Below are 72,089 nucleotides of genomic sequence, written 5' to 3'. Positions count from 1 at the left end.
TATCAAGTGCTATAGAGCAGATGTCAAGGAGAAACTAAAATTAGACAAAGTCTTTAGATCTGCCCATTAGAAGGCCTTCGAGAAGAACAGGAGAAAGACTATAAGATTTTCCTATGTGGGAACTTATTTCACAAGGTAATTTGACACATTTTCAGCCCTTCTGTAAGAGCACATGCTGGAAAATTCTGTTTCCTTCTCACCTCCCATCCACAAGGAATGTCACATGGGGAAATCCTTATAAGCCATGTGATGGCAGCCCAGTCTGTGTTCTGGATTATGAGCAGGTCAACAGTTAGTGATTAATTTCACCCACTAGACGAGGAGCCACTGATTTCTTATCCCTGACACTTGCCATCACCACTTCTTTGTTTTGCCTTTTTCTGGAACCAAGTTCTCACAAATAGCATGTTTTCAAGACTCAGAGGGAAAAAAGTCATAAAATGTTAAACAAGCCTTGGTCAAGTGCTGGGCTTCCACAAGTTTAATTTCATCTCAGAAAGACATGTTGGGAAGTTGGGTTCCATTAGCTACAGAGCTGATCTAACATTAAATACACCAGGTTGCTGCCTGGCTGCTTGTTAACATTTTGGGTTGCATTTTAAAATAATTCCCTTCTCCGAAATACTTCCCCAAATCCATCTATTTCAGCTTGGAATTCCTTTAAAGGGGACAAAGCCATGAATCTACAAGGAGAGGTCAGGCTTAAAGCATTGTATGTATATACTATGGCTCCACTCCCATCACCACTTGGTTTAAATGAACCCTAAAGAACAAATGACTTACAACAAAGAATAGAAACCACAACTTGACTTTATAAGATTCATCATAGTGTCCCTAAAAGCTGGCGCTAGGGAAAGGTTTTGAGTTTCTTAGAGCAGCTGACTTAGGTTACATGTTCAGATAAAGGTCAGGGCTGGAGGCTGAGGGTGTGGGTTGGGCTTAGGTGCCTGGGGTTTATTTGCTTGTTTAGTTCCAAAAAGTTTCTTCAATTCAACAAACAGTAAGACAGGCTTGTACTGAGGCTTGAAATGCAGTGGTGAAAGCAACACCTGTGCCCTGAAGAGTCAGTGGCTCGGGCAGACTCCTAGGCAGATCAGTACAAAACAAAGTGCTAGGAGACGGAAGAGCTGGCAATGCACTGAGGGTAATGGATGTGCTCGGAGAAGCTCCCAGCCTCCTAGGTGGGGAGGTCACAAAGGCTTTTTTCGAGTGAGTAAAAGGGAATTAGAGATGAGATTCCTCTCTTCTATCCTGACTTGAGATTTGAGCAGAGATGCCTTCTCAGAGTCACTGCAGGAACGTTTTGTCTTGGTCTCTCCCCACCCCCATTCTCTCTTCTCTGAGGAAGATTAGAGAAAAACCAGTCACTACCAGCAAAGGCTACAGAAGGTTTACAGGGCTTGTTAATACTTTCAGGCCAGTTCCCCCATTAAGGCTAAGCAGAGGGTTCCTTCCAGAAGTTGGGACCCACCGGCTCCCTGTTAGCAGCCCAGTGCATCAGAATGACACCTTCACAGGGACGCAGTGGAGGAGGGTGTCCAGGGGCTGGTGGCCTAATGCCTCCCAGGGAGGCCTGGGGACTTGCTAGAATGGACCAGAGAAAGGCAAGGGAGAGCTGGGGGTGAGAGGCACCCAGCCCATAGGGAGCTTTCCTGGAAGGAAATGGCCTACTTCTGATTGGTCTCTTGAGGAAAGCAAGAAAGTGGTGGGAAGGGGCAAGCCTGACTTCACCAAGACTGGAGGGGACACACTCAGCCCACCTGTGATTTTCCACAACCTGATTGGAGAGGCAGGGTTTTCAGCTCTGGGCTTGACCTGGGTGCCTTCACTTGCTTGCTCTGCCGTATGACCTCGATTGGAACCAACACTCTAGCATTAAAGTTGCACTTTGCAAGCATTGACTCTGAGTTGGAGTCCTGTTCCCAAGAATGTTGACTGCAAAGCTGTCAGAGGGACCCATGCAGGAGGCACTGGAGGCCAAGGCCAGCTTGGACAGTAGTGTAGAACCAGAGCTTTTGAGTTTTCTAGGGCTCATGAGACAATGGAAAGCGACAGCAATGGATGGCCATTGGACCTCTTTCTGATTTGACCATGCTTTTGTTTTTTTGGCCTCAAACCCTGATTGCAGAGACTTGCCAGTAAGAGGGTTTCATGGAAGCTGATCCTGGATCCTTGAATGTTGGAGGAGGAGGCACCAGAATAGGAAGGAGAAGATGGGCAAGGGAGGACCACTAGAAATCAAGCTGGCTGACTGCACCGCGATTGCCCCAGGTCAGCCGTTCTTGGCCCTAGATTCGAAGTCTAAGAAAGATTCCCCTCCTCCCGAAAGTTTTCATTTCCAAGAGAAATAGCTTCTCTCCCTGCATGTTTCCTTCAACTCTCAGTAAGACCTGTACAAGCCCATGAAAGCTGTAAACGTGGTACTTCACTGGAGCTGTTTATTTTCAGTCGACAAATATTGTGCCGATGTTCAGTTAGGAGACACATCTGACAATCTGACTACTCCATCTGATGCCTCCAGGGCAAATTTCAACTCTTTCAGGAAGGGATGGGCCTATATGAATAAAATAAACAGACAAGGAATATTCAAGGCAGTTTGGGGAAACTACCTTCTGCAGCAAGGAGAGTAAAACGTCTACATGAAAAACAAATTCACATAAATAAAGCATGGGGCTTAAACTGGAGGGAGGCTGGGAATTCAGAGGGAAGACTACAGTGCCCGCTTGCCCTTCACCTGTCTAGAGTCGGAATTCAGTGAGAATCAGCACCACGGAGCCTAAGACACGTGTAATTCTGTGGAAGAAAGCACTGCAGCAGAGTTCCACTCACTAAGGCTCTTCCTAGTCTTATTCCAGCTTTTAAAATCATCCTAACAACTGGAAGTTCTTCTGGGTGTCTAATTTCAGTCCTTCTGTCAAATCCCTTCTTTTCTTTATTACCCTGAAGTCAACCAGAAAAGCGGCTCAGCATCCTCCTTTACACAGCTTTCCATGTCCTAGAAGGTGAAAGTCAAGGACCAGGCCCCACTAATAGAGCAATTCCGGCTCAGAGTGGACCCGGGATCCACGTTACCCTTTTCCTGGCAGTAGCACAATTGGGGGAACAGTTTAGATCCTCAGCCACACCTCCCTTGGACAAGTTTTATGAGCTCACAGGGCTCCTGTATCCCCATTAGAGGAGGGGAAGTCAGTTCCTTCCTCATCTTACAAGGGTCTTCTGGGAATAAAATGATGTGATAAGAGTGGAAGGAAGTGAAAGCTTGGTAGAAATGGCGGCACCCTTGTTATTTAGTTCCTGTTTCCTGAGCTGACTTGATCTCAGGTGCAATGAGCTCCCAGGGGCAGCTTGGTCACAGGTCAGAAAAAAAAAAAATTGCCTTTAAGTCAAGGCCTCTCAAACTTCACATTCATCTAATTCGCTTGTTAATTAAACTGGGTTATCTTAAACACTTGTATGTATACTTGTTTTAAGAAGGACCTCACTCAGCTTCTACATAAGCTTATTAATAGAGTAGGGTTCATTTTGTACTTTAATATTAATGACAGCTATGTTCTATTTTTAAAAGGGCATTATAAACAGCTATTGTTAGAATAGAGAACTCTCTTGAGAGTGACCATCAATACTGCTGTTTGACTTATCCTCAAGACATTTTTTTTATTGTTATTAGCAAATCTAATTGAAATTAAATTTATCATAAGAGAGTTCTTGGATAAATCCCTAGTTATTCCTCAATTCTTTCATTTTCTTTTATTCATTCATTCATTTACTCAGCAAACATTTATGGGAATATTCATGGTCCATAGGATGGGCCAGGATGCTGGGAAAGTCATGTTTTCTTGCTCTGGGAGACAGAAAGGCAGACAGCCTTGTGCACGAAGGAAGTGAAGCTGAGGGGAGAGCGTGTACTTAGCTCTGTGCCAAGAAGCACGCAGGTTTGGCCTAAGACTAGGAATGTTAGTAGGAGATGATGGTGCCCCAAAGAGTGAAAGGACAACGGGCAGAGAGCATCACTTGTGCAAAGGCACAGAGCTCCAGCTGGGACGGCACAGCGCTGGGTTTAAGATCTGGGCTTGGTTTTCCTCATCCTTCTCCCTCTTTCCATCCATCCCACCCTCCTTCACTCCCTCCTTCAATCCTCCCTTCCTTTTCTCCTTTCCCCCTTTTCTCTCCTCCACTTTCCCTCTTCCTCTCTCCCTGCCACCATTTTCCTTTTCACTCCCTTCCTCACTTTCATCCTCATGGCTCGAACAATAATTTTGGCCTCCTCTCCAATCCAGATATATCTGAACAGAAATAGAAAAAAAAAATCAAATACCTAAACTTCGGGCAATGCTCCAATAAGCCCCATGATGAGAGGGAAGGGCACACAAGGGCCAGATGCTGAGAGTCGGCACCCCCAGCCCACTACCGACCAGCCCTGAGACACCCCTGTCTCCCACTTGGTCTCCCATGTGAGGAGAACCATCATTTTTGCCATCATCCCTGCCACCTGGCTACATTTCTTCTACATGCTTGAAAAATTCATTTGAAGAACCCGGGGACCTGGCTGGATGTGGGGAGGCTGCCTGAGTGAGCAAAGGAGGCTCTCAGCCGTTGGAAGTTCGTCGAGGACCCAAAGGCAGAGGTGTGTGGACAGGCGTCATTTACATGCCTTCCACTCCCAGCATCAAGAAGGTGTGTGGACAGTCCAACCATCTCAGCAGCCTTTCCACAATACGATATCAACAGGAAAATTACTATGCAAGTCTTACTAAAAGTCTCACTGAAATTATTGGGATTCTTTCCTCCGATCTATGTTGCCCATACAGCCCCAGATAGCAGAAATTATTAAAACGACACCTTCCAGCTTTGGTTTTCAAAAGTTTGTCAAAGAGAAATTGCTCCCACTCTTGGCTGCAGTGGCCCTACCATGTGGCCTTTCCTCTCCCCCAAATTCATCTGGCTGTGCTTTTGAGCTAAACAACATGCATCTTCCGACTTCATAAATCACCATTCCTCTGCCCATCCGGAGAGTAGAAATTCATGACTTGATCTCAGTCAAACAGTGTAAAAACCCAAACAAAGATACATCTGGACAGACAAAGAGGGTGCCAGGTTTTTGCTTGATGAGAAGAGAAATAGCTCAACCCTGGCCCTTGAAGCGAAGGCTCTATCTCAAAAAATGCTCATGGAACCTTCACAGAGTCGCTGAGACCAGCTTTGCTTATAATATCCAACATAAACTAGATATGGAGCTCATTTTGCTCAGTGTTTTGTGACCTGGAAAACATTTTGTTGGTGCCTTAAAAAAAAAATTAGCCCATGTTCATTTTTTTTCCCCAAATGCAATGATCATCATTTTCTGTTCCTTGAGCCCAGGTGAAAACCAGCCAGGGAGCTGGGGGAAAAAAAAAAAAAAAAAAAAAAAAAGGTGGACTCGCAATTTCCTGACACAGTTAACAGGCTGTTAAAATTCTGTCCTGCTCAACCTTCATGTCAGTGTTCAGGGAATCAGAAGGCTAGAGCTACAAGAGAAAAATAGATGCTTATCCCTCTGACTGGTATCTGTGCACAGAGTATCAACAGATTGAGGAGTTAACAGCAACAAAGCACCATTCGCTGGTCAGTTAAATAACCCATTATCCACAAAACTGGTTACTAATGTGATGTTTGTCTGAATACACATTTTCCTCCCCCCGATTTTTTTTTCCTGTGTTCTGTAGGTAGGTAATGTGTGTGGTGTATTTTTTTAATACCAGGAGATCCATCTGGAATGTCCCCCATTGAAAGCAAAAGCAAAACCAAAGGTTACCCGAGCTGAGATCCTATCGGACCAGTTCAGACCAAAAAGGAAGCCTAAAACTGTTGATAGATGTTCCTCTCTTCTTCTGCTCCCCCAATTCCTCTCTCCAGGGCTGGGAGGGTGGTGGTATCTGGGCAAAAGCAGCAGCAGGCCATATGCAAATATTTCCTTCATTGTATCCCAGCCGTCACTCGATTGTGGAGGCTTTTAAGATAATTTATTAATATTCTCTTTAACCACTATGGATGAAGCAGAGGGCTGCTGTGGGGTTTTGTGGGATGTGTGTGTGTGTGTGTGTGTGTATGTGTATATGTGTGTGATTTCTTCTTGAGTTATTTATTTGATAATGATATTAAATATTAGAAACTCTAACAGCTGGTGTGTTTATCCTGACTTGAGTGTATTAACCTCTTTAGCCCTTTTTTCCAGAAGAAGGATTCAGTAGCACAGATTTGACTGTCAGCTGTGGTGCCTGGTGGCCCCGCCGATTGGCACCCTGACAGAATCAGAAGTCCAGAGCAGCAAGTGAACATGGATGACATTGCAGGGAGAGAGAGAGGGGAGGGAGCGCATGATAACTTGAGGCACCTGCAGCTGCTTGCGCCCAAATCAAAGTAAAGGCCGAGCTCACTGAAATGGAAAAACACTGAATTTGCTGGGGGTGAGTTGGCGCTATGTTAGGTGAGGGAGAAGGGGGTTTGATGGAGGGCAGGGGAGGGGAAGATGGAGCCCTGAGCGCTGGCATTTTGCCCACTGACAATACTCAACTAAAGTACCTTGAGGGGAATCCCTGGGTCCCAAGGCCCATTGTGTCCCATCTGGTGAGTGAGGATGGCCAGCCACCAACACTGGGCTGATAGGTCAGTGGGTGAAGGACTGCTGAGCCACTGAGCAGGACAAAGGTCATGTTCACCTGAAACTCATGGGTCTAGCCCTGGAACTACCTGTTACTGGCTGTGTGACCTTCAGCAAGTCATTGAATCTCCTGGCCTCAGTTTCCACATCTATACCATGAAAATAATACATCATCATGGTCATGGTGAACCATAGTCAAATGACATAATGAATGGATGAAACACAAATATAAAGAATTGCTAGTTTCCTGTCTCCCCTTAACACATAAGAAATAACTTGGGACCCTTCTCAACTGACAGCTCCCCAATTTTAAGACACTGAAGCATGTCCAACCTTCTGTAGCTCCCTTTCCTTCTGGACTTTAAGAGTGTAGGATCCCATTCTGGAGTCCAGGGAGCTCGCCACCCCATGTTTGGGCCTGAGTGTACCTGGAATGATGACTCCGGGAGAAGGGATAAGTAATGGTACAAAGCAGTGTTCAGAGTCACCAGCAAGACTTCCCCCTTGGAAGAGACACGTTCTTGCACCCCGTAGGGGCACCCCGTAGGCCACCCCGCAGTCTCAGGGCCCTGCAGTGTGAGATTTGCGGTGATTGGTCCAAGTAGGTGGAGTGCAGCGTCAGGAGGATGGAGCGCCAGGGACGGGGCTGGCGTTGCTTTACTACTGTAACTAAGGTGCTTCCATTGGTCTAGGGAGCTAGGGTTATTCCTGTTTATCACAGTGCTTGGCATTTAGGAGGTGCATGAATCGGTTAATGAATGAATGAAGAAAGGAATCGTTGAATAAAAACAAAATCCACTTCTGCAATAGAACATGTGCAGAGAGTACATTTCAGTGAGTCACCACACGTCCGGCAGCGAGTTTCCGTATGCCGGACCCCTGTTATGTCTCATCGCAGATCTTCTTGAGCTTGCTTGTACTCAAGGTCTCAGACCCTTGTTCCACTCCAGCTGTCACCACAGAGGCCAAGGAAAGCACAGCCTGACCATGCCCCCCAGGCCTGCACTGTGTGTCTCTCCCCATCCCATGGGGCCCTCCCTGTTGCCTTGGAGACATGACACACTGTGGGAACTTGTTAGTGCCCACATACATGTCACTGTAAAGTGTAGAGAAGGTAATGCCCTGTGGGGGGCAGGAGCTGGGAGAATCCCTTAAATGTAATGGAAGACTCCTAGAATATTTTTTCCTCACTTAACTTGGGTACACAAGCATTAATACCTTCTTAGCATACATGTGCACTATGGATTAAAAAGTTAAGCAAAGACAATTGAATTAGATTTGTTGAATCATCTCCACTTCTATTTCAACCAACCTGAAATGTCAGATGGCTTCCTAAGCTACAAAGGCTGGGGACAGCAGTGAGTGGCTGTAGAAAGATTCAGAGCTCCCAAGAGGCTAGAAGGATGTGGACTCCCGCCTCCCTCTTAGAATTCACCATCCTCACAGGGCTCAGGAGTGAGGGGGGCAGGGAGGGGTTAGTAGTACAGTCTTCTTCCTAGCCTTCTCCATGCTTGTCTCTGCCCCCTCTGTGAGCATAGGATGACATGGTGATCATTCATTCATATGATATAAGCATTAAAGTTGTCAATTGTGAGTTAAATCTACAAACATTAATTGAGCGCCTACAGATGCTTTGCTATTGCATAATATTCTGGGGCGATGGGGGTCATGGTGAAGGAGGAGTAGGTTCACAGAAGCATATGTGCCCTTTAGCTTCTTAAGGCCCGTGGAAAGAGGCATGGATGTAAGTGCTGGAGGGGCCCAGAGAAAAAGCCTCCCTAAAGGGCCAGGTGGTCCTGGAAAGGTGAGTGTAAAAGGAGACTGCAGATGTGGGTACTCAGAGAGCATGTAACATTGGGAAACACGGTGAGAAACAGTTCTGTGATAGGAGGCAAGTGGGACCGTCTGAGAGACAGAGGGTAGAACAATCCAGTGGGACCCTGGGGATGGCCTTCTTGTTCTGGATCCACAGGATTTTGTCTGTAGCTGCCCTTGGGGAAGTGAAACAGATTAAGGTTTCTTGGCTCAAGCGATCTCCACAAATACATACCTTTGCTACGCAATCACCCAGACGGAGGACATTTTCACTTCCCGCTCTTCCCCATACTGCAAGGATTAATCTAGAGCCAGCACCCCTCACTGGATCCACGTATGAGATTCATATTTTGCCCCAACATAATTCTGACCTTACACCAAAATAGTCTTTGCCCCCAGGTCTACCCTGAATTCTGATTCTTCCTCCCAATTTTGGGGAAGAAGTGAGCTATTACTGGGGCTGGAGGGTAAGGTGGGATTTGGAGATTGGAAAGGGAAGAGAAGACCCTCCTACCAAACTTGGAGCACAGAGAGACAGCTGCCCCCTTGCACATCTATTCTATTTTTTCCTTTTCTTTTAAACTGCATTATAGTTGATTTAAAATGTTGTGTTAGTTTCTGGTGCACTGCAAAGTGATTCAGTTATTATTCTAAGAGGTGAAAAACTGGAAACTGAGGGTTCAGGCTTTAGGAACTGTTGAAAGCAGCCACACACTGTCTCAGAAGGAGGCAATGAAGGATCTACTCTTCTGGTTTGCTCTTTGTGATGAAGAAATTTTGGCTTGGAGGTGGGTATGGAATGCAGAAGGCGTCTGTCTTGATCTGGAAGACTTGAGAAGAAGTCCTAATTAAATCCGTTTACTTTTCCCTTCCCTCTCTACCATTTTTAGTTCTCCTCCCTCTAGGTGCTTAGCCTCCCAGCAAAGTCAAGACCAATCAGTTCAAAAAGTGTATAATATTGCGATTCAAATTAGAGCTTAATCTTCATCTATGATTCTGTCAATTTGCATTTTGGCAGGCATCTCTCCTTTCTCCGTGGACCAATATTTAATTCAAAGGAATGACTTTCTAATAGTGGAATTTCTAGTATTCAACACCTCATGGGGGATGCGGGGGTGGATGAAGTCCTTTCCCACTTTTCCTTTAGTTTTGCCACATCAACAAGCACCTGCATGTGAGGTGAGCTCTATGTATATGTCTAAGTCAGGAGTCAGCAACCTGACCACAGGATAAATTGGGCCCACTGTTTGTTTTTGTAAATCAAGTTTTTTTGGACCACAGCCACAGCTACTCTCATTTGCTTAACATATTGTTTATGGCAGCTTTTGGACCTATAATTGTAGAGTTGAAGAGTTGGGACACAGACTATATGGCCCACGAAGCCTAAAAAATATTTACTGGGCTTCTCTGGTGGCGCAGTGGTTGAGAGTCTGCCTACCGATGCAGGGGACACGGATTCGTGCCCCGGTCCGGGAAGATCCCACATGCCGTGGAGCGGCTGGGCCCCATGAGCCATGGCCGCTGAGCCTGCGCGTCCGGAGCCTGTGCTCCGCAACGGGAGAGACCACAGCAGTGAGAGGCCCGCGTACCGCAAAAAATAAATAAATATTTACTCTCTGGCCCTTTACAGAAAAGATTTGCCAAACCCACTGTAGGTTAATGCCTACCTTAGATTTACTGTAAGTTAGAGACCTGGGTATTGTCCAATCAGAACCTGCTTTTGGCCCTATCAAAGAATATTTTCTCTGGAAGTATGAGGCATGGAAAAAGCCCTATGTTCAGGTATTTCCGAAAACAATACTAATGCTACCACAAAATAAAGCCTTTTACTTACCTTATCTGATCTTAAGACTCACAATAACCCCCGGGGTAGATATTGTTAACCCAGTTTTAGAGATAGTCAAACTGTGGCCCTGGGAAGTTAAATGAGGCACCCTATGTCTTGTTGCTGGTAAGGGGTAAAGCTGGGATCCAAACCCTGGTCTGGCGTGTGAGCTTAACCACTTCTCTATACCTCAACTGATGATAATTACTACCACGTATTAAGCATTTATTAAATACCGGGTACCATATAGGGTGACGTCCTCACATTTTCTCATTTAGCCTTTAAACCAACTCCATCAGTTGGGAATTTAAAACCCTATTTCATATATAAAGTCTCCCCAAACTACTAACCACGATGACAATGATCAGTGATGACCCTTCATATACCCTTCGACTCTCCAACGGAAGGTGGTTCTCTTTCTGTTCCTGGCAGTTACTTCTGCTCGTCTCTGGGGCGCTCATCTGCTCTGTTACCTTTTTCCAGGCTGAGAGAGCTCAGCCTTCTCCATCCCTCTCCCGCATCAGGGGAGCTGGACTTGTCTTGCTGAGTGGCAGGTGGCAGAGGGACTCCGGGTATCTAATTGGGAGGTGGGAGTGACAGAATGGAACAAAGCGTAGTTTGGCTGAAAAGATGAGAGAAGTGTGGTTTCTCAGCTGCCGGCGTGCTCTGGCTCAGGAAAGACAGCAACACTGGGGTTTCCAGCATTCCAGCTTCCCAATACGTTGGAGCCACTGGGTCACAGAGCGGCACCACTCCAGGCAACTGCACCACCAACCCAGCATGCTCTTGCATGCACTCTATTGCTTCCCAGCCCATCCTGACAGCCAGGATGATTTTATCATCTCTCCAATGATTCTGGTGTTCACTCATTATACCACCAAGGCACTTTGGGCCAGATGCACTATGATAATCTATTGTCTGTGTAGAAAATGCATGATCATGTGGTAAGTTGCTAAAATTGCTATCTGTCTACTTCTTCCAAAACCTTCAAGAGACCCAGTTCTGCCAGAGGGTCAACTAGAAGAACAGAGCTACTCTGAGGGGCTGTGCTACCCAGTAGTTTGGACTGGGTACCAGCTCTCCTCCTCCATGTACTTTAGTCCCTCCAGCGTTCCACATTATCAGTTCTTTTTATGACCAGCAGTAGGTTGTTTTGTCATTAGTGTCTCTGGCAGAAAAGACAAAAGGTGGGATTTAAGAAACTGAAATCAAAATTAAAATGTTTCCTTGGTTATCGATATGACATGGGAAACTTTGCAGGAGGCAGGGGGCAATGGGCTGGAACTCTATCATTCATGAGTATAAGTGCAGATGGAATCACATCTTTGGCCCTATCTGTCATTGTCACTCCCGAACCCCAGACTTGCCTAAGCAGTTATCTATGAAATCTCTACCTACATGTCCTTCAGCCAGGTACTTTCAACCCAACAGGTTCAGAAGAGAGCTGTTTCTCCTCCTGCACTGGATACAGGTCTCACCATCCACCCAGTCCTCCAAGTTAACAGCTCAGTTGTCACCCTGGACATCCCTTCTTCCAGCCCATATATCCATCCCCATTCTCAGCGCCCTGGCTTGGACCTTCATCATCTCTCCTGGACTGTAAGAGCCTCTCAACCTCCCCTCCAGCTTGTATTAAACTGTAGACTCCTTGCCAAGCAAGAACAAAGAGAGATAAAGGTGTCAATCAGGAAAATGAGCACACAGAGAGAAGGATAGGGCCAACAGAGAGCTGAAAGCAAAGATTTGCCCTCTGACTTCCAGTAAAATGAAAGTTTGAAAAGTGACCCTTGTAGGGCTTCCCTGGTGGCGCAGTGGTTGAGAGTCCGCCTGCTGATGCAGGGGACACGGGTTCGTGCCCCGGTCCGGGAAGATCCCGCATGCCGCGGAGCGGCTGGGCCTGTGAGCCATGGCCGCTGAGTCTGCGCGTCCGGAGCCTGTGCTTTGCAATGGGAGAGGCCACAACAGTGAGAGGCCCGCGTACCACAAAAAAAAAAAAAAAAAAAAAAGTGACCTTTGTATGAGCAGAAGATTCAGATTTGGACGTATAAGACATTGCTACTTTGTAGCTGGAAAGGATGCCAAGTGTCCCCTATGCTATGCTTCCTTACAATCAGGACTGATGTTTGCTACAAAATAATTATTGGTAAATTGTCCCTAACCCCCAAATAAAGTAAACCAAAATCAGGAAAAAGGCTCTTGAGTTTAACTCACTCTGATTGTCAAATTTTAAAAAATATTTACTGACTGAAAAGGCCATTTTCATTTGACGTGTGTCTTACCTAGCATTTCATGTTTGGGAAGATAAAGCAAGCATTATCTATACAGCTCCCAGAGAAAAATTTGAAGTTAGGTAAACAAATAACTAGTGACCTTGGGGATGTCCCCTGTCATCTTCCCCCACGATCCAGTCCCCCAACATCAGATGCATCACTCACCTCCTCAGTTTATCACAATTTGCCCTCCTCATAACACCATTATGATTCCACCGGCAAGTTTGGGGACACCAGAAGGGGCTTATCCTGAAGTTGTCCCCTGAATAGCGATGACGACAGTTAAAGTGGTGCTGACAGTAGCTGCCACTCTAGACACTGTATTGAAATGTTGTGCAACGTGAGCAGGAAATGGGGGCTGAGGGAGCTGGTGGTGCTCCCAGGGTATGTGGGGCTCCTGCAGTTCCGTTTTTATTGCAGGGATTGAAGGAAGGTTCACACACAACTCTGATTTGCCTCTACTTCTAAGCTGCGGAAAAGCTGGCAAGTGGGTAAAGATCTGAGAGACAACCCACTACATGGCCAGGGGCACGTGCCTGCTGGTTGTAGGCACCTGTCTTTGGCTACTGCTCCCTCTCCCTGGAGTTCATGCTTCCCACAATCACCAAGCCCTCTTCTCCATGGTTCTGGACACAGAAATCTCCTATTCACCTTCCATATCTCAATTCAAGGGTCTCCCCCCTGCCCTAAGGGAAACAGAATTGACCATTGGTTCCTTTGCTCTCCTGTCTCATCCATGCAGATGGCTGCCCTGCATCTCAAACACTCTTTTAGATGCTCATTTATGAGTCTGAACCCACGCCTAAACCATCAGCCTCTGGAGGGTTTGTGCTTGTATCCCAAACACCTTGCACAGGGCTCAGCATCTAATAAGGACTTTCTTCTGGCTTATGAAAGATTCAGTCTTTGTCTTCCAGGAGCTCACAGACTAGCAAGGCAGTCAGCCAGGTAAACATCATTTTAATATGATGTTGTCAAGGCTATAATTCAAACAATACAATTTCAAAATATATTTAATAGATTGAATGCTTATTATGTTTCTAGCATTTGCCTTATCTCCGGCATTATTATCCCCATTTTAGAGTTACCCGTAGGTTACCTGGAACAGGCCTGAATGTGGCAGAGCCGGTGAAGCAGCCTGATCCCGATGTGAGCCCCTCACGCACCCTCGTGCTGTGATAGAGGTGGCATGAAAGCCAGGAAGCACGGATGACAGGCATGTGTTTCTTCTCCTACATGCGTATCGCACCAGGCACAACGTTAGACACTTAGTCGTTAATAAATATCTTCCACTGCATCTGACCAAGTGCTATTTCCATTCTCCCTTTGTTCTGAACTCCCAGCAGTCTGTATACCACCCACTCTCACTCTCATTCATGGGTCTTTCCATTGGGTATGTCAATAGCTCCCTGATTACATTTTTAAAATTATTTTTACCCCTAACTTGGCTTTAAAATCCTTGAAGGACAGGATTTGGTTTATATTTCTCTTTCTCCTTCTGCACCTAGCACAGTGTTGATATATGGCAATATCCTATATATTGGCTAGTTGACTGATTATTGCTGTATTTTTCCCAGGGTAAAACTAAACCAACTCCACTCTCCCAAGTTCTTTGAAGTACTGTTCACAATAGCCAGGATGTGGACACAACCTAAATGTCCAGTGACAGGTGAATGGATTTTAAAAATGCAGTTTACACATACAATGGAATATTATTCAGCCTTAAAAAAGGAAGGAAGTCCTGCAATATGTGAGAACACGGAGGAAACTGGAGGACGTTATGCTAAGTGAAATAAGCCACAGCCACAGAAGAACAAACACTGCGTGATTTCACTTATACATGAGGAATCAAAAACAGTCAAATTCATAAAGACAAAGAATAAAATGGCGGTTGCCAGGGGCTGGGGTAGGGGGAGCTGCTAATCAGGGGGCATAAAATTTCAATTACGCAAGATGAGTTAGTTCTAGAGATCTGCTGCACAACATTGTACCTATAGATAACAATATTGCATTGTACACCTAAAAATCCAAGAAGGTAGATCTCATGTTTTGTTATCATCACACGTACACACACACACAACCCCCCCCACACAAATCCCTAATGTCTTTAAATATTCCAAAAACAAAAGAAAGAAACTAAATTAAACTAAACCAAACCAAACCAGATCAAGCCAAACAAAAACGTACCTTGACCCAATTTCTTCTGCTAGTTGCTGTTTTCATTTCTTTACTCTCCTCTGCCCCAAAACCCTTCAAAGGAGTTTCTTTCCCCCAGTTTTACTGAGATACAGTTGACATAAAATATTGTATTAGTTTAAGGTATAGAACGTAATGATTTGATATATGTATATACTGTGAAATAATGATCACAGTAAGTTTAGTTAACATCCATCGCCTCACATACATTTTTTCTTGCGATGAGAACTTTTAAGATCTACTCTTTTAGAAACTTTCAAATAACGCAGTACAGTATTGTTAACTATAGTCACCATGCTATTCATTACATCCCCAGAATTTATTTCTCTTATAACTGGAAATCTGTACTTTTTTACCACCTCCACACATTTTTGCCATCCCTCACCCTCCACTTCTGGCAACTACCGATCTGTTTTCTGTTTCTGAGTCTGGTTTTCTTAGAGTCCGCATATAACTGAGTAGACAGTATTTGTCTTCTTCTGTCTGACTTATTTCGCGGTGACATAATGCCCTCAAGGTCCATCAATGTTGTCGAAAGTGGCAGAATTTCCTTCATTTTTATGACTGAATAATATTCCATGGTGTATGTGTATATAATATATATATATGTATGTATATATATATATATGCCACAACTTCTTTATCCACTCATCCACTGATGGACACTTAGGTTGTTTCCATGTCTTGCCTATTATAAATAACACTGCAGTGAACATGGGAATGTAGATATCTCTTTGAGATAGTGATTTCCTTTCCTTCAGATATATACCCAGAAGTGGGATTCCTGGATCATATGGTAGTTCTATTTTTGATTTCTTGAGGAATCTGCATACTGTTTTCCACAGTGGCTGTACCAGTTTGCATTCCCACCAACAGTGCTCAAGAGTTCTCTTTTCTTCACATTCTTGTCAACACTTATCTTTTGTCTCTTAGATGTTAGCCATTCTAGCAGTTGTGAGGAGATCTCTCACTGTGGTTTTGGTTTGTATCTTTCTGATGATAAGTGAGGCTGAGTCTCCTGTACCTATTGGCCATATGTATGTCCTCTTTGGAAAAATATCATCTATTCAGTTCTTCTGACCATTTTTAAAAATTGAATTCTTTGGTTTCTTGCTAGTGAGCTATATGGGTTCTTCATATAGTTTGGATATTAACCTCTGGTCAGATATGTGATTTGCAAATATTTTCTCTCATTCCATAGGTCGCCTTTTCATTTTGTTGTTGGTTTCCTTTTCTGTGCAGAAGATCTTTAGTTGCTTGTAGTCTCACTTGTTTATTTTTGCTTTAGTTGTCAAAGCCAAAAAAAAAAAAAAAATCATTGCCAAGACATATATCAAGGAGTTTATCTCCCGTTTTCTTCTAGGAGTTTTATGGTTTCAGGTCTAACATTCCAGTTTTCAGTGTGTTTTGAGTTGATTTTTGAGCAAGTGAGTTTTCTCTGTCGTTAGTAATTCCTCTCCTCTCATTTTCTCTTAGACCCGATCCAGTTCAGCGTTTGCCTCCATGACTTCTCCAAAACAGCTTTTAATCAGGTCACTAATGACCTCATGTTGCTAAAAAGAATAATAACATCTTGGTCCTCATCTTTCTTGACCTCCTCAGACCACCTGAACCAGTGGATTTTGATACGTTTCATTACCTGGCTCCAAGCTCCCCAATCATTCCTATTTCGCGGGTGGCTCTCTCCCAGCCTCCCTCGCTGGTCTCCTCCGCTCCCCAGCCTCTTAATGTTGGAGTGCCCCAGGGGCCTGTTCCCAAGAGTGCCCCTGGTCCGGTTCTCTTTCTGTCTTTCCTCACTCGCTTGGTGTCACACCCAGTCTCATGGCATTTAAATACCGTGTGTACGCAAACCACTTCCAAATTGATATTTAAAGCTCAGAGATTTCCCCTCCGAAACATCTTTAGATTTGTACTCAACATTTCCTTTTAGACATCTATAACAGACATATCAGATTCAACATGCCTAATACGAAACTCCTGATTTCTCCTTAAAATCCTCCCTTCCATCTGAGTTGTGAGGAACTCAGCTCTTTCAGGGCTGACGCCCCAAACCTCAGGCTACCACCAGTCTATCAGGAAATCTCCTTGGCTTCATCTCCAAATTATATTTGGAAAAGACCACTTCTCACCACCTCCACCTCTGCTGCCTCCATCATCTCTTTCCTCATCATCCTTTCACCCTGCTGTATACCCTTGCCTTTTCTTCTCAACACAGCAACCAGAGTTATCCTTAACAAATCTGTCAGATCTTACCGTTCCTCTGCTTAAGATTCTCTAATGGCTCCCAGTTTATCTCAGAAGGAAAGCCAAAGATTTTACAATGGCCAATAACACCCTACAGGGTTGAAAGCCCGGAACTCTTCTGACCTTATCCATTACTTACCCTCGGTCGCCCACGTACACCCTGATCTAGTCATGCTGACCTCCTTGGTGTTCCTCAGACAGCCCAGGTGCTCTGCTACCACAGAGCCGTCAGCTCCTTCTGCATGGAAGCTCTATCTCTGCATATCTGCACAGGTGAGGTCCTCCCTTCCCTACAGTCTTTGCTCAGGAATCACCCCCTTCAAGTTCCTACCCCTCCAACTCTGTGCTCCCAATTCCTCCTTCCCAGCCCTACTGTGCTTGTTCCATAGCATTCATCACATTAGAACATGTGATAATTTGCTATTTCTTATGTTTATTGTTTATCATGCATCTTCCCACACTGGCATAGAAACTTCGCGAGGGCAGAGATCTATCTATTTTGCTCACTGAGTCATCCTAAGCTCCTGGCATATAGTCAACATCCAATATTTGTTGAATGAATTAACAATTCATTAGCCTATCACTCTGCAAGCAAGTAGGCAGAGGAAGGTCCTAGGGTGGGTCTTCACAGACCAAGAAGCCTAGTGGGTACAGGGTCCCAGGTACAGGAGGGAAGGAGGATGAATCATTTATCCACCTGCCCTTCTCCTGATGGTGGTGTAAATAGAGATTTAACCCGGGCATCCTTCAAAGCAGTGAGCTTTCCCAGGAGAAAAGTGTTGACAAAGTACAGGAGGATGGGAGTTGCTAAGCGTGATACTTTGATTTGCAGAATTTCAGTTTATTGGAAGAGCACATTGGGTCCTTCCCTCATCATGGGACTGGCTCCCTTTGTCCTTCCTCTTCCATCCTGGCCTCACAGCTACACCCTGCGATCAATCCCCTTCCCCTGGGGGACAAGGCGGGGCTTGGTGCTCAGAGGAGATCAGCCGCACAGCCCCAATCGATGCTGAGATCAATGCTGGTGTTTGAAATCCAAATCTGTGGCATTCACTTCATCCGGGGGCATTTTCCTCAGCTGAGTGGGGACTCCGGGAGCTGCAGCCTTTTTCCCCTCTAAATTGAAAGTGATTTTTTTTAGTCACAGTAGTGGGTTTCAGAACTGCAAACCGGAGAGGCGTTTTGATTCCACAAACAGCCCCCAGAGGAAACCATTTCAAGCCCGACATTTTTTTTCTTTAACCAGGGGACCCAATAGTATCATCTCAAAACTCTCCTTCCCCCAGGCCTCCCCCATCCCTTGCACACACACACACACACACACACATTCACACACACACAGAAATCTACCTTCCATTGAACTGACTTAAATGGGAAATAAAATCAGTTTCTTCAGCCTATTTTTACTCCATCAGAATGAGGAAGGAAAAAAATGCATTATAAAGAACGGTTCTAATGACCTTACCTGCTTAGAGCTACAAACACCAGAGGATCTTATTAGCTGCAAAGTCTCTTTTGTGTTCGCATCTGTCTAGGTAGGGACACTACTGCCCGCGTGTTTGTGTTTGGACGGGGCCGCCCAGCCTCCCGACGTCCTGCGGAGAGAGGCACCTTGAAGTGCCTCACAGGGACATCACAGAGCCCAGGTCTGCTTATCTGGGTCAGCAGAGAGCCAGCTCCCCCCAGGCAGCCGAGCCCTTCTGGGGGAAATTGAGGATTTGTTAAGAACTGCGTGTTTGTTCCTGTGCCTTTGTGACTAGCAGCTCTCACCTTCCCTTCCCGAGAAAGAGAAATCTGGAAAGGAAAAGGAGTGTCTCCTAGAAAGCCTGGGGCTTAAGAAGTACCAGTCAGAAGACATGCCTCTCACTTCATTCTTGCCGGGCTTTCAAAAGCTGTCTCACCTGATGGAAACTGGGGTGTTCCAGAACATTCCTCACCTTTGGAGAACACAGGATCCTGGGATATCAGATCTGGAAGGCATATTAGAGGTCGATCAATTCATCCCCTTCCCCATTCCCATTTTATAGATAAACAGACTAAGGAACAAAGAGAAAAGGCCATACAGCATACAGGGAGCAGAGCTGGGCCTGACTAGAATGCAATTGACTTCAGAATTTCCACATAGGAAAGAACTGTGGCAGGCAACGTTTTTGGAGCAGGCAACTAGAAGACACGTTTTGAAGCTGCTTTTGTGTGCAACATACTGGTTTTTACCTAAGATGCATGTTTATTTGGAAGGCCTTGCAGACAGTGCAAGGGAAGAGTCGGGGCACCACTCTTGTCAATAGCGTCAAAGAGTTGAAAATCAGTAAGCAGTATTTACTCTATGATGCCCAAGTCTGTGTTGCTCCTGCAGAGCCAGGAGCAGTTTGTTCTGCCATGTATTCAACTAGTACCTGGGGGACAGTGTCAGGACCCGGAAGTTGTACTGGTTCGTGGAAGATTTTTTTTTCCCTAGCGTGTTAATGTTTGCAGCAATCAAGTACAAATTTTCTCACAATTAGGGAGAAGCCCTTGACATTACATAAAGGTCTTAAGAAAACAAACATTCTGGAGTGGCGCCTTTCATCCATTCAAGAAGAGGTGGGTTTAAGAAAGAGACTCAAAGACAGAGGAAACAAATGGGAAAGCGGGGCGGGGAGGGATAAATTAGGAATTGGGGATTAACATGTACACACTGCTGTATGTAAAATAGATAAACAACAAGGACCTACTGTATAGCACAGGGAACTATATTCAATATCTTGTAATAACCTATAATGGAAAAGAATCTGAAAAAGAATGTATATATAAATACACACATATATACATAAATACGTATATATATATATAGCTGAATCGCTTTGCTGTATACCTGAAACTAACACAACATTGTAAATCAACTATACTTCAATTTAAAAAAAGAAAAAGAGGTGGGTTTAGTAGCTTCTATATTAAGTATAGAAGGAAGCTGCAAAGATACGGCCCCTGTGTTTAAAAAAAAAAACCCACATTAATGAAGAAGGCTGTCACTAGATTGTACATTTTAATCTTGATGACCCTGATCTCTATTATATCTGAATGTCTTCAAGGACTGACATACCCAAGGAGAAGCAGAACCCCAGTGTTTATGGAGAAACTAACTGCAAATGATTCTAGCTGCAAATGCCAGCAAACAGTTCACTGTGCTAATATTTTTCTTAGGATTATTACGGTTTTTGTTAGTGCTTTAGTTACAAAGTTCTACAAGTTTTGAGTCACCAGCCAAACCCTATTTTTCCCGTAAGCCCTATTATTTTTATTGTGCCATTTTGTAGATCATGAAATAGTTCAAGGATGCCTATATGATGTTATAGCAGAAATGCCAGTTTGTGTTGGGTGTATACTTCCTTCTCAGCTGCTTTGATATGACCACTGTGATACTCAAAAGAAAATATTCCTAGAGACAACTTTGAATGAATTATTCCTTCCTTTCTATATTTTACCTTTATAATTTTCTCAAGTTTCAAGCTTTGCATCATCATCTCTAGTCTACTAATTACTGTTACTAATTAGTCTACTAATTACTGAATCTCCAGTTTCCTCATTTTGCTCCACCTTAGATGGGTTGCTCCCTGAGCCTCTTCACAGTTTTTGTCTTCAGACACAATTCATTTTTTCTTGAGTTCCACATTTGCCTCTTCCTTGGTTTAGCCACTTCTATTTACTGGCATATATTCTCAAGAAACCTCCTTTAAAAGAGTACGAGAGGCATACTTGTGAATCCTTGCACATCTGAAAAGACTCTATTTCTAGCACTTCACCAAAGATTTGGGTATAGAAATCTAGGTTCAAAATATTTGCCTCTGAATTTTAAAGGCATTGATCTACTGTCTTCAGCATCCAGTGTTTCCGAAAAGAGCTGTGATACCAATATGATTCTTATTTCTGATTTTTTTCTGTAAGGTTTAAGGATCCTTATTCTTACTGTTCTGAAGTGTCACATGTGTGTTTAGTTGAGACTCTTCTTAGTCATTATGCCTGGCACTTGATTTGAGGAATCTAGGAAATTCTCTAGTATTAATTCTTTGATAAGTTCTCACTTTTATTTTGACTGTTCTCTATTTTGATAACTTTCATTAATCAGATGTTTGGTCTCCTGAATTAATACTTGATATCTCTTGTATTTTATCTTATTTTTCCATTGTAAAAGCTTTTTCTGAGACATTTTTCCAGCTTCATCTCTTGAGTTCTCTATAAAGAGTTTTTTTAAATTTCAGCAATCATAGTTTTAAATTCCAAGAGTTCTTCAGTCATTTCTTTTGTGTATCATCTTTTTCTCATGTATGGAAGCAATACATTCTCCAATTTTTATGAATATATTTACACATTTTTAAATTTCTCGTTTATTCCCTGAAGTATTGATACCTGTTGCCTTTGGGTGAGATCAAGGCTCCCTCTGCCCTCCCCAACTTCTCTGGTCTCTAACACGCTCGTTACCTCCTTCTTCATGGCACATCCTCTAGCCAGGGGCTTCCTGAACTCTGCCTCATCAATTGTCACCCCTACATCCACTTTCTCTCTTCCAACAAGCCATTTTGTGGAAAACTCTTGCCTGTTTCTGTTTCTCCTCTGCACTGTCTTTATTGATGTGGGTTTATACCTGTGTTTAATGAGATCTCCTCATGGAGAATATGCATCTGTGATCAATTCAACATCTTGTGACAGAAGTTGGCACCTGGAGTTTCTAAAAGTTCTGCAGAATACCATATGACCTCTGAGCATTTATCCTGGAAAAATGAAAACTTTTGTTCACATAAAAAATATGTATACAAATTTCATAGGAACTTTATCTGTAATAGGCAAAGAACTGAAAACAACCCAAATATTCTCCAACTGGTAACTAGATAAACAACTTGTGTTAGATCTATACAATGGAAAGCTACTCAGCAATAAAAAGGAAAAAGCTATTGATATAGGCAACAACTTGGGTGGATCACCAGGTCATGATGCTAAGTGAAAAAAGACAATCTGGAAACATTACATGCTGTGTGACTCCATCTATATAACATTCTCAAGCTGACAAAATTATAGAGATGTGGAAGATATCTGTGGTTGACAGAGATTAGGGTTGGGGGAACAGTGCACCTATTAAGGGATATGAGAGAGTCTCTTTGTGGCGATGGAACAGTTCTATAACCTCATTGTGGTGCTGGTTACTCAAATATACACATGTGATAAAATTTCATAGAACTATGCACACAGAACTATACACAGGGAGAGAGTGTATGTAAAACTTACGAAATTCAAATAAAGTCTGCATCTGCGTTGTTAGCATTGTTTGGACAACATACAATGTTTATGTAAAATATTTTCAGCGGGGGAAGCCGGATGAATAATATATGGAACACTGTACTATTTGATGTGGGTTTATACCTGTTGTTTACTTTAAAATCCACTGTACTAATGAGTCCTAAATAATTTCAAAATAAAAAGTGACTTAAAAAAAAAACACAATTTCACAAGAAAGAAGCAAACAAAGCTCTGCCAGTGATGCCAATTATGAGTCAGTAATGAGTTGTACCACATTAAACTAGGTTCTGAGAAGTCCTACAGTAAACTCATCCCATTGAACCCTGTTCAAACCAGCATTTACCATGCTCATTTGTCTGAGGAACCTCTCGTTACATGATATTTAGAAACATGTTCTGGAAAACTCAGTGGGAAATGATGATAAAAGAAATGACAATATTGCTGCAAAGAGGCACTTCCTTGTTTATAAAAGTGCAGAGTCCTCCATCCCTACCAGCTAACCTATAAAGTTGGCTGCCTGATATCGTTTGCATTTGAACATATTTTTTAAACGAGGTTTCCAGAGCCGTTCTGACCAGTGTGGCTGCTCTTTGCATACAGGTCTAGGACTTCGGGGTGTTAGCACCTATTGCAAAGTTCTTCCACCAAGAAACCTTGGTCATAGCTTCATACCTCTGGAGGAGTTATGTCTACCACCCTATTTAGAACACCCCCAGTTCAGTTCGGGGTTAATGAATGGTGCCCAGAGCAAATCAGACTTGCATTCCAAGACATGAGATCTAATTCATCAGCCAACCTAGGCCGTGGTGTCAGATGACAGAAATCTGGCTGGCTGGGCAGTGGGGAGGCAGGTTTTTGCCCTGGACCTTTTTCTTGCCTGTAGATATAAAGTTGCTACTTGGTTTGATTGGTTCATAGGACAGAGGCTGGCTGAGCAAGCAGAGCTGTGCTGATTAGTAAACTGGACCACCTTCCCTAATGTAGTCTGAAACTACCACTCTGCTTGCCCACATTAACCTTGCCTTGAACTTTTCAGGAGTTACATAACCTTGCCCCCTCCCTCAGTGCCTTTGAACTCTGTTTCCAGTAGGCCAATTTGCACCGGCTTGTGTTTTATGCTGAAAAGACTGGAAAGTCCCTGTCATGGGCATAAGCTGCATATTCATCCTTGGGGATTCACACTTATGTTGTTCTGAAATTATGCTAAGGTAACGCTAAGGTAAATGTACCTGTTTCTAGGTAGCTGAAATCACCATTTTGACTCCTTAGTAACTGGTCAATTCAGATAAAACTGTCAAGCTGAGTGTGTTCTAGTCCCAACCTAGGTCTTTGCCAATGTGATGAAAAACTCCGTATGAGGTAGGATTTACTTTTTTCGTAGAAAAATCAAACAAACTAATAACAACAACAAAAACCCAAACTCTACTTCACTGGCCCAGCCCCAAGTCCAGAGCCATGCACCCAGCTGATGGCCAAGAAATGCTCAGCTCACCTGCGTGGTCTTGTAGAAGAAGTCTGGCTCGCAAGTCAAGAGGCTGGATCCTGGATTATTCTTACGTGAGATGAGAGCGTTAAGGCCTCAATATTCAGCCGTGGAAATGTTCACACAATAAATCACACAGAATCCAACATGTCTGAGCAAATCGGGAGCTGGTGTGCTCAGTAGTAGAATAGTGGGAAGGGGGTGGAAGTCCACTCATTTACCATCACCTTGCCACTTCCTTCAACTCACCGGGTCTCCAAGGGCTGCTTGGAGAATGGTCGGACCACCTCTGGATGATACCATTTTGGTTTCTCTCTCACTCCTAATACTGGAAAAAAAAGAGAAACCAAAGAAGACCTGAGATCTGCTTAGAGTGACCAGCTGTCCTGGTTTGCCTGAGACTGAGGGGTTGCCCAGAATGCAGGACTCTCAGTGCTAAACTAGGACAGTCCTGGGCAACCTGGGATGGCTGGTGACCCCACTGAAGATCTTACAGAATATAGATTCAGCTGGTTTAGGAGAGAATTCCGATAAGGTCAGAGTGATGAGAGAGGTGGGAAGAGACTCCAGGTGTGTGGCAGACAAACCCTAGGTGACCCCCAGTGACCCCACCTCCTGGTGCTCACGCATTTGTGTGATCCCCTCCCTTTTACTGTGGGTGGGACCCAGGACTTCCTTCTAGCCTATAGAATACACAGAGGTGATAGATACCACTCCATGTTAGCAGTCTGGAGCTGGAACTCTTCTCGCAGGCTTGAGGAAGTAAGCAGTCAAGTTGGAGAAGCCTACGTGTCAAGGACCTGTGGGTGGCCTCCAGCCCAGAGCCAGCAAAAAGTAAGAGCTCTTGGTCACACAAGAAGGAAAGGAAGGAAAATCTGCCAATACCCTGACAGGCTTGGAAACAGATTCTTCTCCAGTGGAACCTCCAGATGAGAACACAGCCTGGCTGAAACCTTAACTGCAGCCTTGTGAGACCCTGAGCAGAGAACCCAGTTAGCTTGTGCCTGGACTCCTGACCCATGCAAACAGGGATAAGGTAATGTGCATTGTTGCAAGCTGCTAAGTTTGTCGTTAATTTGTTCTGCAGCCATAGAAAATGAATATGAGGTGTTTTCAAATATTTCACTATGCCTGTGATAGCTTACACAGGAAAGGGTTACTTTCTTCACTTCACCGTATTGTGATATGCGGTCCTCACTTCCTAAGAAGGTGGCCCAGCCAGGCCAGGTGGGGTCACGATTCTCCACGCCCAAGGCCTCCTTAACCATGCTCCATGTTCCACAGAGAAACTACACAGAATCTGGGAGGACATCCTTGCTTCTAGACTAAGATTCTCAAAATCAGAGAATCAAGGTTTTAAAAACAGGTCACTCCTGACTTAGAATCACCCTCCTTATATAGCGGCGACCAGCTTTCATTAGGATGTTACATTGGCTTTTAACAAATTGTCAAGTCGGGAGCGAAAAATCACCCTTCAAAACGATTCTCTTCCTTCCTTTCTGTCTCCTTTTCTTCCTTCCCTCCCTCCCTGGCCTCCTCCCCGTTCATTTGCACTCATTTCTCTTGTTCAGATAAGATGGTAAAAGGATTAGAACATGCAGCATTGTACCAAATTGGTCTAATGGAAATGAGGACCCGGCCACGAGAAATGTAGGGAGGACATAAAATAGGATAATTGACAGTTTTCACATTGCAGGCCAACCTCAGAGTTCCTTTGTTTGACTGGCCTGACCCCCATCTCAGTGTGATTATCTATTTTACAACTTAGTGAGGGAAATAGAACCAGGGCAGCACATAAGTCTAATGCGCCCACCTGTGGAAGCAGGAGCACATGGGTGTCTTTGGGGCCCCTTCCCAGCGTGTTGTCACCATATCCCTAAGACTGAACATCCCCAGGCAACTGACTTGGTCCCAGATTCGCATATAGAATCAGGAGCTGCCCTGGATATTCTGAGCTTAGGATCAGGGATGCCAGCAACTCAGGGCTGTTTCCAGTTGGAGAGGATCAGGGAAACATCCTCCCGGGAAGGCATGAAGAGAGACAGAGTTCTTTCACAGAAGAACTCATCTGACTTCTCAATTCTGGGGTAGCCAGCGCCACAGGCAGCAGGAACGAGATAGCTTCAAAACCATGACGCTGCTGCTGCCAACACCAAGGTGCAGGCAACATAGCTCTAAAGCTCTAATAGTAAGCATTTACTTTGCAAACTAATAGATGTACTTACGACTTAAGGTGAACATTCCAGTATATTCATCAGTGGGCCTGGCCACCCACCTCTTTTCACAATATGCTACAGAGGACCTTTATTTGCATATATCCAGGGGAGGGGAGGAGTGGGTGTCTTTACACAGCTGCATAAGATACGTCACTCAGTAAGGGAGAAGGCACACAGGCACACACATTCACACAGTGAAAAATCTCATGAGTCAACCCGCTCTGTGTTCCACTGACTGAGTAGATGCATGGAATATTTTATTTTATTTTATTTATTTTTGGCCATGTAACATTAATAAAAGCAAAGAAGAGAATACGAGCCATTTTTTCTATATACCCCATTGCCAGCCTCTTCTATGTGGTCGTTCTGATAACTTGGCTAAACTTGACTTAAATGGTATCAGTGGAGACCAAGTCTACGTGATATCTAAGGAAGCTAGTTCATGGAGGAGAATTCAGCCATGGGCTATGGTCATCTGACCAGCTCCTTTTTTCATCTCCAGCCTCCTTGAAGATGGTACACAAAGCTAATTTCTGAAGACAACTGTAGGTCAGCAATGATCACTTTTGTCACATGCTGAAGCCTGGGCTATATATAAATAACTGATGGTCATTTTTCTCGTGTGTTCTTTTTTTTTTCCCCTTAGGAAGATGGGTTTCTTCAAAGCACTTTGCTATTTTAAGGCCTCAGACATTTCCAGCACTTGAACAGGGTTGCTCTGAGCCTTGACTTATTTACAGAGAGATATTGGACTGAGATAAGACTACTTAATAATCCACCAATTCTTACTAAACACAGTTTCTTTCCATATCCTCAGTGAAAGCTGGGAGTAAGCACTCTCAAATAGAGCTTTAGATGTTGCTGTGTTCTTATTCTAGAGACGGTTACTTGAATCTTGAGTTATACAGACTGGCTTCCGTGGATGGATTTTAACATTGGTCAGTGGCTAAATAGTTTTCAAAGGCTGTAAGGTGAAATCCACAAGAAGGGGATTGAAGGAAGGGAAATTTCAAATTCTCATCCTTACAATAATCTTACAAGATCAATAACATTATCATTCCCATATTACGGAAGAGAAAATAGAGGACCAAATTGCTTGTACGTGGCAGAATCAGCATTTGAACCCAGGTCAGCCTGATTCATCACATCCGTTACTCCCCTATCTGCACCATGCTATTGACCTACAGAGCCATGGAACCCCGATTTTTGGCATTGCTTTGCCAAAAGGTACTACAAATAATTTCACCCCAAAATTCATACACATGTCACATATGTATTAAGCACTTACTATGTGTCAGGTACTGGGCTAAGATCTGGGAATAAAACGTTATTAAGTTATTGCCTGCCTTGAAGTGCTTAGACTAGGAACAACAATCAATGATAATCAACATTTCTTAAAAAAGCAAAGAGGTTAACCCTTCCTATTTTAGGCTTAAACACACACACACACACACACACACACACACACACACGTAAACTCATATATACACGCCATCCAGGCTGAATCTTTGTGATGCCTTTTCCTCTTCAAAACCACACTTGGATTCACTGCAATCTGAATAAAGTAAAATTAATAATTGAGGGGAAATATTGTCCTCTTCTCCCTCATCAGGGATAGCTCAGAAAACGGTACCACCTTGATTTGGGAGAAGAAACATGGATAATTCTAAAGAGTGAGATTTGTTTTTTAAATGTATTTATTTGCTTATTTTTAAAAATCCTATTCATTATAGAAAAAATGAAAGAGAAAGGAAAATTATATCACAACTTCCCACCCCCATAAGACAATCAGTATTGACACCTTATTTATTGTTTCAAACTTTTTCCAGGCATGTGTATATAAACACAGGATTGTACCCTAGATACTGTTTTGTAACTCACCTTTTTCATTGTATATCAAGACATCTTGCCACATAATTACGTACATATAACTATATACATATATCATTTAAAATAAGTATATACATAATCCACTGTTGACACCTCATGATTTATTTAATCAGTTGCTACTGTTGGACATTTCAGGTTGTTTCCAATAAATGATGTTCTACTGAACATTCTTGTCCATTCATCTTTGTGCAATGATCTGATTATTTCCTTAGGATATTTTTCCAGACATGGAAATGCTGGTTTAAAAACTATACACGTGTGTTAAGGATTTTGCTCTCCAGAAAGTCTGTAGTATCTCACATCTCACCAGTGGAAGAAGGAGGGGTCCACTTTCCATACTCCCCAGCAAGCATTGGAAACTTTAGGTGGCAGTGGGGTGAGAGAAAGTTCTAAGACTACATGTGAGGCTTAATGTCAATGACTGACCCTGGAGGGAATGGGTCCTTGGCAGGCTTCGCATAAAGGAGCCATTGCCTGGAGGCAGGAGTTTGCACTTCATAATCTGCTCCTGTCTCTCTTGGTTTGAGGTTTCTATGAACTGACTGATTTTCAGAGACAAACAGGCTTCCAGGAAGCTTTCCCTCCTCCTGCTTCTTTGATGGCTACAAAGAACATGACAAGAGGATCTTGACCAGTTTAAGTCCAAGGAAGCTATTTTTGCATTAGGACACGATAAACGATGCCACATTTGGAAGCACAGGTACAGTTCTTGATCTTTTATTACAAAAGACCGTCACAGCCACAAATGGGGGTGTAACAGGGAAGTAAGCAGATGGAGGCATTGACCCCAGGAGACCAAGGGAGTCAGATGAAAGTTAGAGAAGCTTGTTCTGGGTTATCAGAGGGAAATACTGCAAGATTTCAAACCCTCAGACATAAGACTGAGGATGGTGGAAGGGATGAAGGGTAACCTGCTCACTTCTGGAGAAGTCCAGAGTCAGGCTGACCCTCCCCTGGTGCCTCGGTGCCACGGCAGGTCCATGAGAAAACACTGCAGGTTCCGGGACCTGCAGCACTGAACTGTTCCTTTGCTACTATAGAAACTCAACCGCTGTCTTTTAAACTTTCACCTGTCACTAAGCACTCCTGGGCATATTTGCTGACCTCTCCGTGCTCTGTACCGACCTCCGCCCTCTGTTTAAAATGTGTTCACCCTGCCCTGTGGTTCAGCGTGATCCACAAAGCCCCTCACTCCCGGAGGAATCAGGAAACCCCTAGTTCTCATTCTAGTTCTGTTTGTGTGAGCATCAGGCAGCCCTGGAATTTCACTGCGCCTCTGTTTCTTAGGCCCAACTGAGATGTGACCTATATGGACAAGTAGGAGGACAGAGAAGTGACTCAGCTAGAATCGCGTGGCAGAAGCCCTAGTTACCATCACCCTTCTCCCCACCCCCATCTCCCAAGTTCTCTGCCCCTTCTTTCTTCCCAAGCACGGAGCTCATTCCAACAAAGCCAACAGGAGTATGCGGACCTGCCTGCAAATGGTGACACTAGCCCTTGCCTCACTTTACCTCTGAGAGCCCTGCCAGTGGGTCCTCTCAGGCTCTGATCTATAGATGAAGAAACAGAGGCTCAGAAAGGTGAAACAGGACTGGCATGAAAATTAAATGAGTTGTCACACATTAGGCTTTTAGGACAGGGCCTGGCACACAGCAAACACTCTAAATATAAGCTCTTATTTACTGTTTGTTATGACTCCTTTATCACCGCGAGCCCAGTGAGATGTGCACTTAAGGCAGCCAGGGCTGCACCTGACACTTAGAAAGGACACAATAAATGGTGACCGCTTTATGATCAGCCTAGTCTGGGACCATGTGTTTGATACCAGCACTGCATCTTGTTCACAAACTGGGAGTCGCAAGGCTCCCCAAAGACTCTGGCCCCTCAGATAATCTCCTCCCGGAACTCTTGGCCAAAGACTTCTTTATGGGGGATTAATCTCACCCTTTCCCCTGGTTTTTTTCCTCTCTTCACCGCGTGTCGCTTATCACTCTGCTTTACTCTTCGGCTCTCCACTTCCCTCTATTATCTCCTCAGCCGCCCACAGTGGCTTCCACTTTGCATCCAGCCACTGCTTTCTGGCTGCTTCTCCCCTGTGACTCTCCTCCCTTTGTCTCTGCGCTCCTGAGTCTGATACGTGCATCGCCGGAAGGTCAGGCGCACTTCTCAGCTACACGTTTTATCTCCTGCCTTTGGAAAACAATGATTGCTCTCCTCCCCTTACTTTCTGTCACCGGGAACTTTTTCCCTTTCTCCCTACAACTTTTTTTTTTTTTTTTCTGGAAATCACCAGTGGTTTGTTTTCACCTTTTTTCGTCCTAAATACCAACTTAACAATAGTTTTTGCAGAATGCATAAAGACGTGGGGGACTGGAAAATCTCTTTTCGTTTTCTTTCTTATGTCTTTGTGGTTTGGAAAAGGCACATGTATTTCTGCCCTGACCCCTTCCTTTTCTTTTGTGAGCTCCCCCTGACAAAGAACGACTTCAGTCTTGCCAGCAATATCTTCCTGTCAATAAATCACTCTTGTGGCTTCTCAGCAAATAGTTCCTTCATAGACCTTGACTTCCATTCACACTTGAAACATTTCATATTTACCTTAAAATTCTTGGAAGTCCTCTCATTGTCTTGTTTTGCTTTACTTCTCAATATTGACACCCTCCTACAAATTGGAATCTGCATGGTCAAAGCCAGAGCCGAGATTGAATACTTTCTCTCCTGTACCTCTGATGACTTGCGTGTTCTTGCCATCCTCCCCATTCCCCCGTCTCAGAAGGCACATGTTCCTAGTTAGTATTTGCATGCAAAGCGTCCTCACCTGTGAGTATATAGCAGGAGTCAAAATCCCAGCGACGGTTAATTCTCAATCACATAGGTGCACATTTGGTGGATGGTCTAGTCATCTCAGGCTGGCCCCCTCTGATGCTTACCAAATAGTCCAGCTGCTCCTTCACATTCCCCAGCCCCCCTGCAGATACGTGGGGTCCCATGACAGGGCCTGGCCAATGAGCTGTGGGTGGGAGTGACGTGCCCCACTTCCAGGCCAGAGTATAGAAGAGACAGAACAGTTCTGCAGCTGTCCCCTCACCTGCCCAGTGACTGAGGCGGCCTCAGGTTGAGAGGATGGAGCCATAAGATTAAAGCCTCCCAGAGCCCTGCTGAGAGCAGGAAAGAACTCGAATTCAGCCCCTGGGCTTGTTGGGGGCACATCACAACCTGGCTTACTCTAATATTCTAACATTTCATGCTATAGGGCTAGGGTGTCCCTTATGGGTTAACTTCAGTATTCTGAAAACTTACACTAATTTTAATATTGTTCCACAATAGACATAGGTAGAAAAGTATCAGTTACCAAGACACACGCATAATGTGTGCCAATCTCACAAGGTAGATAGGAAGACGGATCAAGAGACAGATACAGATATAGATTATGCCAAATCACCACGGAGAGGAATATGATGGAAAAAATTTTAATATCCTTAGGTGCTTAACCAGATGCGATTTTAATTACTCAGTAGAGCGACGGGAGAAAGAGGCAGGCTGCCCCACACGTGAGACCTAGATGGACTCCAGAATCATAGATATGTTCGACAACTCAACGTCAGCACCACCATCAGGAGAGAGAAATCTCATTCTTAAGGAACATAGTCATATGCTCCAAAGGCAGATACCTCCTTATTATGACAGCGAATGCCATTTGCCTTTTGAAAAATATGTTTTAAACAGCAATTATGAAATCTCGAACAAAACTTTTGGAAAAACTATAGATGGATAATGTTTGTTAGTGGAGTACGAGATGTGGAGTCGAGTCTGTAAATAATGTTTCAGACACCAAAAGCACATATCATAAAAGGGAAAAATGGAGAAATTCAAGTTTAAAGTTAAAATTTTTATATAGTGAAGTAAAAAGATGTGTCACAAACTGGGAAAAGTTATTTGCCAGTGTGCAGTTAGCGAAGGATTCTTATGCAGAATATCTTAAGAACTCTTCAAAATAAGTAAGGAAAAGACCCAAAAAAGGTAGAAAAATGGGCAAAGATAGGAACTGGCAACCCATAAATGTGGCAGCCAAAAGGCTAAAGACCATATGAAACATATTCAACCTCTCTGTAAGCAGAGTTATCCACCAACATTGGATTTTTAGCTAAACTTGTCATCACACTTAGCAAAAGAGGGCATTATCCCCAAAGGCAAAGATTTACTTTGAGACAAAAGGGAAGGGGGCTCTGGATTTCTGCGGCTGAAGCATTACCCACAGCAGCAAGGCCAGACCTCAAAACACTGACCTTGAGAGAGCCCAGATGCCTTGGGGAAAGCAAACACTGTAAAGAAGGGCTTCTTTTTAGCCACCTGGCCCACATGCTGCTGAATGGCCCCAAAGCACCAGAAAGAATATGTGTTAAGGCTCCTCACAGCAGACACCCTCGAGAAGACCTCACTGTCATCGGGAGAGCCAGTGACACTTCCTGGAAACTGGTGTGAAATATTTCACGCTGCTGTCAAAGACCGTGTTGCTGGGCTCATGCCCAGAGTTTTCCTCATCACTGTGGACAGACTGCAGTCATTCATGTATCAAAGTAATGAGTTATCATTGTTGGGAAAATTTATGTTGAAAAGTGTTGCACGCTTTAATGTTGGCAGTCACTTACTGGAAATAAGATTTATTAGTCCTTTGGTAAGATGCTATGCCAGTAGCTTTAACTGAGGATAAAAGTGTTAGGAAGCCAATGAAAATCAGCTCCAGCTCTAACAGTGACTTACTCTTCCCTAGACAGCTCAGCTCAGTGGCTAAGAGAGGCTAAAACTCTTATGATGCATCAGATGGATTTGGGGCAAGTTCCATAGCCTCTCTGAGCCTCACCTCAGTTTCTTAATCTGTAAATGTGAAAATGAATAGTTCTTCTTGGGCTTTGGGGAGGATGAATAAGACCAGGCACACAGCACAGTGCCTGGCACATAGCCTGCAATGGGTGTCAGCCCTCCTTAGTAAAAGATTAACAGACTGTTTTCATCCCCAAGGGTGATTGTGCTCCTGGCTCCCAGGTTGTGGGATGAGAGCCTTAGATTGCTTCTCCATCAGTGGCCCTCATTTGCTGAGAGCCAGCCACAGCCGTGCTTGCAGAGCCCCTTGTGACCTTGGGCTTGTATTGGTGATACATATGACCAGGGTAGGGAGGGGAAGAACATGTCTGTGCCTGTGGAAAAAGCAGAGTTAATATTCACAAAGGAAAGATGTCTAGTCTCATCCTTCCCCACTACACGCCACTGCCCCTCTCAATGAATCCACCCTTGTGGGAGATTGACACTCAGTCCTGCCTGGAGGTGGGATATGGGTTAGATGACACTCCCTACACCCAGACCCTGCTTTCACTTCCTCCATAGCCTGTACAATTATTCAACGTGCCACATATTTTTCCTTATTGTTTCTCTGTACCAGAATGTCTGTGTGTTCACTGTGATATCCCAAGCATCTGAACCGTGGTACTCAGTAGGTACTCAATACAACTTGTTGAAGGAATTGAATAAAATTCAACTGAGTAAAAGCCAATGTTGACCAAAGTTACTGTCATGGGTTGAATTGTGCCCCCCACAAATTCCTGTCTTAAAGTCCTAACCCCAGTACCACAGAATCTGTATTTGGAGATAGGGCTCTTTAAAGAGGTAACTAAGGTAAAATGAGGTCATATGGGTAGACCCTAATCCAATATGACTGGGATCTTTATAGGAAGAGGAGATAAAAAATATGCATGCACAGAAAGAAGACCATGTAAAGACACTGAAGCAAGACTGCCATCTATGATACAAACAGATGGAGAGATATACCATGTTCTTGGACTGGAAGAATCAATATTATGAAAATGACTATACTACCCAAAGCAATCTACAGATTCAATGCAATCCCTATCAAATTACCAATTGCATTTTTTATAGAACTAGAACAAAAAATCTTAAAATTTGTATGGAGACACAGAAGACCCCAAATAGCCAAAGCAGTCTTGAGGGAAAAAAACGGAGCTGGAGGAATCAGACTCCCTGACTTCAGACTATACTACAAAGCTACAGTAATCAAGACAATATGGTACTGGCACAAAAACAGAAATATAGATCAACAGAACAGTATAGAAAGCCCAGAGATAAACCCACGCACCTATGGTTAACTAATCTATGACAAGGGAGGCAAGGATATACAATGAAGAAAAGACAGTCTCTTCAATAAGTGGTGCTGGGAAAACTGGACAGCTACATGTAAAAGAATGAAATTAGAATACTCCCTAAAACCATACACAAAAATAAACTCAAAATGGATTAGAGACCTAAATGTAAGACTGGACACTATAAAACTCTTAGAGGAAAACATAGGAAGAACACCCTTTGACATAAATCACAGCAAGAGCTTTTTTGATCCACCTCCTAGGGTAATGGAAATAAAACCAAAAATTAAAAAATGGGACCTAATGAAACTTAAAAGCTTTTGAAAAGCAAAGGAAATTACAAATAAGATGAAAAGACAACCCTCAGAATGGGAGAAAATATTTGCAAATGAATCAACGGACAAAGGATTAATCTCTAAAATATATAAACATCACATGCAGCTCAATATTAAAAAAACAAACAACCCAATCAAAAAATGGGCAGAAGACCTAAACAGACGTTTCTCCAAAGAAGACATACAGATGGCCAAGAAGCACATGAAAAGCTGCTCAACATCACTAATTATTAGAGAAATGCAAATCAAAACTACAAAGAGGTATCACCTCACACCAGTTAGAATGGGCATCATCAGAAAATCTACAAACAACAAATGCTGGAGAGGGTGTGGAGACAAGGGAACCCTCTTGCACTGTTGGTGGGAATGTAAATTGCTACAGCCACTATGGAGAACAGTATGGAGGTTCCTTAAAAAACTAAAAATAGAATTACCATATGACCCAGCAATCCCACTACTGGGCATATACACAGAGAAAACCATAATTCAAAAAGACAATTGTACCCCCATGTTCATTGCAGCACTATTTACAATAGCCAAGTCATGGAAGCAACCTAAGTGCCCATCGACAGGCAAATGGACAAAAAAGATGTGGTACATATATAGAATGGAATATTACTCAGCCATAAAAAGGAATGAAATTGGGTCTTTTATAGAGACATGGATGGATCTAGAGACTGTCATACAGAGTGAAGTACTGTCATACAGAGTGAAGTAAGTCAGAAAGAGAAAAACAAATATCGTATATTAACACATATATGTGGAACTAGAAAAATGGTACAGATGAACCAGTTTGCAGGGGAGAAATTGAGACACAGATGTAGAGAACAAACGTATGGACACCAAGGGGGGAAAGTGGTGGGGGGGTGGTAGTGGGATGAATTGGGAGATCGGGATTGGCATGTATACACTAATATGTATAAAATGGATGACTAATAAGAACCTGCTGTATAAAAAAAAAAGACTGCCATCTACAAGCCAAGGAGAGAGGCCTTGGGATGAAATCAACCCTTCCAACACCTTGATCTTGGACTTCTAGCCTCCAGAGCTGTGAGGAAATAAATTTCTGTAGTTTAAGCCACCCATTCCAGGATACCTCGTTATGGCGGCCATAGCAAAACAATTCAGTCCTGAAGGAGGTTTCTGCAGCAGAACTGAGGTCTGGGTTTCGTTAGCTTGAAGCACTAATTTTTTAATAGTCCATCGTTTGGAAACAGTACCTCTTTAAAAGTTGAGCAACCCTCCCCCCCCAATGGGGTCCAAAGACTTGAGTTTTCAGGTGACCCAGCCCAGCTCTTCTTTTCTTTCCCTGGAAAAGTCAGCTAGTATAGCTGCAGCCCAGGACTCACCCTCTGGGAAGTCCCGCCCTCCCACTGCAGGACAGACACCTCCAACAGCTGCTTTGGCTTCCGAAGAGTCCTCACATGGGATTGCTTATTACACAGACAGTATCCCTTGTTTACTTGGGGTCTCGCTCCACTGGAGAAGGGAGATGACAGTCATCTCATGTACTTTCTCATTTCCCAGTCAAGAGATGACAGCAGTGCTTGCTGTGTACAGGGCCCTGGGCTGGGCACTGGGAGGAGATAGATACAGTCCAGCTCACTTCCCTAGGGAAACCTATAGTCCAGTAGGAATAATACGATTTACAGACCTGAAACAGCCAGAGGCACAAACATACCCAAGGCGGGATCTAGTAATCCCCATCCTAAACGGTAGGTAAAGAGATGCTACAATAACTCAGAGAAGAGAGAGGACTCGAGGCGAGAGTGGATGGGCGGGGAGGCTGGGAGCATAGTCTCCTGTCACTGTAATATTGGGACTCGTGGTTGTAATGTAACACTGCACTATTGGGCTAGTGATAGCGGGCTGGGAGTAGGGTGGAGCCTTCGAACCTTGGAGGACAGCAGAAGTCAATGTCCAGAGGAGGATCTGAGCACGAGATGTGTTTGTCATGTCTCAGAGAAAATATCTAAGGCACGGCAAGGCCAGCCACCCATTTCCACACTAGATCCCAGGAGGAAATGAGCAAAGCATATGAACTACTTTCAGTTACTTGCTTTCCGACCACAGGGCTTTTGCCCAAACCCTCACATAGGCTCCTGATGTGTTCGGGGGTGATGACAGGGAGCTGCTTCTCTCTGTCCTGTTACACGCAGACACCAATGTCCCCACACTAGACCACATCGGATCCTGACCCTAAGCATCTCAGCACTGGTCAGTGCACACAGACAAAGGCAAGAACAGAAGTGGCATGGAGGGGAGAAAGTTTTCTCCTTAGAAGGTGAAATAGTGAAAGCTACTCAGTCGCTCATGCTAAGTCTTCTCAGCAGGATACAGCCTCAAGCTTGCCTTTAAACCCCAGGTGTATATGAGGGGGAGGGAGAGAATAAGAGAGAGAGCGAGAGACCAAGTGAATGAATGAATTCCAATAGATAACAGGGCACGCATTTAGAAGCACCACTAATAAAGTCTTTGCATCCTCCTAGCCTTACCTTATCAAAACTCCTCCCCTGGGTATGTGATGTGAGGAAAGGAGGTGGGCAAAGATCTTTGAGATGCCCCTGAGATATGGCAGGCAGTGACCAGGCTGGTCTTCTTGGAGTAGAAGGGAGGGCCATGCTGAGTGATGACCTGAGGAAGAAGGAGGTACACGAGGCCAAAGCAAGTTTTTAGATTTGCCTCCCATACCTGAGACTAGGCTTCCCCATCAGTTCCTGTCACCTCTCCTCTTCTCCCCAGCCATGCACAAGTCTAGCAGTACAGGCAGGAACCGAGATAGGGTTTGCATTCCCATTATCCACAACTCCTTTGCCTCACTACCATGGATACTATGTTATTACTATTATTACAACTTGTTCAAGTATTTGCTCAGAAGCTTCATAGATTTTTCTTTCCTGAAACCCGAGTTAAATTAACTTATTTACATGTATACTTTGGAGCTGCATTGGAAGATCACCCTGTACTTTGACACAATGTATCTCTTTCCTAGTGACAGCGATGGAGGTTAAGAGAGATCATCTCACTTTGGTAAGATTATACTGTGATGTCACATGGCATCAAAACACAGGACATGTACTGGTGGTTTCCCAATATTTCTTTAGCAAAAGGGGTCAGAGGTGTAAGTAGGCGCAACTTCAAACTGAAAATAATGGCCTCATCATCGTTCTTAGCCATTTCAGGCGCGATCTTTCTGTGGGTCACCATCTCTTGGCACCCATCTCCCAATTCTCTGCCCCTCTAAGGAGCCCTCGGACAGTTTATTCTTTATTGCTGTGCTGGACAGCTGAAAAACGTGCATTTATGTGAGTTCCTTCCTTCTTTCTAGCTGTAATCAAGCTGCAAGGTACATGTGAAAATTCCAATCAGGAAGCTTTGGAACTTTTTTTCAATTCCCTTAAGCCAATTTTTTCAACGTCAAGAAAAATTTGCGATGAGCCTCCAGGCTATCCTCTGTTGAACACTTCACTTCTAATGATAGATGGTGTTACTAATCTTAAACACTCCCCGACTTCTCTTAATTGACTAGATTTGGCTCAGTGCCTAGAATCAGCCCCTTGGTAGCCTCCGACCAAGTAGACTGTTCAATAGAGTGGAAGGAAGGTGGTGATTTCATGTGACTTTGAGCAATGCTTTTCCCTCCTTAATTCTCCCTTTGCTGCAGCCTGAGCAACAGGCTAGGAAATAAGATCCCCAGGATTCTTGTTTGAACTGTTGAGCATCAAACCCTCAACTATCCTTTTACTATAAATTAAGTTCACGCCTCTTCCTGCAGGGTGGTGCTTTCAATCATTTGCATTTCTCAGCTTTTATAGATTTGGAAATGTTTAGATGTAAGGATTGGGGGAAGAGATGTAGGCAGATGAAATGTACTGTTGGACAAAGTGGAAGATACAGAAGAGAGAAAGGAACAGAAAAGCAGGGAGAACAAGAGAGAAGGAGAGAGACAGAGAGAGAATTGAAGCCTTTTGTCACAGACCCAACTCCCAAAACTTCTTATAAGAAACCCCATTGGCTGTAAACTTAGCACTTTTCGATTTCTCACCAAAGGCTTTGGTACGACCACCATGGATATTTCCCAAACTATCTCTGTAACTCTCTGACCAGCGGGGTTTGGTCACAGATGGCAGCTTTAGCAAATATAGGATCTCAATATAAAAATGCTTTGGGCTTTCCCTGAAATTTTCTTTCTCCAGACAGCTCAGTTGGAAGTTCCAGTAGTTTGGTCTTCTGTGTTTAACTTGACCTTAAATAATTACTGGCATTTACGGGGGCTGCCTCAGTAATTCCCAGATCAATGTTTTATGTTCCTGGATTGTACTCTTGACAGAGAATATCTATTTTTAAAGCAAATATATATTGAATATATTATGTACCCAGAAATAGAAGGAGGAGAGAAGATCGGCTCAAGGGTAAGGAAGAGTCAGTCTTCCCTTTGGGCTCCCGTGGGAGTGGGGCAGACGAGGGCTCCCTCAGCCGTCAGCGGGACCAAAGCTCGTCATTGGTACATTGTTCTCTTCTAACTACTGGAGGAGGTGGGTGCTACGAAGCTTTCTCAGCATCCCAGTCCCATGCCCTCAGTACCCTGCTTGTACTTTTTTGCCACGTAGCTCGTGAGCTGCCACAGGGGGTGCATCTCTGCATCCTCCCTGGGCTCAAAGGCTCTCTTCACTATTTTCCTCCTCACACTGTGTGTCTCCCTTGATTTTTTTTCCCACCACTATATGTGTCAGCCTTTTTCTCCCCAAACAAGATGAGTTTTAGAGGAAGCCCCATCCCCTCATTCCCCCTTCCCAGTCCCAACTGCTCTTCCTCTCTGTGCGCACCCCCCCCACCAACCCGCTCACCTCACCAGCCCTGCAGGAGCAGCTCCCTCACCTGCTCAGAGACGGAAGCCAGCTGACCAAGGCGCTGCTCTTCCCAGCTCTCTGGGCGGCTGCCCTCTGCAGCAGCGCACCTAGTGCACTGAGCGAGCGGAGGGCAGGGCTGGACCCCGGGGGGATGTTCACAAGCTTCTCTGTGCCTCAGTCTCAGTGCCACCTGGGTTGGGCTGGCCCTATGCAGCTTGGTGAGAGCTCGCTTTACAAAGATGCGGACCGCCTGTGGGTTTACCATTCATCTGCCATTGTGGGGCTGCCAGGAAATTCTACAGGCCTGACCCCCACCCTGACATGTGAGTGCTGAGGTCTACCATGACCCTCTTTGGGGGAAGTCTACTCTTGACATCTCTAAATCTCACTGAGAACTGGTTTCCAATTTTTGATTCACCTGAAGGCCCCATAGCTCTGAGTACTTACACCTGGATAGAAGAACATGGTAAAAATCAAAACTGATAAACATAGACTGAAACCTTTCTTTATAAACTCTAATCTTTGAGTCATTCAAATCCCCATAATGCTTCTGAGTATCTCTGTTGTACCTGTCACGCGTGGCCTGTGAAAGATACGTGGAGATGCTTGTCTCTCCCAATGTCATAGCACTGTTAGATCATTGGGGGCCAACACTTGGCACGTGGATTGCCACTTTCCACTTCTAAACCAGTTGCAGGGCTGAGTAATAGCTTACCCTTTCTTTGCTAACAAGCCTAGATTCAATCTCAGAATCTTTTCTAACATAGCGTTCCAGGTTATCATTGTCAATCAGTTGAAGTTGGTATCCAAGATAAAACACATTTGCCTTATTTATCCCAGACCAGTGTTTTTCAAACTGCAAGTTACAACCAACTGATGAGTATATTAATTTAGCAGGCAACAGCCAACATGAGGGAGAGAGGAAGGGAGGAAGGAAGGAAAGAAGAAAGGGAGGGAATGACTGATTGGGGAGGGTGGGAGCAAAAGAAATGGAAAATAACAGACAGGATCGAAGAGGAAATATCAAAACATATCACATAGAGTTAAGTGTAAATATTTGGGTTGATTGCTCTCTGTTTGCCAACCCTCTCTCTCCCGACCCCCACCCCCAAGATTTATTCATCATCCGGCTAAGGACCTGGGGTCTCATCCTCCATGGACTCTATCACCACAGTTCCCTTGCCCCTGGCTTCTTGTTGGCCTTGGCCAGACAGGAGCACCAGCAGGAGATCCTGGAGGGCAATGGCTGCATCCTTCCACTCCTGCAGCCAGGTTGTGTGGTCCTCTTGCCATGCTCCAGAGCTTACTGGACATCAGTATTACTTCCTTCCTTCTTTTATGTCTTTATGTCTAGGGGATGTTAAAAAAAAAAAACTATTAAATTTTAATAAAATGTAAATATTTCCAAAAACTTTTGCTTCAGCATTAGATATGTCCATATGTGTACATATGCCTACCTCTAAACACACACACACACAAAGTGTACCAGGACACAGTGTAACATTTATTCCTTACTGTGTTATTGTGGGTCATGGTCTAAAAAAAAGTTTGAAAGTCACTACCATAGATGGCAGGCTAAAGACTTTCTTTTGGTTTCCTCTCCACCTAGTGCTTTGAGAATACATTAACTGGTAGTCATTTCTGAGCTCCTTGGACTTGACTCCTGCCAGTTCACCCTTGTTAATTCACAGCTGGGTACTCCTTTTGTTTATCATTTCTCATCATTTGTTCATTCGCAACATCAGACACCAGCCATGTTCTAAGTCTCTTGTTAACCCTGGAAGGCACTGCAAAGGTCTCTGCCCCTCTGGTCTTGTTTTCTCTACCTATCAGGGAACAATTTGAGGGCAGGGCTTCCTCCGGGCTTTCCTTCTTGTCTCCAGTGTCTTGCTGCTCAAAGTGTGGTCCATGTACCAGCAGCATCAGCATCACCTGGTTGCTTATTATAAAAGCAGAATCTCAGGCCACTCCAGAACTAAGGATCTGACTCTGCATTTTTACACACTCTCCAGGTGATTCATAAGCAAACACAAGTCAGAGAAGCACTTCTCCAAAGCCCAGCCTGTGCTGCATGAGGACTGGTTGCTCAACAAAGGGAGGTTGGGTGACTGAGAAGCTCTTGAGACTGGAGAAGATGGTACCCAGCAGATGGTGTTTATGGACGATGCGACCCTGGGAGCCCTGCTTCCCTGAGGCCTTGGAGACCAACAGGCTATCTGTGCCTTAGTCTCTTCCACCAGGAAATTGAGGAAATAGTCATTTCTCCCATTCAGTCAGCCTCTTACGGTAAAGTCCCAAGGGAGGAGCTACCGGGTTTCCCAACGAGTGAGTGAAGAGAGCATCATGTAACTGGAAGGGAGCTAGTCCAGGCTGGGAGAGGCTGAAACGATTCACACATGGGGTTCAATTTCCTCATCTGTAAAAGGAGGATAATCATTGCTCTCCTGCCCACTTCTTGTGGACATCCAATAAAGTCCCAGGTGTGAAGAGGCAGGTGGGCACCAGCCTCATTATCTGAGCAGTTTCAGCTTCTGGGGTGTGTGGGGTCCAGAGCATTCTACCCTTTTACCATGGGTACCTGCAAGAACAAAAGGTTTCTGAAGGCCTTTACAACAGTTTAAAGTTTATCCCAAATAGAGAACAAGGTAATTAAGCTCATTAGCAGAAAATAACTTGCTCAGCTTGTTGAAGGTCGGTGGCTCCAGTCTCATGCGCAGCACAGAAGGCAATGGAGAATGAGGTGGAGTTGGAACAGCCAGACGATCCCTGCCTGGCCTCTCTTTTCCATTTTCATAGGCACTACAGAGTCTGGTGATGTTGAGAAGAATGGAAGTGGGAGCCAGCAGTGAGGAAATAATAGTGGAAAAGTAGGGTCTCTAGGAAATCTGTCTGGATGAACATTAACATAGGGAAAGCAGGTGCTTTCCTATGCCCTCCGGTAGAACATGCTCTCAGGTAGAAGCTCAAACCCAGGCAGAATCTAGTCTACAAACTCTGCTTTTGCAAATGCAAAGACTGGCTCTGAAAAATCATCTCTCTTTAAAATATACTCACTCATTCGATCAATATTTATAGAGTACCTACTCTGTGTCACACATCAGCAGTCAGAAAATACAATGCAGAAGAAAACATATTTTCCGCTTTCCAGGAGCATGTCTGATTTCATCAGTTTCTCTCTTAAAAGCCCTCAATAAATCCATAACTTAGAAGATGATATCTAGGTAAAAAGATGAGTAGTTGCCAGAGGTTAGGAGAAAGGGAGGGATGAATAAGTAGAGCACAGAGAATTTTTAAAGAGTTAAACTATTCTGTGTCATACATAATGGTGGATACATGCCATTATAAATTTGTCCAAACCCATAGGATGTACAACACCAGAAGTGAATCTTAATGTAAACTATAAACTTTGGATGATAATGATTTGTCAGTGTAGGTTCATCAATTGTAACAAATCTACCACTGTGATGGGGAATGTTGATAATGGGGGAGGCTGTGCATGTGGGGGCAGGGGGTATATGGGATATCCCTATACCTTATTCTCAATTTTGCTGTGAACTTAAAATTGCTCTAAAAAATAAAGTCTATTAAGTACTTTTTAAAAAAAGAACAAGGATGCTCACTCTCACCAGTACAATTCAACATTGTATTGGAAGTCCTAGCCAGAGCAATTAGACAAGAAGAAAAACCAAAAAAAGGCATCCAAATTGGAAAGAAGAAGTAAAATCATCTCTGCAGATAACATGATATTATATATAGAAAACCCTAAAGATTCCAGCAAAAAATAGTTAGAACTAATAAATTCAATAATGTTTCAGGTTACAAAATCAATATGCTAAAATCAGTTACATTCTCTTTTCAAAAAAGAGAAATTAAGAAAATAATCCCTTTTACAATTGCATCAAAAAGAATAAAATACTTAGGAATAAATTTAACCAAGGAGGTGAAAAATCTGTACACTGAAAACAATGAAAAATAAAACATGGATGAAAGAAATTGAAGAAGATACAAAATAAATGGAAAGAAACTCCATGTTCATGAATTGGAAAAGTTAATATTGTTAAAATGTACATATTACTCAAAGTGATCTACAGATTCAATGCAATCCTTATCAAGATTCTAATGGCAATTTTCACAGAAATAGGGAAAGCAATCCTGAATTTCGTATGGAATCACAAAAGACCCTGAAGAGCCAAAGAAATATTGAGAAAGAATAACAAGCTAGAGGTATCACACTTCCTGATTTCAAACTATATTACAAAGCTATAGTAACCAAAACTATATGGTATTGGCATAGAAACAGAAAGATCACTGAACAGAACTGAAAGCTCAGAAATAAATCCATGCATGTATGGTCAATTAATTTTTGACAAAGGAGTCAACAATATACAATGGGAAAAGGGTACTCTTCAATAAATGGTGTTGAGAAAACTGGATAGCCACATACAAAAGAAAGAAACTGAACCCCTATCTTATACCATACATAAAAAATCAACTCAAGATGGGTTAAAGACTTGAACATAAAACCTGGTACTGTAAAACTCCCAGAAGAAAATATAATGGGCAAGCTCCTTGTCACTGTCATGACAACTATTTTTTTGGATTTGACACCAAAAGCAAAGGCAACAAAAGCAAAAATAGACAAGTAGGACCACATGAAACTAAAAAGCTTCTTCATACCAAAGGAACTATCAACAAAATGAAAAGGCAACCTATAGAATGGGAGAAAATATTTGCAAACCACATATCAAATAAGGCATTAATATACAGAATATATGAGAAACTGACACAACTCAAAATATAAAAACCAAATAACCCAACTTAAAAACGGACAAAGGCCCTGAGAGACATTTTTCCGAAGAAGACATATAAATGGCCAACAGATACATGGAAAGGTACCCAACATCACTAATAATGAGGGAAATGTAAATCAAAATCACAATAAAATATCACTTCACAACAGTTAAGAAGCCTCATATCAAAAAGACAAAAGCTAACAAATGTTGGCAAGGATATGGAGAAAAGGGAACTTCTGTACACTGCTGGTGGTAATGTAAACTGGTACAGCCACTATGAAAAACAATATGGAGGCTCCACAAAAAATTAAAAATAATATACCATATGATCTATCAGTCCCACTTCTAGGTATATGTCCAAAGGAAATAAAAACAGGATCTTAAAGAGATACCTGCACCTCCATGTTAACTGCAGCATTATTCACAATAACCAAGGTATGAAAACAACCTAAGTGTCTGTTGACAGATGAATGGGTAAAGAAAATGTGGTATATATATAATGGAATATTTTCCAGCCTTGAAAAAGAAGGAAATTCTGCCAATTGAGACAACATGGATGAACCTGAAGGGTATTACGCTAAGTGAAATAAGCCAGACAGAGAAAGACAAATACTGCACGGCATCACTTATAGAAGGAATCTTTCTAGAAAGTTGAACTCATAGAAATAGAGTTGAATGGTGGTTTCCAGGAGCTCGGAGGTGAGGGAAATAGGGAGAGAATGGTTAAAGGGTACAAATTTTCAGTTATAAGATGAATAAGGTCTGAGGATCTAATGTATAACACGGTGACTATAGTTGCTAATGCTGTAGTGTGCAACTGAAATTTGCCAAGAGAGTAGAACTTAAGTGTTCTCACCAAAAATAATAATAATAATAATGTTTAATATGGGAAGTGATGAACATGTTAGCTCTATGGTAAGAATCCTTTCATAATGTATATGTATATCAGATCATCATATTGTACACTTTAAATATATCACAATTTTATGCTTCCATAATAAAAATAGAAAAAAAAGATAACATCTAAACTCCTTTGCTTGGCCATTCAAACTCCGGCCCCAATCCGCCTTTACAGTTTCTTCTTTGGCCAACCCCACCCCTGCCATCCCTCCAGCATAAACTCGACACTTAAGCCAACTAAAGCACTTTGCAACCCACCAGTTTAGTGTGCTCTTTAGGTCTCCTTAACTTCACACAAGTTCTTCCCACTGTCTGGAATATCCTTTTTCCTCTCTTGTCTCCCTGATTAACTCCTATTCATCCTTCAAAGCCCATCTCAGAAGATATCTATCTGTGTAGCCCCCTTGATGTCCTCAAAAAGTGACAATTACTCTCTCCTCTGTGCTTCTACAGCACATAACAGCATGTAGTTTTATTATATAATTCATTCAGCTGTTTACTTGCAGCAGCCAGCATTAGACTGAGTTTCTGGAGGCCAGGGCCATGTCTTTTTTATCTTTGCATCACCATCATTTGGATCAAGGACAGAGCTGGAACCAGAACCCAAGCTTCTAAATCCAGTTCTATTCATTTTGCCATCCTGCTAGCCGGCCAGCCTCACTTACCACCTTTAGGCTTTATTAGCTGGATTCCTGGAGCCTGTAACAAGCACAAAGCAAAGAGAATTTGGAATCAGGATATGATTTCTTAAACTTTCTTTTCAGCCCTCTGATTCAAAGTCCATGCAATCTGGTTTTTATCTTATTTCTGTCATAACTAGTTCATCCTGGGAAAATGCCTTAATCTTTCTAGGTTGCCTCAGTTTTCCCATAAGTTAAATAGATATAAAGAAACTTCTCCAAGTCTTTTTCATAGAGATGTTTTAAATATTAGCCAAACATTTAACAAGTATCTATTAAGGCCCTATCATGTAAAACCCAGAGCGAAATTTTATCCAAGGGGAAAAAAGATGAAAAATCATAGTCCCTGTTCCTAAGTAACTTGTCATCTAATAGATAAGAAAAAATGTATACCCTACTGTCAGTAATAAAATACAAAATGTGTTAAGCACTATAAGAGAAGTACAAATGATGAGCTATAGAAGAATGAAGAAAGGAATTATATAATTGCTGTTTAAATACACCCTTTATTATATTCTAGAGACTGAGATTTTTGAAACTTCCAAATTATGTTAAAATATTTTATAATAAGAGTCTGCTTAAGTGCATGAGACACTTTATTAACAGGAGGCTTGGGGAATTCTGAAGGAGACTGTCCACCTCCTTAAGAATGCCAAGGGGGAAGGGTATCAGTTACGGCATATTAGTTCCACGGTAAAAAGCCACTGGGCTGAGCATTCAGAAGACAGAATGTTCTGGAACAAGCTGTCTTCAGAGGCGTCAGAAAACATCTCTCAGAATTAGGCAGAGAGCCCAGGAATCCTGGCCCACAGAGGCCAGCTGTGGTCCTCAGTGCCATCCAAATGGGTGCTTGGACCACAGACATGGGCTCTAGAGAAAAACACCTTCCTCATATGCAATCCACAGGATGCTAAGAATTATACAGAAAAAAAAAAAAAAACAGTTGGGAAACTCCTACTTACACAGATTAAATAGATTCTTCTCTATTGTAGAACTTCTTGGATTCTTTAACATATTAATGTGCTTTAGAACTTTTGAAGAGGAAAATAAATACAGCGGTATTTCCCCAATTTATTAGACTACAAGCCTTACATTTTACAAAGCATTTCATGGAACTTGTGTCACACAGAATATTTTGGAAAACGCTGAAGAAAAAAGAAGGAATCTGAAACTTACCAGTTACTTCTTATATAAGTTTGCATATTTATTATAAACATGTAAGCATTTGATGGAGGAGTTTGTAGACATTGTACCCTTCATTCCTGTACCTTACTGAGTCATTGGAGCAAAGAGAAAAAGGGCTCAGAGAGAGAATGAATGACTGATTTTTAAATCTCAAATGTCTTGCCTGGCTTTATTATATTTTTCCTTCTTACAAATGCCAACAATGATGAAAACAAATGATGGACTGATCTCTCTGATCAAACTGCATTACTGGGATCCAGGCTGATTTTAAACAAATCAAGAAAAATACACACTTCCCAGAGTATACCTCTTAGGGGGAGATAGCTTTTGATTTTTGGGTTTTTTTTTTTTTTTTTTGCTGTAGCGGGCCTCTCACTATTGTGGCCTCTCCCGACGCCGAGCACAGGCTCGGGACGCGCAGGCTCAGCGGCCATGGCTCACGGGCCCAGCCGCTCCGCGGCACGTGGGATCCTCCCAGACCGGGGCACGAACCCGTGTCCCCCGCATTGGCAGGCGGACTGTCATCCACTGCGCCACCAGGGAAGCCCGATAGCTTTGTTTTTAAAGTCCTCTGTGAACTTTCAAACAGCAAGGATCTGAACCAGGAGTGTCAACTAGGATTCTTTGGGGGTCCAGTTCTTATCTTATTCTGTTGGCTTCTCACTTACCTGGAAGACCAGAACCAAATGTAGGTGAGAATGTGCATTTGGATCCATTCATGAAGGACATGTTAGACGTTTAACCACCTCCCCATTCAACCGACACGTTTAGAGAAACGGCTGTGACCCAGCATGGTTCCAGAGGAAGAGAAAGATGCTCTTTCCCATGTATGAAGATAAGTAGATATACAAGGGTACAGTCTCCCAGATGTTTTAAGCTCCCAGATCTACCTCTGATTCCTCCCCACATCAGAGACGCTCAGTTCCTCATAAAAATTAAAAACGAGCTTTTGACCCTTTGATAACATTTATAGCCATTTTCGTGAACCACCACACATACTGCTTTCAACTCCCTTCCAATTGTGCAGGCTGCTGACCACCCGTCCTGTCCTCTCTTTCTCAATCTTGCCTCACAATTTTGCCCTAAATGAGAATCTCAGCTGCCCAGCGATGGCCCTTTCTCTCCTCCCCACGAAATGAACAATCTCTCTGGTCCTGCCACAACTCCCACTCTCCCACTTTCTGCCCCTGCTGACTCCGGGTGACTCCTCTCTGCACCCCCTGACCTACTGCCCCCTCCCTGGGGAGAAGCCTGCAGACCGATGGCCCCGCCCTCCCACTCACACAGAGCGCAGTCCGTCCTGCTTGTGAGGGCCGGGTGGCAAAGAGCCTGTGAACGACTGCACTGTTGGCCTCATCCACTTCCAGCAGCAGCAGTGTTTATCTCCAGGTTGAATGGTGCAATACAGGAAATAGTCTCCAAAGAAATCAAGCCAATCTGCCTAGAAGGGCTTAGAGTTCCCAGAGTGGAAGTTGATGCCCGAGAATAAGGCCTTCCTTGTTTTGACACTGGTCGGAGAATGGATTCAAATTTCTGAGAGAAATGATTTGAACCTAGACGTCCACAGCTCAGAATACACCCTGAAGGGAAGCCCACAGTATGTCTTGCCCTGTACACCTGCCCAGACAGGTAGTCAGGATTCTCAGGACAGAGAAAGGCTAGAAATAGCAGAAGAAACCCAGGTGAGCCATTTATACTAATCAACTGAATCTTTCATTCTCAAATATGAATGGACGACTAAGGATCAATAGAACATGAGGAAAATAAGTAGCAGAAAAGGGAAGGGTACTCTACTGCTGTGAAGATGGCTAAGTCAGCATTTTCTTCTTCCTTCTAGAAATCATCCAAAAGCACAAAGAAAGAAAATTTTTAAATCCAACAAATGATATTTTGGGTGAAAATAATAACAACAATGATAACAACAGCTAATGATTATAAAGCAATTATTCTGTACCAAGTATTGTTTGTAAAACTTTGTACACACTGACTCATTTAACTCTGCACTAAATCATAGATATAACTACTATACTGATTTTTTTTCTGATGAAGTTATTTAGGCACAAGATATTAAGTAATCTGTAGAATGTCACAGAGGCAACAAATCGAGAACTAAGATTAGAACCAAGGCAGTTTGATTCTAGGGTTCACAGTCTTAACCTTTGTACACTGTCACTACCTTCCATGACAGATAGAGTATGCACATTCTGAAGAATGTGTAACGTAGGGTCAAAGCAGATTAAATCAAGCAGAAGACAGAAATGAAGGAAAGAAATACAGAGAATAAGGAGAGAGATTGGTAGCAGCATATGTTAGAAAGCACCAGCAAAAGTACACTTAGGGAAAGCCAGGAGTGCACTGAAATGCAAAATGTATCTGGAATCTGCCACAGTTAGTATGGTTTCTAAGGTAAACATGTCTGGTGGCAGAAGTTCTTCTGTTTCTGGTTGGTTCAGAGATGCAGAGGAGGTGAGCTAGAAAGAATACAAGTAAATGCACCAGCACTTTATACCCTCCTTTATGGCAGAATATGACATATCCAAGTGATACGTCAGGGAGGAATCTGTCTCTGTAGCAGCAGGGAAAACTTTGGGTTGTGAAAAACAGCTAGTCTTGGTGACTTGCCTACACACACCCCACTCCACTCCACCCACAGAGACCTAATGTTGGCTTTAGGAAAATGCAACTTATTAAAAGACAAAAATTAAATGGGAACTTAACAAAAATTGACACAAAGATATCCAAGAATAAAAGCAGCAAAACTTGATAAGAAATGAACAATATTTACTAAAAATTATTGCTATGAAACAGATGAAAGTTATGAATAAGTGTTCCTCAGGAAATTAAAAGTAATTAATTGAAGCAATTGCCTCTATGAAGCACGATTACAAAGCAGAAGTGTGAAAACTCAGGGAGAAAAAGGAATAGGGCAACAGGAACAGATAAAATATGAGCTGGCTCATTTAGGAGAAAAATATTAGGTTGACCTGTATGAAATTTTTGTGCATCAAAAAATGGTCAAACCTTGGTTATTGCATATGGTTAGCATAATAGAAGGAAAAATACAAAATAAAACCAAACCATCATAGAAATAAAATTGAAATTGGAAAAAGCATCAGAAATTATACAAAATAAAACCAAACCATCATAGAAATAAAATTGAAATTGGAAAAAGCATCAGAAATTATCTAGCTTGTGAAAAAATAAAAGACAAAGGGTATTAATTTAAAAATGCACAAAATAAAATGGAAATAAAAGGTCTAGAAGAAATAAAGAAAAAAATATATATATACAGGAGCGATACAAAGGAAATCCAACATAATTGCAGACCCAAAGAAGGAAACCAAAAACAAATAACAGACAAATATTTAAGTTATAATGTGGCTAAAAATTTCCTGAAATAAAGAAAACCTTGAATCTATATAAAAAAAGGGCACAAACGGTAGCCAGAGAAAATTGACCAAGAGCAGTCAAAACTAAGTCATTGCAGTAAAGTTTCAGACTTCAAAGATTAAACTCCTTTAGTCAATGAAAAAAAAAGATCACTTTTAAGTGGGGTACAAGTAAGGATAGCTCCATATTTCATTGCAAAATGAGACTGAAGACAGAAAGGAACAGAGGCAGGCATGAAAGTGGTGGCATGTTTACTTGCTTAATAACCATGACTATAGACCATTGAGTCCTAGTGTAGTTTTCCCACAAACAATGAATAAAGTGTGCCCACTGAAATAAAACACAAAGTCAAATTGGAAAAAAAAAAAGAAATAGTGCCAAAAATAATAGAGTAACACCTACACAATATTCAGGAAAAGAAAGGCTGACTCAAAGGTTTTATATCCAGCTAGACTAACTCTGTTTAGTTACAGGGAAGCAATTTTGAGCATGCAAGCACTCAGGGAGCATTGGTTCGGTGAGCAATTCTTGAGGAAACTACTAGAAATAAACTTTGGCAAAGAAAGTGATAACTAAGGACAGTACAGAAAAATAATATTCTGTGAAAATTAATTATATTTACCTATATTTTTAAGGTGGCAAATTTAAGATAAAATCAAAGGTGGAATTACAGTGACAACCCAGAATGTAAATATTATTGGTCAGGCCTTGTAGAAATGATCAGACTAATAAAATTAGGAGAGGGGAGAAAGAAAATGGGAAGCAAACTAATTTCACTGATTGAAAGAGGCAAGTTAAAGTTTCTACAATAGCTGGGAGTCAAAATACATTATTTAATAGTGCAGAGATAAATACTAAAACATATAATATTATTGACTAGCATCAGGTAATAGTAGAAAAAGAAAGAGGATAGAGAAGAGGAGGAGATACATTAAGTTTTTCATTGTTCACAAGGACCTAAAAAGTTGAGGACCGGGCTTCCCTGGTGGCGCAGTGTTTGAGAGTCTGCCTGCCGATGCCGGGGACACAGGTTCGTGCCCTGGGCCGGGAAGATCCCACATGCCGCGGAGTGGCTGGGCCCGTGAGCCAGGGCCTCTGAGCCTGCGCGTCCGGAGCCTGTGCTCCACAACGGGAGAGGCCACAACAGTGAGAGGTCCGCGTACCGCCAAAAAAAAAAAAAAAAGTTGAGGACCAAAGGTATTACCCAAAGTTATAATCATAAAGGTAACCACTATAATATAATAGAAACCTTCCTAAATATCAAGGAAACAATATACAGAAAGCAAGCAGAATAAACCACATAATAGAATATATATATTCTATAGTAGATATATAATAGAATATATATATTACCACATAATAGAATATATATATTCTATAATAGAATATAATAGAATATATATATTATATTAGAATATATAATAGAATATATATATTCTATAGTAGAATATACATATATATGTGTGTATGTATGTATATATATATATATACACAAAATTTAAGATAATATGGTCAAAGTAAAACTAAACATATTTCTCATACTAAAAATATGTGCACTAAATTTATCATTCTAAAGAAAAAATTTTTTTTCAGACAGGATTATAGAGCAAAACCCAACTTTAGGCAGTGATATATTCAGCAAATGAAAATAAACGAAAAAGGAGTGGATGTTCAGATAAGGTGGAATTAAGACCAAAATTAGTTGAATAAAAATAAAGAATGATAATTTAGAATGCTAAAGGGTAAAATTCATAATGCAGAAATATCATTAAGAAAGCAGAAATTCAGAAATATAAAGAAACATCATAATACAGAAGACTTTAATTCACCTCTTTCGATCCACCAAGATCAAGTGGGAGGGGGAAAAATAGCTAACCATATGAGTAAGTGACATAAAGGATCTGTCCAGGAAGATTAATTCTCTTCCCCAAAAGAGAAAAATAACAAAATGGAAGAGCAAAGAAATCAAAGAAATAATAGAAGAAAACTTTCTAAGGTCTAAATATAATAAGGAAACAACTAGTACATTCATGATTAATGAAAAATGACACACATCTAGACAAATCCCCATGGAATATCAGAACATCAGTGATCACAAACAGATACTAAAAGTGTCCAGAGAGAAAAACTGTATCAGACTTGTAGTGGTAGGTAGGCTTTAAGATGGCTCACAATGATCTCTGTCTCCTGGAATCCATGTCCTTGTGTAATCCCCACCCTTTGAGCATGAGCAGGACCTGTGACTCACTTCTAACCACTAGAACATTGCAAAGGTGATGGGATGTCATTTATGTGATTTTGCTGCATAAGATTGCCACTTTTGTCATGCAAGCAGGCTCTCTTTTGCTTTCTCAGCTTGCACACTTTGATGAAGCATGTCATGTTAGAGAGGCCCATGTGGGAAGGAACTGAGGACAACCTCTAACCAAAGTCAGTAAGAAGCTGAAACTCCCAGTCTTACAGCCCACAAATAACTCATTTCTATCAACAACCATGTGAGCTTGGAAGCAGTAGAGCCTTGAGATGTGACTGAGGCCCTGGTGGGCACCTTGATTGCAGCCTAATGAAAGACCCTGACATAGAGAAAGCCGAGCTGTGCCTAGATGCCTGACCCATGAAAAATGTGAATAGCAAATGTGTGGGTTTTTTCTTTAATTTTACGTTTATACTCTTAAAAGATTTACTTTGCTGTTCATAATCCTGCTACTTTTAGACTCTGCAATCCCATATTTCATTTCAATTCTGAGGTGGGATGGCAGAGAACTAAGATGCATAGTGGAGGGACCACCAAGGCATAGAGTTAGTAGACTTTAAATCTGTTCTCAGCTTAACACATTATTTAGGCTTATATTTATGTCAGCATTATTTTGGTAAAGTCACTTAGACTCCTTAGCTTCAGCTTCCTCATCTGTATAAATGTAGGATTGGACTAGATTATACCTAGTATTCTTTCAAGTCCAAAAGTTCTATTTATATTTAATCTTAAACAAAGTAAGTGTCTGGTGTTTTAAACTGCTAAGTTTGTGACAATTTGTTATGCATCACTAGATAACTGATACATTGGCATCAGATTTCCCTTTAACATATGTAGAATCAGGAAAAGCTTTTGAATTTGGATTATATTTACAGCTAAATTATCAATTAAGTAAAGCTAAATCATTTCAAATATTATTTCTGAAAATAATTTTTAGAAGTTTGCCTCCTACGCATAACTTCTTTTAAAATATATATGAAGAGGTTGTATTTGAGCAACACAAAAAAAGGGACTAAGGGGAAAACAGGGGATCCAAGAAGTATAGTGGAACTAACCCAAGTGTTCTTTAAAATCTGAGATGGACAGCTGTGTAGCAGCTCCAGAAAGCAGTCTTTCAAAATTGATTATTTAACAAGTGGTCTGATTAAAGAACTGAATGAGCTTCGTGATAGGAGACCAAAGGAACAACAATTTATTCAAAATACCTCAGGCTAATAAAGCCCCAGAAACTTTACTAAGATGGAAATTTCTTATAATTTTATAGGACTTGTTTTTCACCCTTCTGATACACAAATCCAGGGTACGAATCTAGGGTAGCTGTTACTTTCTGCTCTCAAGGACTTATCAGCATAATTTTTTTTTTTTTGCAGTACGCGGGCCTCTCACTGTTGTGGCCTCTCCCGCTGCAGAGCGCAGGCTCCGGACGCGCAGGCTCAGCGGCCATGGCTCACGGGCCCATCCGCTCCGCGGCACGTGGGATCTTCCCGGACCGGGGCACAAACCCGTGTCCCCTGCATCGGCAAGTGGACTCTCAACCACTGCGCCACCAGGGAAGCCCAGCACAATATTTTTAATATGGTATATGGTGGAATGGTGAGTCAGAGAATTTGCCTGCAGATTAAACCTTAGCATGGTTAATGTAACTCTGAGGTTTTAGAAGTTTTGCTAACCCTTCCAGCAAACTATTCTGATATTTGGGAGATAATATTTCTGAGTAATTATGATGCGCAGCCAGATTTGGGAATTCTTGATATGAAGATGAAGGTGTAGCCTTTAAGTTGCTTAAAACAAACCATGAAAGAGACTGGAAGTCAGACATACAGCATCTCCCCAAGAGAGCAACTTAACTTCTGTTCCTCGTCTGGTCTAGATGTTGTTCTGATTGTGTGTGTGTGTGTGTGTGTGTGTGTGTGTGTGTGTGTGTGAGAGAGAGAGAGAGAGAGAGAGAGAGAGAGAGAGAGAGAGATACTGCCCTTTCACTCTTATTTTACTCAATAGAAATTCTATGATCATTGTGGAGATGAAAGAAAAGGCAGAGCAGAATTTGTCTCTTGATGTCATCTATTAAGTGATATTAGAACAACCAGATGGCTTAACCATACAGGGAACTTTAGGTCATATAAAAGGCTACCACTTGGGCATTTCTTTTAAATCCTGACCTTAGCTCCCAGGACTCAGGTTATGATTCCTTTGTTCTGGTTCTGTGGGCACAAAGACCAGCCACTAGCTGTAGTGAAATCAATATCCTTCCCCTATGTAGCTGTACATAATTACAAATAACTGTAACTATATATTTTTGTATACTGTTTATATGTTTTATTTACCAATCATATGAAAATTTCTATGTAGACAATGTTCTAAAAATAGCAGGTGTATGATTCTTTGTCTAAAAGAGTTTTAGAAGAGTTTCCAACATCCATGATTCTCAGTCTTCATAATAGTTTCTGGTTAATTGAAAAATAATTGTATCCATTCATGATTATCAGATCGTACTCTGCTCAGAAAAGTGTGAAAATATGAGGTTGAAAAATGTACTCAACTGGAAAAAAGGAGACTGTTAATGTTTTAAATCACGTTTTCTCTTTCTTTCAGCTTCTTCCCTAAGAAGAGAAAGGGGAGCAGGAATTACCCCTCAGCAAGCTGAAGGTAGACTGTATCAAAAATCCGTCCTTTTACTGATGAGGTATCAACGACCACGGGCTGTTGCAAGATGACTCAGATTCTGTGCAGTTGGAAAGTTGAAGGCAGTTCCCTGGAGGAAGTTTAGATTTTAATCTGACCTAGAGCATTGTAGGAGTCCAAGTCAAAGGTTCATGATGATTTGGGAGACCAGCTTTTCATCTTTATGGTTAAAATAAGAATTACAATGAAGTTATTGATAGCAGTCTAAAATGCTGTATGCTTTATTCAAAATATACACTTTGGACTCTCTACCCTTTGATCAATGTCCTTCACCGTTTTAATAAGCTGTTCTTTTAAGTTGTCTCAAAAGGCATTGCAGTGGGTAGAAAAGGATGCTGATGCCTTTCCTAGCTGTATCTACAGGACGGGATGATGAAACTACACCAGTCACCTGATGCCCATCCATTCTGGTTGACGACAAACTCCCCAAAAGGGAAGGCCAGCCTGTTGAAAGCTGGACTTGCAATCCTGATCCCGTAAGTCCTTGTAATAGGATGCTGTCACACTGAGAACATCAAGTAAAGGGGAGGTAAAATCCTTTTCTGCAATGGACTCCTCACCACTCTCCGTAGACGTGCCGCTGTCCTTTCCCACATCCATCTCCTGAAACTCCTTCAGGGCAGTTAGAGTCGGGCCAGCACTTCCTTCTCAACATCTCCAGTGTCAAGCTCTGTCTTCCAGCCTTTGGGTGGGTTGGCTTCTGCCTCTCTGCCCCTCCTGCATGAAGGCACGGGTATCACATCTACTCCCTTCCTATATTTTCAAGTCTTATTTCAGTGCCGGCATCATGAAGGAATAGCTATTATCTCTCACGTCCAAGACATTCTGAAGATATTATTGCCCACTCTGCCTTCTAGTTCTTACTCATCTTTCAAGATTCATCTCAGGTGTCACTAACATTCATTCAACAAATATTTATTGAGCGCCTACTACAGAGGCACTCTGTCAAACATTAGGAATACAGCAGTGAATAAAGTCAGACAAATCCACAGCCTCACAGAATGGAACGCACCTTCAGTGAACAGATGAGTCACCTCTTCTAGGACCACTGGTTTGGGTCAGCTGCCCCAACCCTTGGCTTCATTGGCACTCTGTGTGTTTATTACGTCTTCCTCACACTGGACATCAGTGTCTGCATCCCCACAGGTTTGCGGGGGCTTTAGGAGGTGGAACTTGCCTTTTTGTTTTTCTTGCCCCTCTAGTACCTGGAATGAAGTAGGTGCTCAATAAATGCTTGTTGAACATGAACATGTGAATGTTAAATAAAACAGTGCAGAATACGACTGGTTGCCGCGCCAGCATCCATTCCCTTCCTCCTTTCTAACTAAACAAAAAAAAGTTAGTATAGTTCAGGGAATCTATCCTCTCCCCCCTACGGTCATGTGTTGCCCCAATCCAAAATCATCCAAATGATACAGAATTTGTACCAGGACTGGAGTGCTGCAAGAAACAGAGCCTACAGTTAGGCTGAACAGAAGAAGGGAAAGTGGAGAGCAGGGATGTCCTGGCATCCCTAGCAGGGAAGTTGGTGACTCTTGTTATATGATGGTAAAATTCGCAAATTGTCGCTTGTGGAACCTCAGGACACCAGTCACGTGCTTACAGAAACAGTAGTATTAGGGAAGTACTAAGGGAAATTCAGAATATTGGCATCTTTTATGTCTTGCAACCTTCAGTCAGGTTATACGTGAATGAGACCAGCTCAGATTAAATGTGACCTATCTGAAAACAGGGGGGGAAAAAGACAGCTTTGCTTAAGAGAGGTGCTTTCCGTCTGTCTGTCTATTCTCTGAGACTGAAATGGATTGACTAAGAGTCCAATAACTCGACGCCTTTCAGGGTTGAAAAAGCAGAATTCTCTAGTCTTAGATAAAATCGGTGGGAGCAGAGGCAAAGAGGCAGGAGATGAAGCAGGAGATAAGATTGAGCCCAGCTCTAATCCGGATCCCCAGGCCTCTCCCAGCACCTTCTGTTCAGCATTCTCCACCAGACAAAGGAGACACTCATGCTTATTGTGAAGATGCTGGCTGGGAAAAATCAGATTATGGGTGGTATCTCCCCGCCAAGCTATTGTTTCAAATTGCCTCAAGGCAGAGGCCATTGAATGAAGGGCCAGGGTGATGGACAGAACCCAGAGGCCAGATGGGCGGTGGGAATTCTCAGACTCAAGGACTATGACAAGATCTTTGCCCCATGGAATTGACTGGGCACAAACAGATTAGAAGCCAACCACCATAATGGAAAAGAATATGTTTAAAAAGTATATATATGTATTGCTATAACTGGGGTCACTTGGCTGTACAGCAGAAATTAACACAATATTGTAAATCAACTATACTTCAATGAAAAAAAATGATTAGAAGCCAGCCATGTTTTTAAAAGAAATATATTATTGGCTGTTTAACACATAAAGCAATACCCAGGCCCACCAATAGGAAGTGGGCTGCTAAGTTTCTATAGCCCCCCCCCCCCCAAAGGGGATTCTTCTCTGTGCCCTTCTCAGATTTGGCTTTGAAAGACAAAGAACAGCAGTGATTCTGCAAAGTGCAGGTCCAGGGGCTGCCTGACACCAGTGGGCTCCTTCCTCCGCCAGGGCACAAGTGTCACAATTCCTGCTCTGTGGGCCAGTGACCAGTAGGTGCCGTTTCCTATTCTTCCCTGAATGAGGTTTGACCACAGCTGTTCAATTTTTTTTCAACCACTGAATTTGGGGTGTTGGGTGTTAGGAACACATTCTTGTGAAATAAAATTCATATTTTATGGCAAGACATGACAAATTTAAACAGAAAAATTCTTTTCTGCCCTTTGGCCTCCTCTCCCCCCACCTGCACTGTACATTGTGTATCTGCATCGACCAAACCCCTCACATTGTAAGAAATACCTGCTCAGCCATAAACAGCAATATTCTCCCAGCATCAACAAGACAACTCCGTAAAAGATAACATTCCTTCTTGATCTTGTAAAGGGTCACACGACCCACCACGTTGGCACTTAGATCTGGATTATGTAAATCGTCAATAATACGCCATTTGACGTACGCCCCTCTGTCTCAAAAAACTTATATAAGCTGTGGCTTGACTTCTAAGGGGATAGAACAGTTCTCAGAGCTTTCTGAGATGTTCTTCCTGGATTATAATCCTCAAATTTGGCTCGAAATAAAATTTTCCATATCTTTTTAGATCGACTTAGTAATTTCTTGTCGACATCCTTAACAAAACAGAGTCCCGCCACAGCATGGGGGGCGGGGGTGTCAATCAAGGCTTCCAGAACAACGTGAATCCTAAATTGAGATCTGAAGGATCAGAAAGGACACTGGGAGTCAAGAGTAGGGTGGGAGCCAGGAGGGTGAAGACAGAAGGCACTCTTAGAAAGCCCCACTCCAGCTGATGAGAATGGATTGGAGCGGGGAAAGAGGAGGGGGGACTGGAGGCCCATTGGGAGGCAGCTGATATAATCCAGCCTTGAATGCCAGACTCTGGGTTTTATTCTCGTTTGCCTTTGTCGGCATATCCTGATGTCCTTGCTAAACCCCTCAGGGCAGGGCCTTGGGTCTGTCCCAGGACTGGAGCCTCAGGGAAAGTGAAAGCAAGTCTGCAAATGCTCAGTCCCCTTCTGTGTCACTTGTCCTTGAGCCTATCTGCCCCTTCAGGAAAGTCTCCGGCCCCAAGGTCAGTGCCGCTTGCAGAAGATTCATTCTGATAAAGACTTGAGTCCTGATAAGCTTCCTTCCTTGCACCTCTGATGAAATAGCCCCGAAAAATCCCTTCCCGTGTGTAATTTCCATACCCAGCTAACCTCCCAGATTAATTAAATACTCCCAGTAGCTAAATACGACAAGAAAACACAAGTTCCCTAGAGCCATTTTGTTCCCTGGATCTTTTCCATCATTAGAACATAGAGTAATTTAATTTGGGCTCCTGGGTCAACCACACTGTTTAGAAGGTACTTTGGAGGCAGAGGCACTGCTCTGAGACTGTGATTTCAACTAAAAGCAAGTATATCCTTGAAAACCTGGCTACCCAAATAGCAGCAGAGGTTTCTAAAAGATGGAATCTAATAGATAATCCTGCTCAAAATATTTATGAAATTGTTTTAAGGGCCCTTACCAACCCACTAAGGAGTCCCTTTGCACAAACATGTAATGTATGATTTCAAAGAGGCCTCTTTACCAGGACCCCAAGGTCTCACAAGAGGAGTCTGCTTCAGACAGGAAAGAAAAGCATGAGATAAGAGGACCGCACATCCGCTCAAGTATTTGTATTTGGAGGTTTGCATTAAAAAGAGAATCTCTTTATACCATCCTGATTGGGGATTTTCAATTAAAGCTGAGTCCACCAGTTTTAACTTGGTTCAGCAGAGCAGAGCAGAGCAGAGGAGGGGGTGCCTTGCGGGGGTGGCCCTGAGCCAAGGAGGCTTCCATTGGATGTGCTGACCAGAGCAAGGGAAGATGGGGAGATGGCCTGTTCCCTGGAGTTTGCAGGCGTGGTTTATAAGAAAAGGGAATGGGCAGCTCTTGGAGTGGGGGCCCCTCCAAGGGAGAGAAAAGGGGTCCCTCTCACACTCCCTCTTGCTTTTCTGAAAAGTAAAGCAGTCAAGGAGGAGTTGGCAGGATACTAAAGAAGGCAGCAGCGGAGATTGCCTTGACCTTTCACGAAATGGAAAGCCCTTTTAGTGCTTCGTCAATGGCTGGCATTTTGGAGTGCCCACTCTCTGCTGACTAGTCACGGGGTAAAGGGTTTCAACTGTATTATTTCACTTATTCATTTATCTCTCCCACCCCCAACAAACCTATGAGTAGATACTCTATTTTTATTCCCATTTTCTAGCTGAGAAAACTGAGGCTCATGGAGTTTGAGAAATTCACGAAAAGATAGCTGGCAGTAGGTAGATCCAAAATTGGAATTCACATCTGAACTCCAGGCTCTAAACCACTAGGGCAGACAGTATCCCCTTTGAAGGAGAAGGAGATCCACTTGTCTTACAGCTTGGTCCATCCTACTCCCAACTCTTGGAGACCAAGTTTGAAACCCCCTTGGATTGGTCAGTCAGTGAACTTGGTGGGCATATTCCAGGAGGGGTGTCCCCAGACAAGCAGCTATGTGTCTAGTGACTGATGGATGAGATGGCGCTGTCCTGAGGGAAGTAGGAGGACCTGCGGCATCTCGTTCTAGGCTCCCTCCCACCCAGAAAACCTACTGGCTTAGCTGCTATCAGGAGAGCGGCCTGCTAGGGAGAAGTAGGTGTCAGTTGGTCAGCAGACAGACAAACAAATAGAAAATGCCTTTCCTGAACATTGTCCTGAGCACTGTGGGAAGAAACAAAAGAGAAGAAATAGAAGCCTTCAAGGACCTTGCTGTCTGGTTGGAGAGACAAGATAAACAGAGTGAGCCATCTGAGGGCCTTTCAAAGCAACAGGCAAACATGAGCCTTTCCAAGCAGTGCAGGGGAAACACAGGAAGCACAGAACACAAGAGCAAGCCGGTGTGTGTGGTGGAGGAAGAGGGTGAGAGGCGAGGGGCATGCCTGAAGATTTCCTGCAGGATGGGTGCTTGGCTATGGCCAGCTGGAGCAGAGGAGGGAAAACATCCAGGAGAGTCTAACTGGGACCACGCTCCAGGAGACTGCTCCCCTGTCCCTGGACCACACAAAAAAGGGGTGGGACTTAAAAGGCTCCAATTTGGAAACCTGACGCTACCTACCTCCAGACTCAGCGCCCTCCACAGTCCTTGGCTGGGTGGACCCCTTTGTTCCTCATGTCTCCTGTCCCCGTGGCTTTGCAAACCACCTCATGGCAGGAATCCTTTGCCTCCTCAGAGCCCTGCATCTTTTGCACGGAGTAGGTGTTGCCAATGTTCTTCTCCCCAAAACCCATCTTTTGGCTTCTGTCACAGCTGTTCGGTTATGTTGGCTGATACGTATTCCAAGAGAATTTGAACTGTAGTCTGAGGATTCTTGAAGCCTTCGAAACTCAAGAGAATGAATCCATAAAAATATTTGCGGGAAGGGACTGGCTATCAGCCACAGGATTTCACATCTACTAGTAGCCACCTACCATGACTATGTGTCGGTTCATCCTCCACGTCGACTCTCCCGTTGAGGGAAATACCCTAATGAAAACCCCAAACCCCTTTTCCTGTAGGGCTCACAGGGTCTTGTCTTCCAGGGTTGGGGGGAGCTCCATCCTGGTGGTCACAGGAGGGGATCCTATACATTGATTCATAGACATATAGCTCTGGAGACCCCCTTACCCAGTGTTTCTCCAAAGGTGTTGTAGAGATGACCTGCATCAAATGTCCTGGTGGTTGGTTTAAAATGCAGACTCCTGGGCCTGGCTATAGAACTATGGCACTAGAATCTCTGGGATCTGGGATTGGAAGTGGCTTTTCAACAGCTCTCTAGAGACCCTCATATGCAGAGGAATTGGAATCTATAACCTAGTCCACAGTTTGGAAATGAAGAAACCAAAGCCCTGAGAAGTTATGTTCTTGGCTTATACCACCCATCATGACATGTACCCAACAAATGCAATCTTGAGTTTAATAGAAAGAAATGAAATTGAACTGTGGAATCATGACAGCCCAGTGTGAGAACCCAGACCTTCAAAAAAAAAAAAAAGAATAACATTAGTTAGAAGGAAAGTAGACCATAGTCATGGGAAAATTCCCAGCTTTCTGAAAATGTGTTTTCTTTAAGAGGTTGGGGAGGCTTGCTACAGAGCAGGTGGAGGTTGTGTTGTGGTACCCAGATCACTGAGTGTGGGGAACGGGGCAAAGGGTTCAGAATGGGGAAGCAGTGGGCTGCCAAGGAAACTCTACCTGCTTCACAGTTATGCCTGGAGCTGGATCCTGAATCAACAGAATTCCATATAATAATATGTGCCTTGAAGAAAGAGAGAGAGGGACAGCGATTTGATGAGTTTAGAGGAGCTGAAGGGGCAGTCGGGATAATTCTCTTAGGAAAAGGGCACATCACAGTGTAGTAACCTTCACCCATCAGGTCTGGCAACTTGCCTGTCTTCCAGAACATTTTGGAAACACAGGCGGCTAAATTATTCCTTCCTACTTGCTCCTTCTGTGAGAGAGGTAAAAGCAAAATGATTTACCTCTGAGCATGTTAGAAGCACCTCTTGGGAGGTTCCCAGCTGTGGACGCTGAAAGATCAGAGAATCAGAGATAGTGCAAGGAGGGTGGGGAGTGAGGAAGAGGCAGTTCAATGAGGCCAATAAAATGAAAGGAGTGATATGAGTAGTATTTATGGCACCCGGGAGCCCGAGGACTCTCCCAAGTAGGATACAGCCAAGACTCCCAGAGCTGACCTTGAATGGAGCTTGGAGAGGGGGAAGTGGGAGGGAACAGGATAGTCACACTGAGGCAGAGGAAGAACTACTTCCTCTCTGACCCGGGGCCTCCACATTCCATAGGGTAGCTCCTAAAAGGGTGGGAACTGGCAAAACCTTTCTTAGAAGGAACAGGAGTTTGCTTTCCCTGGGAGAAGCTAAAGAAAGGGGGAAGCTAATTAAATGAAAATTGAGGAAGCTCCTGGGCTGCACACAGGCTGAGAATAATCTGGGAGTGGTCATCAATCATCATAAACTAGCACTTACTCAGCATCTTCCCCCCAAGGGCGCACAGTACAGGCTCAGGATGTGACTGAGGCCACTGGTCACAGAGACTCCCTCGGAGCCTGAGAAGGAGTGGAATAGGGAGTCAGAACTAAAGAACCCAGACTGACATTGTAGTGTGAACCAGCCCCAAACACCTCTCTCTCTCTATGAGAATTAACACATCATTCATTTGTGAATGGTCATGGCTGTATTAGGGACTTTCTTTTAATTTTCAATTTTTCATGTTTATGCTTTGTCTCTCCTGCTAGAATGTCAAGTCCCTGAGGTCAGACTAAAGGGTCCCTCTAGTAAATTTCTTTTTATCTCCCCATCACTCCATCCATCCACCTACCTACAATTGTGTGGTATTTTTCCCCGTGCTTCTCATTGCTAGAAATGCAGAGGGAAACAGTGCTCAATCTCTAACTTTGATGAGTATACAGTGTTGTATAATACATATATACATATATGTGGGGTTTTTTTTTAAATTTTTTAATTTTTTGGCTGTGATGCGTGGCATGTGGGATCCTAGTTCCCTGACCAGGGATCGAACCCATGTCCCCTGCCTTGGAAGCGTGGACTCTTAACCACTGGACCGCCAGGGAAGTCCCATACATATATGTGGTATTGTACATAATCCAACCAAGTACCAGTTGTTAAAAAGGAGGCATGGGCACCGTGGATTCTCAGAATAGATGGGGGTGGTAGCAAGAAGAGCTCAGGCCCTAGAATAAAATAAACTTGAGTTTAAGATCCAATTTTGTCACGTAGTAGCAAAGAGACCTTCTGGGGTTATTTAAACCTCCCTATAATGGGGAAATAATAGAAACTCCTTCAGAGAGACAAGTTGAGAGTTACATGATTTAATGCATGTCACGAGCTCATTATGGAGTCTAGCGTAGGTAAGTGCTCCAGCTTTGTCACACTCACACACACACACACACACACACACACACACACACCCAGGAAGTTCATGACATAGTGCCAAGACGTTCACTTCTCCTGATCCCCCACACAAGATGATTTCACAAACAACTATTTCCTCAGGGCATTTTCAAATTCTCTGAGTGAAGTTCATTTGGGTGAGTGGCCAGGAATCTGAAAAGGGCGAGGATACCAGGAGTTTGCTTTTGAACTCCACTGACCTCAGTTTCCAACTCAGGGGTTCTTTCTCAGCTGGAACAAACAAGGAACTAAAGCCACCACACATTCCCTCCAATGTGCATGCAAAAGCTCTGTGGCCACCAAAAACTGTTCTACAGAAAGGCTGTTGAAACACATGCTTGTCTCCCAGAGGGCAGTGTCATAAGCTTATCTCACTTCTCTGTTTGGGACAGGAAGCCTGGTAAATGGTTGAAACTGGGGGGCCGGAGTGAGCAGTTGTGACCTAAGATGGTAGACAGTCCCTCATTTTATTCCCCTCCAATGCCAGCTCCTCCCCAGGGGCAGTGTTCAAGCCAGCCTAGCACGTGGTCTCAATGCAAAAGGGAAGAGATGCTCTATGTCTTCTTACCTCCCTCAGAGATGACAGCTTCTCTCACCTGGTGATGGATGCTCAGCTAATGAGGAATTCTAGTGACACATTTGCAATAAAAAAAAAAAAAAAATCACTGGAGCATCCAAATGTTCTGTTCTCAATTTGCCATTAATCTGCTCATAAAGCAAAGAACTTAAGCAATGGATGGCAACACACAAAAGCTGAGTTCAACAATTACTTTCATTTATTTTTCAATTTAACAGACACTTTTGTGGTGCACACTATATGCCAGACACTGTTCTAAGTAACCTCTTACATTGGAACAGCATTTTAAAGTTTGAAAAGGACTTTTATGGACATTACCTCATTTGATGATCGGAATAAGCCTGAAAGGTGAGTTTGTTGTTTTAAGTCATCTTACAGATTTTTTTGAAAACTGAGTTTCGAGAAGATAAAGTTATCCATTCAAGACCATTCAGCTTGTGATAGGGGTGGGATTCATACCAGGTGTTCTGACCCTGGACTCTTTCCATTGTACAAATAAGAGAAAAGAGAAGAAATTTCCTGTCCTCAAATTGCTTATGATAAAGTGGGGAAAAGACACAAGCATGTATTACTGACATTTTAATCCAGGGCAACACGTAAGCGGACCCTGTAAGGGGATGTAGAAGGAGGATTTGTAAAGGAGGATTTGTAAAGAGTGTTGGCGGTGGGTGTTAAATGAGTCAAGGCTCTGTTTTTTGAAACAGGTGACACCATCCCAATTCGAACCAGCTTCAGGCCTAGTGGAATCCACCGATGCCAGCAATGTGCTCGGGACTGGGCTCCCTCAGGGTCCCTTTGTGCTTCGTGGTCCTCTTCATCAGCTTAATTCTCAGGCAGGCATCTCCAAGTGGTGGTCCATGCTTACACTCTACAGATTTAGAAATTTCAGCAGACAGAAAGCATCTCTTCCCACACAACTCCAGCAGAAGACCCGCAGTTGCACTTCGCTGTGCTGGCTTTGGTCACATGTTCTTCTCTCAACAAATCACTGTGGTCAGAGGGACACACAGCATGGATTGGCCAGCTCTGACCATGAGTTCACCCACAGAGCCCGGGGGGGTGAAGCCGATCCCATCAAAATCATGAGCTGAGGGGACGGGGATGGTTTCTCAAGGGAAAAATGGGGTTCTATAACCTAATAGGGGTGAACGTGATGGGCAAGCAAAAAATAACCTCAGGGGCTGTGTTGAGGGCAGCTCCTGGAGGCTCCCAGGTAGGTGCTTTAGAGATGAGAGGGACACAGCACGAGGCAGAGAAGAAGCCCCAGGAGGCGGAGACATGAAGTCCTTGTTCTAATTCCAGCTCTTTCTGTAACTACTGATGTGACTTTGAACAAGTCATTGAGCCTCAGTTCCTCCAATATAACAGGGAATAATAATTTAAATAATAGTAATAAAAAAAACCCGGGTTGCTGTGAGTATCATGATATGATCCAACTGGATGAGATCATAGACACAAAAGCCTTTTGAAATGCTAAGTGAAAAAGATTTATAAATATCAGAGTGTATTTGAGGCAAGGGACTAACATCAACAGAGACAGGAGACAGGAATAAGTAGGGTGTGTATAGGGAATAGTAAGCAGATTGGACAGGAAAGCAAGAACAATGAATGCAAAAGCTTATATCCAGCGACCCCAACACACATCAAGGCTGAAACTTGGTCTAAGTCGGTGTTTTCTTTCTTTGGATGGTACCGGGAAGAGGATTCTTTCTGATGGCTGAGAGTTGGTGCCTGGAAAGGAGCCCCAGTTAATTCCAGTTAGGGAGGACTTTCCCCTTGTACGGCCAGCTTTCCCAGGGGAAAGGTGTGGACGGGGCTGGGAGCCTGGGTCTGCCCCCGGCCAGTGTTTGGTTTCCGGGAGGCCCCTTCCCCTGCCCACCACCAAAGAAATCACAGCAACAGGTGGGGAATGGGGAGCTGGGGAGGGCCAGGCCAAGGCCCCTCGAGGGTGGGGCAGGGGTGAGGAGGATTGGAAAGTAGCAGGTGGAACTCGAACAGTCACAGCTTTCATGTGTGACCAGCCCTAATTAAGGAAAATCACTTTTGTTTACTAACCAGTTCCCTGCGCCCTTCCAAGCTGAGCTAAATTGCCGGCTCAACCCTGCAGAGTTTTTCTCAGTTCATGAGGATATGAGGCTGGTGCTGGGTAGGGGTGGGAAGAGGAGATACGATGGATTTCTCCTACCAGTTAGGTGGTTGGGTCATCTGTTCCATTTCTCTCTAACAGCCTCAGGATAAATACAGGATGATGGAGAGCAGTGCTCATCCAAAAAAGCAGGAGGGGAGGATGCCGAGGAGATTCTGTCGCTGGCCTGGCTTGAAGACAAACTAGGGGCACTCCCGACCCCTGTGATCCCAGGCCCACCCAAATGAGATTCCAGAGAGGAATGAGAATGAAGATAAATAACCACTTCCTTGCCTGGAGCACTTCACAATTTACAGTGGAATTTCAAATAATTTACCATATCCACTTTTGCCTATGATACAGGCAGAGGTTTTCTTTCCAGAAGCAGTTTATAAAGTTGCTGTCATTTGTTCAAGATTCCAGCTGCTGATACATGGGAGAGCCGAGACCAGAATCCGCTCCTTCTAACTCTCCTGTTCAGCGTTCTGTTGCTATGGAGTCTGCAACCTTATAAGGTTGGCAGTCTTCTCCGCCCTGGCTGGCCCTGCCCTGGAGAGCCTGTTTGGGGTCTTCTGGCTCTACCTAAAGAGCCTTTGGAATGGTTAATGAAGTACAGTGTAAGGAGTGTAAGGTGTGGGCTATCGTCTTGTATTTGCCCAATGTGACATGGCTCAGGTGACTCGCTCTTGGTTTCCGTTTTGCTGTCTGCAAAGCGAAAGTGGCATTACACACCCAGCCCACCCCACGGAGGCGCTGAAACCTCAGTGGCCGAGTGTGGCAAGTGCTTTGAAGAGTTCCCTGTGCTGTTTGTGCAGGAGAACAATGCTTCCTAGTTTCTGTTACTCTTCTGCCCTTAACAATAGATGCTCCCCCCAGCCCCATTTAGGGAAAAGACTGTGTCGTCTCTGATCTGGGCTGCTGCTAGCTCACTCGTTTACTCAGGATCCCTCTTGGGTAGCCGAGTTTCACTGACTCTGTCCTGGGCAGGCTGCCCAGAGGCCCATTTTGCTGGAAGGATGAGTCATGGGGGGAAGAGCAGCTCCACTGGTGAGCAAAAGACACAGCCAGCTCCAAGCCTTGAAAACGTAAAGTGTTCTCTTGGGAGTGTGCAAAGACCTGACCTGTGGGAGATCAAAGTCGGGAACACACCGCTCCTCTGGAATCAAAAGCTCCTTGCTCTCAGGAGCAGACAGCCCAGATTCCTCCGGCTAGAAAAGCCAAGCATAACAGCGGAGGGTGAGTGGCTACCCGCCTGCCCCAGGCTGGGACGGGGGCCTGGCTATGTTTGCAAACATCTGCACCTGGGCTGCACCTGCCAGGCGAGGACTGACCTGGAAGCAACGGAGCGCACCTGCTCCTCTGATTTCCCGTCGTTCATTTGCAGTGGGGATGGTCCCGCTGAACTGTGCACATCTCTGCATCCCTCCTTCCCTCCTGCTTGGGGTTGGTGGTCCCCAGCTTAGCCAGGGTCACTCAACAGTATTGTGGATTCGAACCTTATGTCCTTTTCAGTCTCAGGGAGCTGTGGGCTCAGCCAGGACAATGGAAGAGCCCTCTTGTTCTGTGGTCAGGAATGAGCCATTCGTGTGTGATTGTTGGCGGCTTTGACTGGAGACCACGGAGAAGGAGGGAGAAAACCCAAGCCTTCCACAGCGTTCAGTTCCAACCGCGTTGCTTTTAATCATCAGGAAAATGGAGGCTAGCAAGAGTGATGCTCCTCACTTTTCCACCCCCAATCCCCACCTGTACAGGTGTCTTTAAGCACGCCCACCCAGCATCAAAGCATGAGGAGCCCCTCTTCTTCTTCAAGGCTTACAAGGATGCCTTTGACTCCACCCTCTCCCACATCTTCAAGACCTTGCCCCACGAGTCATACTCCACCTCTTCCTCCACAGTCAAGCCTTCCCTTCAGTCTATGAACCTGCTCAACACATCCTATCCTATCAAATAAACAAACTAAAACTCTCCTCCACACCCCTCTTTGGCCAAGACCCAATCTCTTTCCTCCCTTTCTCATCCACTTCTCGAAGGACTTGTCTATACCCTGGGACCCAATGTCCGTACCTTCTTCTCGGCCTGAAACTAATTTGAATCCGGCTGCAGCCCTCACTACTCTACTGAAAGTCCTCTTGCCAAAGTGGCTGGTAAATTTTAATTGCCCAATTCAAATCTTTTTTTCATACCCCTTTACTAAAGTGACAAGTTGAAAATGCCATGCTTCTTAAAATTTTAGATGACCTTAGCTGTGATCCCATACTCCTTTAGCCTTCCTAACGTCTCTCTGACTAATTACTCCTTCATCTTCTGTGCGGGGACCTCTTCTTCTACCCACACATGAAATACAAGCATTCTAGAGTTTTATCCTACACTCTTAACCATATCCACTCTCTCTGAGTGTTTCAACTTTCACATATAAACTAATAACTCTCAAATATTTACAGCCCAAAACTTTTCTCTGAGCTTCACACTTGTATAACCAACGGTGCGCTAGATGTTTACCTGGATGGATACTCAACACATCCAACAAGCTCATCAGCTCATCCCTGAACAGTATTTCCTCCATCACTCCTAACCTCAGGTGCTGGCATTTCCATCCACCTGTCATCAGGCCAGACCTGAGAATCCATCCGCCTCTACTCAAAGACCACCAAACTTTAAGTCCTGTTAGTTGTGCACTCTAAAAGAAATTCTCAAAATCTGCACCATCCTCTTTTATCTTTCCTACCCCATTTCTACTTCAGGTCCTTATCCCCTTTCCCATAAACACGAAACAACCTCCCAACTGATCTCCCTGCCTCTAATTGTACCCCTCTAAATCCATCCTCTACAGACACACACACACACACACACCATTGAAATGTAGGTCTGACCGTGCCACCTCCCTGGTCAAAGGCTTTTATTTTCTTATCATCACCCAGCCAGGTTCCTACGGACCTCCAAGAGCATTCTCGTGCATACAATCCCAGTCTCAATTCCTACAGCTTTCAGCCTTGCACTTCCATGGAACTTTGCTCATTCTAACTTCTGTACCTAGAATATTTCCATCATTATATTAGAAACTGGATATTGACAATGCCAGAGAGAGAGGGTTTTTTTTAAACATCTTTATTGGAGTATAATTGCTTTACAATGATGTGTTAATTTCTGCTGTACAATAAAGTGAATCAGCTATACATATACATACATCCCCATATCTCCTCCCTCTTGCATCTCCCTCCCTCCCTATCCCAACCCTCCAGGTGGACACAAAGCACTGAGCTGATCTCCCTGTGCTATGTCGCTGCTTCCCACTAGCTATCTACTTTACACTTGGTGGTGTATATATGTCCATGCCACTCTCTCACTTTGTCACAGCTTACCCTTCCCCCTCCCCGTGTCCTGAAGTCCATTCTCTATGTCGGCGTCTTTATTCCTGTCTTGTCCCTAGGTTCTTCAGAACCTTTTTTTTTTTTTTCAGATTCCATATATATGTCTTAGCATAAGGTATTTGTTTTTCTCTTTCTGACTTACTTCACTCTGTATGACAGTCTCTAGGTCCATCCACCTCGCTACAAATAACTCAATTTCATTTCTTTTTATGGCTGAGTAATATTCCATTGTATATATGTGCCACATCTTCTTTATCCATTCATCTGTTGATGGACACTTAGGTTTCTTCCATGTCCTGGCTATTGTAGATAGAGCTGCAGTGAACATTGTGGTACATGACTCTTTTTGAATTATGGTTTTCTCAGGGTATATGCCCAGTAGTGGGATTGCTGGGTCGTATGGTAGTCCAAAGAGAGTTTAAAGTTAGGTTATACTACGGAAATCTCAGGAGCCTGCCTGTATTCCAGGTTATACATTTCTTTCCCTTCTGTCTCTATTTACTTCTTTAAAACGGACAACTAGAATTTTTATTTTCTAAGATGCAGTATTTCTCATCCCATCAACTCCCAGCTGTGTGGGACTGAAGACAGAGACATATCTAACTGTCCCTTGGGAGGACTTTCTATGCAGGGAACCAGTCCACTTATGGATGCTGGACTGAGTGTAGCAGGTCTCCAAACCCACAATCATTTGGCCAAATGGTACAGGTCTCCCCTGCTTTTTGAAAGTTCACTTTATGCCACTTCGCTTTTACAAAAGAACTTCATTAGTACCTGTTTTCACTAACCTAAAGAAATCTGAAGGAGATTTTCACTTTTATGACAAAAGGCAAAAAGTGACCATAGCGTTCAACATTTGTTTTGCAGGAGCTGTAACAGAGGCAGCACGCACCCCAAGCAGTGAGAGCAACACCACCGAGTTCCTTCCCTGGGAACTTCACTCAGCATCTCAGCCTCAATCCTCCATAGCTTTGAACTGTGTCTGTGAGCATCTGTGCTTTATCTCAATTTATTGTGTGCATCCGTTAGCAAGATATGTCCTAGGGTAATTGTTTCTTCACTTTCACAGGAACATTGAAAAGACCACATTAAGGTTGAAATTACAATTTGGGGGAGAATGTAGTTTACTGAAAAATTTTTTTCAGGGAAAGACCTACCAGATTTATGCATCATATAAGTTCACACTGTAAGGTGGGGTGGGGGAATCCCTAAGAAATAACTGGTCAGAATTGATTTTTATCTAGATCCTACAGATACTCAATTTCTTAATAAGGCCTTTCAGCTTGAAAGAGGACATTGGGGTCAGGTAGGCTCAGATCAAGGCATTCTTTTTACCTCCCCTGGTTGACACTAGACCCTGGTGCATCAGGCGATAATAGTCTAGGTCAGACACACATTCAGGATGCGAAAGTACGAATGTAGATAAAACATATCTTCTATAAGATCCTAGAGAAATCTGCTGAGACTATAGTACCAGGAATAGGACAGAACAGCCTCCACAGAAACTGTACAGGGATGGACAAACTCTGGTCAGAGAGAGAGAATTACCCATGGGAGAGCCTGCAAGACTCCACACTACGAACTTTTCATGGGCCCAAAGTCATAAAGACTGAAGTTTCCATGTGATTCTGATTTAGAGTTCTTACATAGGGTTGACAGCAACCGGGATTCATGTGCTAGATACGTAACCATGGATCAGCGTCCTGGTGACACGTCCTCCACTATTTTTCCTTGTTAGAAAAATTGCTTCAACTTCCCATCTGCGAGGGGACTGAAGAAAAAGGGAGAAGCAGCTAGGTCAAGTTTTCTCTGGGGAACACACAGTCAGGTATTCTACATGACACTGGATTCCATTGCTTCTTCAAGAAGCCACCTAGATTTTCACTGTTGGGATATCCAATCAGTACCCAAAAGAAAAGAGAAATGAATCTGTCAGCCAGCTGGCAGCAAGACAGACTAACAAAGCTCAGACTAGAGGCACTGCAGCAAATGTCAGAAAATGACAGTGATGAGAGTTTGACTCTAAAACTTGGAAGACATATCCCTGGCAGGTGTGGTCCCCAGTCAAGGTCAGGTGCTGTGAGAAGCACCATCTATAGAAACTCTGAGATGAGAGTGTCTACCCCAGGACCAGACCTAGAGGCTCAGGAAAGGGAAACTATCTGCCTATGTACATGGTTTTAAAATATCCTGGAAAAACATCTCCTTCTTCAGCCTATAGCTCCGTTAGAATAGCCCTCTACATGGTAGTGTGAAGTAGGGGTTTTTTTCCCCCTTTTTCCAGTCTTATCTATTTCTAATGTATCCTGTGTGTTGCTCCTAAATGATCTAAAATATATGCCTAATGCCATCTTCTTCTCCAAAGCCTTTCAATAACTCCTTTTAGCTCTCAGATAAACTTCG

This window comes from Orcinus orca, chromosome 1 (genome assembly GCF_937001465.1).
Source record: "Orcinus orca chromosome 1, mOrcOrc1.1, whole genome shotgun sequence".
NCBI classification, from domain to species: domain Eukaryota; kingdom Metazoa; phylum Chordata; class Mammalia; order Artiodactyla; family Delphinidae; genus Orcinus; species Orcinus orca.
Note: the sequence above shows the minus strand (reverse complement) of the source record.